Raw genomic sequence first — 71,163 nt, 5'->3', positions numbered from 1 at the left:
ACTCATATACAGGTGAGTTGGAGTGTTAACAGACACTCTAGCCCAGTGTATAGTCAGCGTCCCACAGAGACTCATATACAGGTGAGTTGGAGTGGTAACAGACACTCTAGCCCAGTGTATAGTCAGCGTCCCACAGAGACTCATATACAGGTGAGTTGGAGTGGTAACAGACACTCTAGCCCAGTGTATAGTCAGCGTCCCACAGAGACTCATATACAGGTGAATTGGAGTGTTAACAGACACTCTAGCCCAGTGTATAGTCAGCGTCCCACAGAGACTCATATACAGGTGAGTTGGAGTGGTAACAGACACTCTAGCGCAGTGTATAGTCAGCGTCCCACAGAGACTCATATACAGGTGAGTTGGAGTGGTAACAGACACTCTAGCCCAGTGTATAGTCAGCGTCCCACAGAGACTCATATACAGGTGAGTTGGAGTGTTAACAGACACTCTAGCCCAGTGTATAGTCAGCGTCCCACGGAGACTCATATACAGGTGAGTTGGAGTGGTAACAGACACTCTAGCGCAGTGTATAGTCAGCGTCCCACAGAGACTCATATACAGGTGAGTTGGAGTGGTAACAGACACTCTAGCGCAGTGTATAGTCAGCGTCCCACAGAGACTCATATACAGTTGAGTTGGAGTGTTAACAGACACTCTAGCCCAGTGTATAGTCAGCGTCCCACAGAGACTCATATACAGGTGAGTTGGAGTGGTAACAGACACTCTAGCGCAGTGTATAGTCAGCGTCCCACAGAGACTCATATACAGGTGAGTTGGAGTGTTAACAGACACTCTAGCCCAGTGTATAGTCAGCGTCCCACAGAGACTCATATACAGGTGAGTTGGAGTGGTAACAGACACTCTAGCCCAGTGTATAGTCAGCGTCCCACAGAGACTCATATACAGGTGAGTTGGAGTGTTAACAGACACTCTAGCGCAGTGTATAGTCAGCGTCCCACAGAGACTCATATACAGGTGAGTTGGAGTGGTAACAGACACTCTAGCCCAGTGTATAGTCAGCGTCCCACAGAGACTCATATACAGGTGAGTTGGAGTGGTAACAGACACTCTAGCCCAGTGTATAGTCAGCGTCCCACAGAGACTCATATACAGGTGAGTTGGAGTGGTAACAGACACTCTAGCGCAGTGTATAGTCAGCGTCCCACAGAGACTCATATACAGGTGAGTTGGAGTGGTAACAGACACTCTAGCCCAGTGTATAGTCAGCGTCCCACAGAGACTCATATACAGGTGAGTTGGAGTGGTAACAGACACTCTAGCCCAGTGTATAGTCAGCGTCCCACAGAGACTCATATACAGGTGAGTTGGAGTGGTAACAGACACTCTAGCCCAGTGTATAGTCAGCGTCCCACAGAGACTCATATACAGGTGAGTTGGAGTGGTAACAGACACTCTAGCCCAGTGTATAGTCAGCGTCCCACAGAGACTCATATACAGGTGAGTTGGAGTGGTAACAGACACTCTAGCCCAGTGTATAGTCAGCGTCCCACAGAGACTCATATACAGGTGAGTTGGAGTGTTAACAGACACTCTAGCCCAGTGTATAGTCAGCGTCCCACAGAGACTCATATACAGGTGAGTTGGAGTGGTAACAGACACTCTAGCCCAGTGTATAGTCAACCTACCCACTGATAGATCGGCTAACTGTGTTATCACAACTTTTTTTAACTATTTGTGAGTTTAATACATTTAAGTTTGAACCTGACTTCTTAGTTGATGTTTAAATCTCTAGAATAGTTTATTATTTCACATACTGTAAAATAGGTTTTCCTCTGCTCATCCCAACAGGTGTCAGGCTGGTACGGGCATGTGCCCAGTGGATAAGGCCCATCGTAACCAGTGCCAAGCCTGTCGGCTGAAGAAGTGCCTACAGGCAGGCATGAACAAAGATGGTGAGTCAGTCAAATGTATTTATTTGAAGTCAAAGATAATCCGTTTTTTTCAGTATGAATAGATGTGAAAGTTTGTATAATTGAAGTTAGAGTTGGGATATGTTTGTTGAGGTAGTCTGTCTCCTTGGACAGTGAAGTGTAAAGGTGTAGCAGGAGACTGACCTGTGTCTGACCTCTCCCCCAGCTGTCCAGAACGAGCGCCAGCCCCGCAGCACGTCTCAGGTGCGTCTGGACTCCATCGACGTGGACACAGACAAGGAGCATCTGTCCACCACACGGGATCCCACTTCCTCTTCCTGCTCAGTGATCACCCGGCCTCACATCACCTCCACCTCAATCAGCTCGTCCTCTGCCCCACCGCAGCGCTGTGGACCCCCCAGCCCACAGAACAACCACCGCTTCATGGTCAGTCTCATGACCGCTGAGACCTGCGCTAAACTGGAGCCTGAGGACGGTGAGGAGGGCTTTATTATGGCTGTTCGCTGGTTTTCCTCTGTTTCTCTCTTTCTTTCTCTCTCTCTTTTCTTCTCTCTTTATTTCTCTCTCTCTCTTTCTTTATTTCTCTCTCTCTCTACTTCTTAATCTTTCTTTCTCAAGTATTTACCATTTCTCTCCCAGTTTACATAATCTCCAGGTTTTATCTTTTGTATTTAAATAATTCCACTTCTTTCCCAGTTGATGAGAACATTGATGTGACCAGTAACGAGCCAGAGAGGGAGTCCTCAGACTACCACATGTCCCTGTACCCTTCCAGTACAGAGAATGTGTACGAGACGTCGGCCCGGCTTCTCTTTATGTCTGTTAAATGGGCCAAGAACCTGCCAGTGTTCTCCAATCTCCCCTTCAGAGACCAGGTAAGACGGGATACTATGATAGGGTTTACTTACATTATAAACTGCTTATTTTAAACATATCACTACATTGTTTGGTAACTAATAGTTAGTCAATATAAACGCTTTCATATAGATCAAACAGGTAAACAAGGAGTTTTTTTTTTACGGTGCAAAGAATAGTTTGATACAACTTTAATCTGTTTAAAGACCCTTGAACTGCTTCTAAAACATGTTTCTGCATAGTTTGTGATGTCATGTTTATGACCGGTCACCCTTGACCTCTAACCTTGTGTGACCCCCACTGATCTGACTTCCTTGTTACCCTCCAGGTAATCCTGCTGGAGGAGGCATGGTCTGAACTCTTCCTGCTGTGTGCCATCCAGTGGTCTCTCCCCCTGGACAGCTGTCCTCTGCTGTCCCTCCCCGACCTGTCCCCCCCCACCATGCAGAGTAAGACATCCTACACCAGCGTGGACCTGCGTCTGCTCCAGGAGGTCTTCAGTAGGTTCAAAGCCCTGGCCGTAGACCCCACTGAGTTTGCCTGCCTCAAGGCCATCGTCCTCTTCAAACCAGGTGGGTGTCTGGTGGTCAGGGGGATGTTGGTTTGGGATTTTTGTTGCTATGGTGTAATTTCTAAGCCAGATATAATCTGTGGGGATGTTTTTGTGACCAGAGCTGAATGTAATGCGACACATCTTTCTGTTTTGATGTGGATTAGGGCTTTCTGTTTCTGGGGGTGTAAATTCTACTTCCCCAGATTCTGTCTGGCCATGTGGATAAGACATGAAACTAGCCTGTTTGACTGATCGTTCATTCTTCTCTTTGTTGTCATAGAGACCCGAGGTCTGAAGGACCCAGAGCAGGTAGAGAACCTACAGGATCAGTCCCAGGTGATGTTGGGACAACACATCAGATCACATTACTCCAGTCAGCCTGCCAGGTAGGACTACTACGACCTCCCTGCACAACCTCCCTGACCTCCCTACACAACCTCACTGACCTCCCTACATAGCCTCCCTGACCTCCCTACACAGCCTCCCTGACCTCCCTGCGCAACCTCCCTACACAACCTCCCTGACCTCCCTGCACAACCTCACTGACCTCCCTACATAGCCTCCCTGACCTCCCTGCACAACCTCCCTACACAACCTCCCTGACCTCCCTACACAACCTCACTGACCTCCCTACATAGCCTCCCTGACCTCCCTACACAGCCTCCCTGACCTCCCTACACAGCCTCCCTGACCTCCCTGCACAACCTCCCTACACAACCTCCCTGACCTCCCTGCACAACCTCACTGACCTCCCTACACAGCCTCCCTGACCTCCCTGCACAACCTCCCTACACAACCTCCCTGACCTCCCTGCACAACCTCACTGATCTCCCTACACAGCCTCCCTGACCCCCCTGCACAACCTCCCTACACAACCTCCCTGACCTCCCTGCACAACCTCACTGACCTCCCTACACAGCCTCCCTGACCTCCCTACACAACCTCACTGACCTCCCTACACAGCCTCCCTGACCTCCCTACACAACCTCCCTGACCTCCCTGCACAACTCCCTGACCTCCCTACACAACCTCCCTGACCTCCCTGCACAGCCTCCCTGACCTCCCTGCACAGCCTCCCTGACCTCCCTGTTCTCCCCGCACAACTCCCTGACCTCCCTACACAACCTCCCTGACCTCCCTGCACAACCTCCCTGACCTCCCTACACAACCTCCCTGACCTCCCTACACAACCTCCCTGATCTCCCTACACAGCCTCCCTGACCTCCCTACACAACCTCCCTGACCTCCCTACACAACCTCCCTACACAGCCTCCCTGACCTCCCTACACAGCCTCCCTGACCTCCCTACACAACCTCCCTGACCTCCCTACACAACCTCCCTGATCTCCCTACCCAACCTCCCTGGCCTCCCTACACAACCTCCCTGACCTCCCTGCACAACCTCCCTGACCTCCCTACACAACCTCCCTGACCTCCCTACACAACCTCCCTGACCTCCCTACACAACCTCCCTGACCTCCCTACACAGCCTCCCTGCTCTCAAACTCTTCCTTTATGGCCTTTAATCCACATGGATCTGGATTCCACTGTATGTATAGCTAGCTACTAACCTGAAGAATGAGAGGATGTTAAAATGGATCCACTGTATGTATAGCTAGTTACTAACCTGAAGAATGAGAGGATGTTAAAATGGATCCACTGTATGTATAGCTAGTTACTAACCTGAAGAATGAGAGGATGTTAAAATGGATCCACTGTATGTATAGCTAGCTACTAACCTGAAGAATGAGAGGATGTTAAAATGGATCCACTGTATGTATAGCTAGTTACTAACCTGAAGAATGAGAGGATGTTAAAATGGATCCACTGTATGTATAGCTAGTTACTAACCTGAAGAATGAGAGGATGTTAAAATGGATCCACTGTATGTATAGCTAGCTACTAACCTGAAGAATGAGAGGATGTTCAAATGGATCCACTGTATGTATAGCTAGTTACTAACCTGAAGAATGAGAGGATGTTAAAATGGATCCACTGTATGTATAGCTAGCTACTAACCTGAAGAATGAGAGGATGTTCAAATGGATCCACTGTATGTATAGCTAGTTACTTACCTGAAGAATGAGAGGATGTTAAAATGGATCCACTGTATGTATAGCTAGTTACTAACCTGAAGAATGAGAGGATGTTAAAATGGCCGGTGAAATCAAATTTCACTCTTATGGACCTGTAAATGACTTGATCTTGATATTATTTTGATAGCTGCTAACAGAATTGGAATCAGTTTCATTTTCTGTTTTTAGACACTTCAGGACTTTGATGGAATCTCGTTGCTGTAAATTCAAAGTGTATAACTCCCCACCCTCTCTGTCTCTCTGTGTAGATTTGGGAAGCTCCTCCTGCTGTTGCCCTCTCTGCGTTTCGTCAGCTCTGAGCGGATCGAGCTCCTCTTCTTCCACAGGACCATCGGCAACACCCCCATGGAGAAACTTCTGTGTGACATGTTCAAGAACTAATACACACAAAAACAAAATGGACGCTCAGTAATACTGCACCAAGACACATTGCAAGTGAACATGCTGAAAGCTAACAAACTGATGTGTGTAACAGGACGTTGTAAATATCTTATTGCTGTGTGTAAGAAAACCATGTCAATTTGTCATTGCTGTAAGAGAGTGTTGAAAACAGGCCTGCTTTTGAGCTTGATAATGTGTTATAGTGGATTTTGCTGTGTGTTGGACACCAGACTCAAAATGTCCTTTACTGTGGACAGAATGTTTGTGTCTCATATCTTCAGTTATACTTCTGTCTAGCCATCCATGGTCTATATTTTTCACGATGTAATGTAATATATTTATATAAAATCTGTTTCGTGTTAGATACTGTACATTTCTGCTATCATAAACATGTGTGCTGTATTTATGATTTCATGCCTTGGTAAATCTAAACTTGTATTTTTTCTTCTATCTGTTAACTGAAGGGGATGAGTAGAAACCAGGTTTACACCAAGCTATCTATTAACAAGGGGATGAGTAGAAACCAGGTTTACACCAAGCTGTCTATTAACAAGGGGATGAGTAGAAACCAGGTTTACACCAAGCTGTCTATTAACAAGGGGATGAGTAGAAACCAGGTTTACACCAAGCTGTCTATTAACAAGGGGATGAGTAGAAACCAGGTTAACACCAAGCTATCTATTAACAAGGGGATGAGTAGAAACCAGGTTAACACCAAGCTATCTATTAACAAGGGGATGAGTAGAAACCAGGTTAACACCAAGCTGTCTATTAACAAGGGGATGAGTAGAAACCAGGTTTACACCAAGCTGTCTATTAACAAGGGGATGAGTAGAAACCAGGTTAACACCAAGCTATCTATTAACAAGGGGATGAGTAGAAACCAGGTTTACACCAAGCTATCTATTAACAAGGGGATGAGTAGAAACCAGGTTTACACCAAGCTGTCTATTAACAAGGGGATGAGTAGAAACCAGGTTAACACCAAGCTATCTATTAACAAGGGATGAGTAGAAACCAGGTTAACACCAAGCTGTCTATTAACAAGGGGATGAGTAGAAACCAGGTTAACACCAAGCTGTCTATTAACAAGGGGATGAGTAGAAACCAGGTTAACACCAAGCTGTCTATTAACAAGGGGATGAGTAGAAACCAGGTTAACACCAAGCTGTCTATTAACAAGGGGATGAGTAGAAACCAGGTTAACACCAAGCTATCTATTAACAAGGGGATGAGTAGAAACCAGGTTTACACCAAGCTGTCTATTAACAAGGGGATGAGTAGAAACCAGGTTAACACCAAGCTGTCTATTAACAAGGGGATGAGTAGAAACCAGGTTAACACCAAGCTGTCTATTAACAAGGGGATGAGTAGAAACCAGGTTAACACCAAGCTGTCTATTAACAAGGGGATGAGTAGAAACCAGGTTTACACCAAGCTGTCTATTAACAAGGGGATGAGTAGAAACCAGGTTTACACCAAGCTGTCTATTAACAAGGGGATGAGTAGAAACCAGGTTTACACCAAGCTGTCTATTAACAAGGGGATGAGTAGAAACCAGGTTAACACCAAGCTGTCTATTAACAAGGGGATGAGTAGAAACCAGGTTTACACCAAGCTATCATACACCAGCTCAGAGGAAGAGAAAACAAGCTTCCCATCAGAGTATAGATGCAGTGGCAACTTCAACAGTGAGCAAAGACAAAGTATAAATCAAAGGAACAGCGCCACCTTCTGTCCACTACTAACAACAACACCAGTTACTCTTTCCTACCACTAGAGGTCCTCCCAGTCTGGCTGTCAACACTACTTGGACAATAGACTGGACTTCATCAGTATCCACGTCATGGCAACCACTGTATGACAGCAGGGTGTATATGTCCCAGCCATTTCTCAGACTACAGTTCACCACTGTATGACAGCAGGGTGTATATGTCCCAGCCATTTCTCAGACTACAGTTCACCACTGTATGACAGCAGGGTGTATATGTCCCAGCCATTTCTCAGACTACAGTTCACCACTGTATGACAGCAGGGTGTATATGTCCCAGCCATTTCTCAGACAACAGTTCACCACTGTATGACAGCAGGGTGTATATGTCCCAGCCATTTCTCAGACTACAGTTCACCACTGTATGACAGCAGGGTGTATATGTCCCAGCCATTTCTCAGACAACAGTTCACCACTGTATGACAGCAGGGTGTATATGTCCCAGTGTAACGATTGTCGTCGGGAGACGAGGAAGCGGACCAAAACGCAGCTGGGAGCGAATACATGTTTATTTAACACACTAGAATTAAACATGTACACAAAATCAAGGAAAAACTGCCAATACGTTACGTGCTCAAATAACGAGACAACAACCCACAAACATCGTGGGGGAAAAGGAACTTAAATGTGATTCCCAATCAGACTTCACAAGCGACAGCTGTCTGATTGGGAAATCACCCCGAGCCCAACATAGAAATAAAACACAAAGAAAGGCTATAACCAAAACATAGAAAATAAAGCATAGAAATGCCACACCCTGACCAAAATAGCAGAGTTCACCTGGTCAGGGCGTGACACCCAGCCATTTCTCAGACTACAGTTCACCACTGTATGACAGCAGGGTGTATATGTCCCAGCCATTTCTCAGACTACAGTTCACCACTGTATATTCAGTCTCTTCCGGAGGACTTGTAGGTCTTAGAATAAATGGGTTCCAACAGGTAAAGTACGTTATCTTGTCTTAGTTCTCTAATCACAACAACACAGTCAGTAGGAATCCCATCAACACCCTTCTCTTTCCCTCTGGACACACACACAGGTGCCTTCTGGGAATAATGAAGTGCTTCACAATAAAAGTCTTAAAAATTGTACTGTCAGTAATATTGACATAGTTTCAGAAGAAACGTATAATACTAACCTAGGCTACAACAGTATGGGTTTATACAGCACAGGAGGTTGGTGGCACCTTAATCAGGGAGGACAGGCTCGTGGTAATGACTGGAGAGTAATCAGTGGAATGGTATCAAATACATCAAACACATGGTTTCCATGGTTTCTATGTGTTCCGATCCATTCGCTCCGTTCCAGCCATTATTATGGGCCGTCCTCCCCTCAGCAGCCTCCACTGATGTACTGTATGCCCCAGCCATTTCTCAGAGGATTACAGGCCTTGGTTATACCATAGATTCATTCATGATCATGTCCCAAATGGAACCTATTGCCTTTATAGTGGACTACTTTTTGACCAGTGCCCTTTGGGAATGGGGTGCCATTTTGGGACACAGATATAGCTCTTATCAGATGTGGGCTATGGAGAAAGGGACATGGTACAGAAAATAAATAACAGAATAAATAACAGGATATAACAAGGCTCCATTTTGGAAACAATTTAAACCTCAGAATGACAAGAACGTTTCATACTCTGTCTGCTTTATTCCTCTAATGACTGAAGGGACATTGGGAGGCCAGTTAGACAGCTGCAGGGAACATACAGTAATAATTATAATTAGTGAGTTGGGAGAGAGAGAGAGAGAGAGAGAGAGAGAGAGAGAGAGAGAGAGAGAGAAAGAGAGAGAGAGAAATACGTGAGTTGGGAGAGAGAGAGAGAGAGAGAGAAATACGTGAGTTGAGAGAGAGAGAGAAATACGTGAGTTGGGAGAGAGAGAGAGAGAGAGAGAGAGAGAGAGAGAGAGAGAGAGAGAGAGAGAGAGAGAGAGAGAGAGAGACATAAAAATGTTAAACGGGGCCGAGACTCAGGTGGAATCATCATTTGGCATAAGCAGGACTTAGCACTGAATGAAATGAAAAAAGGTACCAGTCACATTTGGCTAAAACTTAACAAAGGTACAATCTACTGTGACAATGATGTATACATATGTGCAGCTTATGTTCCTCCTTCAGATTCATCATATTATGATGATCAGTTTTTTGACAATCTCCACACAGAAATCATTACATTTCAGGCAGAGGGTAAAGTGCTTCTTTGTGGAGATTTCAATGCAAGAACAGGTTCTGAGCCTGACTACACTGATGAGGGAGGTAACCACCACATATGTGGACACCCCTCCTTGTACAGTAGCCCTATTATAAAAAATAGAAACAGTCCTGACCAAATACTGAACAAAAATGGGAAGGAGTTAGTGCATCTCTGTCGAGCCTTAGGCCTGTACATGCTTAATGGTAGAATCAGAGGGGACTCTTTAGGTCGGTTTACTTAATGCTCAGCTCTTGGGACAAGTGTAGTCGATTATGCCATCACTGACATCGACCCCTCCTCCATTAGTGCATTCACTGTCAGACCACAGACACCATTGTCAGATCACAGTCAGATCAACGTGTTTCTGAAGAAATTAACCGGCAATACTCAAAAAAACAGCCCAATAAACTCTACAACATAAACCCATCGTACAGATGGGCTCCAAACTGTGCAGAGAGATTCATTGAAACGTTGAACTCAAATGAAATGATGAACTCTATACAGTTTTTCAATAACTCACAATACCAAAACAATAAAGATGGTGTCAATTCGGCTACTCAAAACATCAACTGCATATTCCAAAAAGCAGCATCGAAAGCAAATTTGAGAAAACCAAAGAAATGCAACATCAGAAACAAAAAACAAAATGTTTCTGATAAATGGATTTATAATGAATGTAAAACAATTAGAAAACACCTAAGACAAATGTCAAATGAAAAACATAAGCAGCAAAACAACCCAGAGCTACGATATGAATACTTTGAAACTCTGAAACAGTATAAACAAACACTGAAACGCAAGAAATTGAATTATGCCAACAAGACACTTGATGAAATTGAAAACGCAATTGACCAAAATCAGTTCTGGGACATGTGGAACAATTTAAGCACAGCAAAGCCACAAGAATTAGCCATACAAGATGTAGGAATTTGGAAAACGTATTTTGATAATCTATACAAAAACATCCCACAAAAAGACTTACAACAGAACCAATTAGAAATTAAAGAAAAATTGAACATCCTTGAATCAGTCATTAAAAACAACCAAAATCCATTAGATTACCCAATAACCCAACAAGAACTAAATGAAAAGCTCAAATCTATTAAATCAAAGAAGGCTTCGGGTCTAGACAACATCAGAAATGAAATGCTGGAAAACAGCACACCTGAATTGCAAAATGCTGTGCTTAAATTGTTCAACATGGTTTTAACTTCTGGCTGCTTCCCTGATGTCTGGAACCAGGGGCTCATCTCCCCTATCCAAAAAAGTGGAGACAAATCAGACCCCAATAATTACAGGGGAATTTGCGTAAACAGTAACTTGGGAAAGGTTTTCTGTAGCATTTTGAATTCAAGAATTCAAACCTTTCTTCAAGAAAAGAATGTAATAAGTAAATGTCAAATTGTCTTTCTCCCTAACCATCGCACTACTGACCATATATACACCTACACACACTAATTAATAAACACGTCCACCAAAAAAAGAGGGCAAAATCTTTGCTTGCTTTATTGACTTTAAAAAAGCATTTGATTCTATTTGGCATGAAGGGCTATTCTACAAAATTCTCCAAAGTGGGCTTGGTGGTAAGGTGTATGACTTAATAAAATGTATGTACACAGAAAATAAATGTGCAATAAAAATCAAAAATCAAAAACCAAAGAACAGAATTATTTTCACAATGCCGGGGTGTGAGACAAGGCTGCAGTTTGAGTCCAAACCTTTTCAACATTTATATCAATGAATTAGCAGACATGTTGGACCATTCTCCAGCCCCAGGACTCACACTATTTGACACAGAGGTGAAATACCTGCTATATGCTGATTACTTGGTACTTCTATCACCAACCAAAGAAGGTCTTCAACAGAACATTAATATTCTAGAGCAATATTGCCATAATTGGGCCCTGGCAGTAAATTTCCAAAAAACGAAAATCATCATTTTCCAAAAGAAAACCAGATGTCAGAAACACAAATATAAATTCACCCTGAACAACACCATCATTGAACACACTAAAAATTACACCTACCTTGGTCTGACCATATCTGCATCGGGAAACTTTAATATGGCAGTGAATGCCCTCAAAGAAAAAGCCCGCAGAGCATTGTATGCAATAAAAATGAAATTATTCAAAATCAACATCCCAATTAGAATTTGGACCAAAATATTTGACAGTGTAATCCTACCAATAGCTCTTTACGGAAGTGAGGTTTGGGGGCCACTCAATAAACTGGACTTTAAAATGCGGGACAAACATCCAATTGAAGCCCTACATGCAGAATTCTGTCGGAAAATCCTACAAGTCCAGAGAAATACACCAACTAATGCATGTAGGGCAGAATTGGGCCGCTTTCCAGTAATAATGAAAATACAGTAAAGATCATTATAATTTTGGCTACATCTAAATTCAAGTCCAAATTCAAGTCTGCAATTTAAAGCACTCCAAACCCAAGAGCTGAGCCCAGAAACGAGCCCTCTCAGTCAGCTGGTGTTGGACCTCACCAACCAAGCTGACACCAGCACTGCTTCAAAAGAAAGAATTCAAATAAACAAAATCATGAACCAATCAAAGGACTCATATTTACAACATTGGAAAAACAAAACAAAATCCCAAAGCGGACTAAATTGCTATCTGACCCTAAACAGAGAATATGAATTGGCTGATTATCTCTACTCTGTCAGAGATACGAAGCAGAGACAGATCCTTACCAAGTACAGGCTGAGTGACCACCTGGCAGAGACAGATCCTTACCAAGTACAGGCTGAGTGACCACCTGGCAGAGACAGATCCTTACCAAGTACAGGCTGAGTGACCACCTGGCAGAGACAGATCCTTACCAAGTACAGGCTGAGTGACCACCGATTGGCAATAGAAACCGGCAGACATAAAAAGACATGGCGACCCAAAGAGGAGCGTGTATGTGGTCACTGCACGACAGGGGAGGTAGAGACAGAGATGCACTTTCTCCTTTACTGTGACAAATATTCCTCACAAAGAGATTCCTTATTCACAGAAATGACTACATTTATTCCAAATTTGAACTTATTAAACCCAGAGGAAAAAGTAAAAACACACATGGGCGAAGGAGCAATGGCTCCTCTTGCAGCCAAATATGTATTTGCCTGCCATAGCCTGAGAGACACTGAATAATAACATCTGCATAGTAAGCAGTAACTTACTTATTATTACTATTATTGTTATTACTGTTATTTCTATTATTATTGTTGTTTATCATTCCAAATAGTAGTGGTATGGGTAGTAATGGTAATGATAGCAGTTTAGTGATGGTGGTGGTGGTAGTAGTAGTGGTAATGATGATAGTAGTTGTAGTACTGATGTAATGGTGAAGATGACCGTTATTTAGTTATAAGTTAGTTAAAGATTCATTTTCCATATTTAGATTTTTATATTTATTACATTCTACTATTTTACTATTATTTTACTACTATTTTATTGTTATTATTTTTATATTTAATTTTGTATTATTATTTACTGCCATTTTATATTATTATTTGTTATTGTTTATAATTGTATTACAATGTATATTGTATACATTGTTGCTTTGGCAATATTAACACAATGTTTTTCATGCCACAATAAGCTTGAATTTGAATTTGAATTTGAGAGAGAGAGAGCGAGAGAGAGAGAGAGAGAGCGAGAGAGAGAGAGAGAGAGAGAGAGAGAGAGAGAGAGAGAGAGAGAGCGAGAGAGAGAGAGAGAGAGAGAGAGACATACGTGAGTTGGGAGAGAGAGAGAGAGAGAGAGAGAGAATTGTAATATTATATTCTACACATTGTCACTGTGTGTAATGTTCGTCTGAAAAGGAGTTACAGTTCTCAGCAGTATTGATATTGATATTGACTTTGACTTTATTGATTCTTGGTCACAGTTTACAAAAAACTGAAGAAATGCTAAATGAATATCATAAACAGTTGCATAGAAAATAGCATTGGACACACGTGTATGTAATGAAATCAATAGTATTTATTTTAGTCCTTATCTCATAAAACATATGGTAACCTTTCCCACATTCTGCATAGCTGAAATATAAACACTAAAATATCAGAGAGTCAGAGAGTTCAACCTTCAGCCCTCAGCAAACGGCTGTGAATTCCCATCAGACTTTCTGAGTCTTTTAGTCTCCGTCCCAAATGGAACCCTGTTCCCTATCTAGTGCACTACTATAGACCAGAGTCCTATTCCCTGTATAGTGCACTACTATAGACCAGGGCTTTTATTGTCCACAAACTGGCCTAGTTTCTTACCTTTACAAAATGAAACACCTAAACATTGAGAAGTAGTTTGAGCCAGTTGTGGCCGTCTGGCCGAGCTCCCAGAATGCCAGCTAGATAAGGAATGCCACTCAGTATTAGTGGTCTAACACCAGCAGAAGGGCCTTTTGAAATAGTTCAGAAACAGGACGACACAGCAGGGGGCTATCCTGGACACCTGTGAGGAGACATCAAACAAGTGTTTTAGAAGCAGCTTAGCTGAGGCAGCTGCCAATGGTTAAGTCCCAAAATGGCACCCTATTCCCTGCATAGTGCACTACTTTTGACAAGACCCCTATGGGTCCTGGCCACAAGTAGTGCACTACATAGGGAAAAGGGTGCCATTTGGGACAAAAACCAATTGGAATACAGCACTGTCTCTGATACACACACACACACACACACACACACACACACACACACACACACACACACACACACACACACACACACACACACACACACACAGGGAGAATATTGTAGCAATGCTTAACTATTTTGAGTTCCACCTTCATGCTCTGGTCAAAGACACTATAAGCAGTACATTAGCTTGATGTGGGAACAGTATCAAGTGTTACATTAAATACATTGAGACAACCATTACAATGCCACATGAAAACAAGCAGTGTTGAAATCTACCACAATTTGAAAGCTTGGACAAACACATGGATCAGATTGAGAGTCATTTGGCTCTCAAATGAACCAATGAACCCCATTCGCCCCTCAGGCCCTATCAGACCTTGTTTAACAAGCGGTTTCTCCTCCTCCAGAGGCCTAAGCCTTCTTAGCAGTGTCTGATGGAACAGACATAGCACCCTTCTCAGCCTTCAGCCAGAACCCTTAGCCATTAGCCTGCTGCGTGCCAAGGCCTTGTGAGACCTTCATCATCTAATCCACAAAGCAGAAAAGCTTAGGCTCTCCATCCTACCCTCCCCCTGCCCCTATCCTGCCTCTCTCCTCCCTCCCCCTCTCCTTCCTCCCCTCTCCCTCCCTCCCTCTCCTCCCTCTCCTCCTTCCCCCTCTCCTTCGTCCCCTCTCCCTCCCTCTCCTCCCTCCCACTCCTCCCTCCCTCTCCTCCCTCCCATTCCTCCCTCCCCTCCTCCCTCCCTTCCTTCTCCTCCCTCGCTCCCTCTCCTTCCTCTCCTCCTTCCCCCTCTCCTCCCTCCCCCTCTCCCACTCCTCCCTCCCTTTCCCTCTCCGCCCTTCCTCCCCCTCTCCGCCCTTCCTCCCCCTCTCCTTCCTCTCCCCCCTCTCCCTCTCCTCCCTCCCCCTCCCTCTCCTCCCTCCCCCTCTCCTTCCTCTCTCCCCCTCTCCTTCCTCTCCTCCCTCTCCCTCTCCTTCTTCTCTTATTGTATGAGCTGGCTCACAGTTTGAGATTATGGAACTCTGAACCCCTCTAACCAAACAACCCTCCTTTTGTCCTGAGTTGGAGAGAGTACACTGCTTTCTTCTTCAATGAGGAGAGAAAATGATGCTGCAGGAAAATCAACTAATTGATGTGTTTGATGTTTTATGGGAACCCAAAACGTAGATGTCTGACCCGGTTCCATTCACTAAAACAGCAGAGACAGCGGTAGATGTTCTGACCCGGTTCCATTCATTAAAACAGCAGAGACAGCGGTAGATGTTCTGACCCGGTTCCATTCATTAAAACAGCAGAGACAGCGGTAGATGTTCTAGCTGCTTCTTTCCGTTGTCTGCTAGTAGTAGCCCATTAAATACCCAACTAGTAAACCGTGGACTAAGGAGGGCTCAGGGAGGCTCTTTACAGCCGCTATATTCTGGATGTAATAAATAATGACAGTTAATATTGCAGAAACCTCAGAAACAACGCTAACAGGATGCCATCATTTTCAGTGCAAAAATAAGTGAGTGTTTCAGAACCTTTCTCTCACGTATAAACTGTTAAACATTCTCTCTCTCCCCTTGCTCTGAGACCAATCCCCACAGCACAAAGCTAGCCCCTGTTAGAATAAGAGACTTTCAACCAGTGATTTTTCATCATATTAAAAGCTAAGCTCTTTGAGTAACAGGCAGTGTGAAGCGAGCAGGTTAAACCATGTTGCAGCACAGTCGTGACGTATTTCTCAATGTCACTGAGAGATCTGGTCAGCTGGAACATGTTGACTTCAGAACTGTTTTTCTGAGCTGTTGTTCAATGTTGCCCGTCAGATAGAGCAACATAGGTACAGCCTTAGGTTGCCCGTCAGATAGAGCAACACAGGTACAGCCTTAGGTTGCCCGTCAGATAGAGCAACACAGGTACAGCCTTAGGTTGCCCGTCAGATAGAGCAACACAGGTACAGCCTTAGGTTGCCCGTCAGATAGAGCAACACAGGTACAGCCTTAGGTTGCCCGTCAGATAGAGCAACATAGGTACAGCCTTAGGTTGCCCGTCAGATAGAGCAACACAGGTACAGCCTTAGGTTGCCCGTCAGATAGAGCAACACAGGTACAGCCTTAGGTTGCCCGATGAATTTATATCAACTTTATATTTATATCAACTTTATATTAACTTTATAATTATATTAACTTTATATTAACTTTATATTTATATAAACTTTCTATTTATATAAACTTTCTATTTATATGAACTTTCTATTTATATAACCTTTATATTTATATTAACTTTATATTTATATTAACTTTATATTTATATCAACTTGTCACGTCCTGACCAGTAAAGGGGTTATTTGTTATTGTAGTTTGGCCAGAACGTGGCAGGGGGGTGTTTGTTTAGAGTGTCTCGGGGTTTGTTGGTCTATGTGCTTATATAAGAGGGGTGTTTGTTTAGAGTATTCCGGGGTTTTTGGTTAATGTTCTATGTTAGTATATTTCTATGTTCTAGTCTAGTCTTTCAATTTCTATGTTTAGGGTTTTGATTGACCTTCAATTGGAGGCAGCTGTTCGTCGTTGCCTCTGATTGAAGGTCCTATGTATAGGGATGTTTTGCTATGGGATTTGTGGGTAGTTGTCTCCTGTTTTGTGTCTGTGCACCTGACAGGACTGTTTAGTGTTGTTTTGTATACGTGATTCTTTTGGTTTTCCTTCTTTTCAATAAATAAAGAAGATGAGTTTACACGTTCCCGCTGCACCTTGGTCCAATCCTTACGATACCGTGACATACACTATATAGGGAATAGGGCTCTGGTCTATAGTAGTACTACTATATAGGGAATAGGGCTCTGGTCTATAGTAGTTCCACTACACCTTGATCCAATCCTTACGACAACCGTTACACAACTTTATATTAACTTTATAATTACATCAACTTTATATTAACTTTATCTTTATATTAACTTTATATTTATATAAACTTTATATTTATATAAACTTTATATTTATATCAACTTTATATTTATGTAAACTTTATATTTATGTAGACTTTATATTTATGTTGACTTTATATAAAGTGAACTATCATTCATCATTATGACAGGAAGTACAGGACATAAGCAGGCTCTTCTAGCACCACATATGCCTGTCTTCCTGCTGCAGGAGGACCAACCTCCACTAAAACAACCCCAACGGAAACATTATTATTGGCTCCCTACTTCAATCATGAAACTGAGGTCACTAGAGGTCAAAAGGGTTTTCACCTTCATCCCTCTCGCCATCCTTCTCACACCCCTTGGCCCTGGTCTCCCTCCCTCCTGTCTTTGTGTGCTGTAGTAATCTGGGGTGTTATGTGGTTAGTGTGTGTGTGTGGAATGTATTAGGGTAAGGGTGCATGTTAGACTCTGTTAGGCTGTGTACTAAACTCCCACAGCAGGGACAACACAATTGGACACCTGACCAGAGGTCTCTCTCTGTACCTTAGACGCTGCACAACCTGAACTCTAAGCTACCCAACACACAGTGGAGAAAGCTACAACTCTCAATACAATTACAAATGGTCAATATTTATTGATCGGGAAGTGGTGCGCTGCGTTGGGACATAGCTGCGTTGGGACATAGCTGCGTTGGGACATAGCTGCGTTGGGACATAGCTACGTTGGGACATAGCTGCGTTGGGACATAGCGGCGTTGGGACATAGCTGCGTTGGGACATAGCTGCGTTGGGACATAGCTGCGTTGGGACATAGCTACGTTGGGACATAGCTGCGTTGGGACATAGCTGCGTTGGGACATAGCGGCGTTGGGACATAGCGGCGTTGGGACATAGCGGCGTTTGGACATAGCGGCGTTGGGACATAGCTGCGTTGGGACATAGCTGCGTTGGGACATAGCTGCGTTGGGACATAGCTGCGTTGGAGAGACAGTTGATGATCGATAGGGGCTAGGTGGATTTCCTCTGGTTTTCACCCGTCAACGTGGACTATAGCAACTGAGACGAGGTCAAGATGAACCAGACCAAGGTGGTAGAAGAGGAACCTTATAACTACTATGACTACTCAGACTGGTACTCAAACAATATGGAACCCACCAGACCTCCAAAAGAGTAAGTATGGGGGTCAGTAAATAGTATACTTGCTAACCAAACGCTTTTTTTTATCCAAAGTGACTTACAGTAATACATACATTTTGTATAGGTGGTCACAGCACAGCGGGAATCACATCTTTCAATCCTGATGTTGCATTATCTTTCTCTACCAACTGAGCCACACAGGATCAGTGCAATGAATTATGGGGGACTGTGTCATAATGTTATTTTGATTTAATTTAGTCTAAGCTCCGGGTTTCTCAATCACTGACCTGCATGGGCCAAAGTATAGCTGGTTTTCAATTCTTCCAGTTTTTCCCATCTATGATTGAATTATCTATTACAAATGGCATATATTCAGTTCTTAGGTGAAACTCTTGTCAGATTCGCTACTGAGAGCACAGTCAAGATGAACAGGATTTCTAGGGAGTTTGTTTTTGCTCTGTGCAAATGGTTTCTGACGCTCATTGCTCAGCTTGTGTTACATGACTGTTTCAGAGTTATTCTCCCATGTGACCCCACAGCGGATGACCAGCTGTTTCACATATGTATCGCTTCAGTATCTGTAAGTATTGGGCCTACTGACTATTTTCAATATTTACACCGGGTGAAAACATTTTATTGAACCTTGAACAGGAAGTCATGTTGAGACCAAGGTCTCTTTTACTAAGGAGCCATGTAATTACAGAGGTACACATCCAGTACACATTTACCAACAACAATAGGGGTCACAGGTCAAATTAATATCAAATATGAATGTTTGGAATTAATGAAGACAGTGAATGTTTATATAGGCCATGTTCTAAAGGGGATGTTCAGTCAGTACAGATGACTGTAGGCCATGTCCTAAAGGGGATGTTCAGTCAGTACAGATGACTGTAGGCCATGTCCTAAAGGGGATGTTCAGTCAGTACAGATGACTGTAGGCCATGTCCTAAAGGGGATGTTCAGTCAGTACAGATGACTGTAGGCCATGTTCTAAAGGGGATGTTCAGTCAGTACAGATGACTGTAGGCCATGTCCTAAAGGGGATGTTCAGTCAGTACATTGGTGCTACTCTCTATGACCTCAGAAAGCCATCTCCCTCAACATCATCAGTGATACATGCCATCGTTAGGCCTTGTCCAATTTGTGGTAGAGTGCTTGCTCCACTTTTCTGAGGAGACCAATGGCATGAATTATAATTGGACTGACATACTGTAGGACTATTCACTTTGGGATTCTGTCAAAATAGAGGAGACTCAGAGCACTATGAGGGTCAACCTGGACTCAGGGGTACACGTAACATAGTAAATGTAAATCCGTGACACTCAAATTGGTATGAAATGTTAAGTTTGGTATGGTATCTATTCATTTGTGGCTGTCCATCATCCATTTTGTATGATATGTTCCGAATTACAATTCGTACGATATCTTACAAATTCCAATTTGTTTTGGCTAACGCTAGCTAGGTGGCTAATTGGGGGAAGGGAAGGGTTAGCTAACATGCTATATAGTTGCAAAGTAGCTAAAAAGTAGTAAGTAGTTCCAATGTTGCTAATTAGATAAAATGCTAAAGTTGTCTGTGATGAAATTCAAACACGCAATATTTTGGATGCTAGACATTTGTGTTCAAATCAAATTAAAATCAAATCAAATCAAATCAAATGTTAACCATACACATGGTTAGCAGATGTTATTGGTCACATACACATGGTTAACAGATGTTAATGTGAGTGTAGCGAAATGCTTGTGCTTCTAGTTCCAACAGTGCAGTAATGTCTAACAAGTAATCTAACAATTCTCCAACAACTACCTAATACACACAATCTAAAGGGGTGAATGAGAATATGTACATATAAGTATATGGATGAGCGATGGCCGTGCGGCATAGGCAAGGTGCAATAGCTGGTATTAAATACATTATATACTGTACATGTGATGTGAGTAATGTAAGATATGTAAGCATTATTTAAAGTGGCTAGTGATCCATTTATTAAAGTGTCCAGTGATTGGGTCTCAATGTAGGCAGCAGCCTCTCTGAGTTAGTGATGGCTATTTAACAGTCTGATGGCCTTGAGATAGAAGCTGTTTTTCAATCTCTTGGTCCCAGCCTTGATGCACCTGTACTGACCTCGCCTTCTGGATGATAGCGGGGTGAACAGGCCGTGGCTCGGGTGGTTGTTGTCCTTGTTGATCTTTTTGGCCTTCCTGTAACATCGGTGTGCCGTAGATGTCATGAAGTGCAGGTAGTTTGTCCCCGGTGATGCGTTGTGCAGACCGCACCACCCTCTGGAGAGCCTTGCGGTTGAGGGCGGTGCAGTTGCCGTACCAGGCTGTGATACAGCCCAACAGGATGCTCTCGATTGTGCATCTGTAAAAGTTTGTCAGGGTTTTAGGTGACAGGCCAAATTTCTTCAGCCTCCTGAGGTTGAAGAGGCGCTGTTGCGCCTTCTTCACCACACTGTCTGTATTGGTGGACCATTTCAGTTTGTCTGTGATGTGTACGCCCACGTTATATGCCCATGTTATACATCCAAACACCCTCCTTTTCTTCTTGCTGTAAGCAACCTTCTGTCCTACGTAACCATACCAAACGTAACATATCATACTCATTTGAGTGTGCCAGGTTTTTTAACGTTTCCTATCTTACGTCTAGTCTATGAGACCAGGCTGGAAGGGTGGGTCAGCGTCTCCACTTACCAGGGCTCATCAAAAATAATGAGACAATGTTGAGGTAGCATTCAGAAGGTCCTTTCCTAGGAGTATCCCTGCCATATTATTTCATGCCCTCTGGCTTGACTACAAGGTACATTAGATGATTATTTTAGTTGTACTGTAGTTTAGGAGAGGAATTAGAGTTCCTATTGTATCACTGATGGAATATCTTGTCTCCTAGCTCGTTGTGGTTCTGATTCTAGCAGTCCTGAAGAGGAGAAAGACTCTATGTGAGAGTTTTGCCAGTGGATCAACTGGTATCTCAAGGTAAAGTGCAGGTTCGTTTACCAAACATATCAACATGAAGCAACCAGGAACTCTTGTCAACATGTGACAACCGACTGGGCAAATACTGGTTGAATCAGCGTTGTTTCCATGTAATTTCAACACCAAAATGAAATGTGATGACATTGAATCAACGTGGAAAACTAATTGGATTTGAAAAAAGGGAACGTGGGGGAATTTCCTATTTTTTTCACCCAAACTTTAACCTAAAATCCAATGACATGGTGAAATTCTTTGGTGATTTCATGTTGAATTCATGTTAGTTGACAACTCAACTAAATGTAAATCAGAACTAGACGTTGAACTGACGTCTGTGCCCAGCGGGAAACCTCACAAAACACCACTGTTACAAGAACAACTCAGGCTGCCTCATCGCAATAACATACTATGAGACAATTTATAACAATGAAACATGTTACCATTGATTTGCGGGTGTTTGGTTGGTCTTATCTCTGGTCTCTTCCCGCTGTGTGCCCCCACCAGTCCAGTGAACTTCCTGGACCAGACGCAGCACAAAGCCCTAGCAGTAACTGTGTTTGGGCTGGTCTTCAGCAAGCTGTCTGTATTGGTCCTGGCTCCAGATCCCCTGCCCTTCTCCAAAGACACCCCTCAGGAAATCAAAGGTGAGCAGCTGTGTCCCTGTCCCATTAAAACCTCTTGAATGTAAAGTCCCCATATTTGGTGACCCTTTTTTAAAATGTTTTATTCAATTCAGTCTGGTATGAGAAAGGTAGCCCCTATCTGCAAAGGCAGGGTGTCTGCAGTCAGCTGAGTATCTTGGCTATTGATCGGTGCCTTCAAATCTTCGGTGTGACTTACTACCATATATGGGCATACGAATTTATAAGCGCAGGCCGAGCCGATGACCTCATTTCAAGATGGCTGCTACCTACATGTCGATTAGCGTTGTGAAGCATAAACGACATAATCACGGAATACGTCGATAGACACCGAAAGCCGGGACTCCACAGATCATGAGGATGTCTTATTTGTCTGCCTGTGACCTACCGTTATCGATCCCCAGCCTATTGCCATGTTATCTGATGATGTATGACTTAATGGCAACATCCAATGTCCACCGAGTGACTAGATATATGATGTTGCCTACTTACGCGCTGTAGGGATCCATTACACAGGGGATTGGCTACTATGGCACCTTGATAGTATTGTAGCCAATGAGATAAGCTTTCCAGAGATATGCAGTTGACCTGAGTGGGACAAAGCAATGCCTAGAACCTTTAAACATCCAACGTGCAAAAACTGTGTAATTACCCCATTCTGACACTTTGGAGAGGTTGAAAGGACACTTAAATACACCCTGGATACCCCATAACACCACCACAATGTTGGAGTGAGGTTGATATGGAAGAAACTGTGTTTTCATTCTGAACAAATAGCATTTAGGGATTGTAAATATGTAATAGCACTGGAATGATCTAATTTACAGACATATGTCACTTCGGAGAGGTTTAGGGACACTTGGAAACGTCCTGTGACCACACCTGACACCACTTACTAAAAACATCTGCACATTTCTTGTTGTTAGGTCTATCAATCCCATTTCTAGTTGTTAGGTCTATCAATCCCATTTCTAGTTGTTAGGTCTATCAATCCCATTTCTAGTTGTTAGGCCTATCAATCCCATTTCTAGTTGTTAGGTCTATCAATCCCATTTCTAGTTGTTAGGTCTATCAATCCCATTTCAAGTTGTTAGGTCTATCAATCCCATTTCTAGTTGTTAGGTCTATCAATCCCATTTCTAGTTGTTAGGTCTATCAATCCCATTTCTAGTTGTTAGGTCTATCAATACCATTTCTAGTTGTTAGGTCTATCAATCCCATTTCTTGTTGTTAGATCTATCAATCCCATTTCTTGTTGTTAGATCTATCAATCCCATTTCTAGTTGTTAGGTCTATCAATCCCATTTCTAGTTGTTAGGTCTATCAATCCCATTTCTAGTTGTTAGGTCTATCAATCCCATTTCTAGTTGTTAGATCTATCAATCCCATTTCTAGTTGTTAGATCTATCAATCCCATTTCTTGTTGTTAGATCTATCAATCCCATTTCTTGTTGTTAGATCTATCAATCCCATTTCTTGTTGTTAGATCTATCAATCCCATTTCTTGTTGTTAGATCTATCAATCCCATTTCTAGTTGTTAGATCTATCAATCCCATTTCTTGTTGTTAGATCTATCAATCCCATTTCTTGTTGTTAGATCTATCAATCCCATTTCTTGTTGTTAGATCTATCAATCCCAGTTCTTGTTGTTAGATCTATCAATCCCATTTCTAGTTGTTAGGTCTATCAATCCCATTTCTAGTTGTTTGGTCTATCAATCCCATTTCTAGTTGTTAGGTCTATCAATCCCATTTCTAGTTGTTAGGTCTATCAATCCCATTTCTAGTTGTTAGGTCTATCAATCCCATTTCTAGTTGTTAGGTCTATCAATCCCATTTCTAGTTGTTAGGTCTATCAATCCCATTTCTAGTTGTTAGGTCTATCAATCCCATTTTCCCCCTGATGTTGTTCACATGTTGTGGGAGCCATGTGTTTCCAGGTCATCAATCATTCACTTCTAGCTTGTCAATGAACGATGACTTTCTAAAAAAACTAAAAACAAAAACGGTTATTGTGTGTGTGTTTGATCTTGTGTATTCTGAACTATAACTCCTATCTTCTGATCATTTTTTCAGATGTCTTCTTTCCAAATATACCCAAGTTCTTGCATGTCAGAATCAAGTAATTACAGATGAATAGATGTTACTTTTGGGTATGTCTATTTTGGCGGAAATCTACATTTTGCCATTACATTTCAGAGGTTTAAACAGTGACCCTCTTTATTGGCCTTTTATTTCTCTATGCACACTGTTGCCCTACACACTCTCACACACTTTCACTCCAACACACACACAAACACTCACTCCATCATCTGCTCACTCACACACAACATGCACATACATTGGTACTGACTCTACACACGTGCACACACACTCACATACAAGCTGTTGATACTTAAAAAAATATATTTTATCCTGTTGCCTAGTTACCTTACTCCTATACATGCAGTGACAGTCAAAAGTTTGGACACACCTACTCATTCAAGGTTTTTTCTTTATTTTTTACTATTTTCTACATTGTAGAATAATAGTGAAGACATCAACACTATGAAATAACACATATGGAATCATGTAGTAACCAAAAAAAGTGTTAAATCAAAATATATTTTATATTGATTCTTCAAAGTAGCCACACTTTGCCTTGATGACAGCTTTGCACACTCTTGTCATTCTCTCAACCAGCTTCATGAGGAATGCTTTTTCAACAGTCTTGAAGGAATTCCCATATATGCTGAGCACTTGTTGGCTGCTTTTCCTTCACTCTGCGATTTAACTCATGTAATACAGTGAGGGAAAAAAGTATTTGATCCCCTGCTGATTTTGTACATTTGCTCACTGACAAAGAAATGATCGGTCTATAATTTTAATGGTAGGTTTATTTGAACAGTGAGAGACAGAATAACAACAAAAAAATCCAGAAAAACGCATGTCAAAAATGTTATAAATTGATTTGCATTTTAATGAGGGAAATAAGTATTTGACCCCTCTGCAAAACATGACTTAGTACTTGGTGGCAAAACCCTTGTTGGCAATCACAGAGGTCAGACGTTTCTTGTAGTTGGCCACCAGGTTTGCACACATCTCAGGAGGGATTTTGTCCCACTCCTCATTGCAGATCTTCTCCAAGTCATTAAGGTTTCGAGGCTGACGTTTGGCAACTCGAACCTTCAGCTCCCTCCACAGATTTTCTATGGGATTAAGGTCTGGAGACTGGCTAGGGCACTCCAGGACCTTAACCTTTTAGGGACGGAACGCCTCACCAATATCCAATGGTAGAGCGTGGCTTGAAATTCAAATACCTTAAAAATGCTATAACTTCAATTTCTCAAACATATGACTATTTTACACCATGTTAAAGACAAGACTCTCGTTAATCTAACCACATTGTCCGATTTCAAAAAGGCTTTTACAGCGAAAGCAAAACATTAGATTATGTCAGGAGAGTACCCTGCCAAAAATAATCACACCATTTTCAAAGCAAGCATATATGTCACAAAAACCAAAACCACAGCTAAATGCAGCACTAACCTTTGATGATCTTCATCAGATGACACTCCTAGGACATTATGTTATACAATACATGCATGTTTTGTTCAATCAAGTTCATATTTATATCAAAAAACAGCTTTTTACATTAGCAAGTGATGTTCAGAACTAGCATACCCACCGCAAACTTCCGGTGAATTTACTACATTACTCACGATAAATGTTCACAAAATACATAACAATTATTTTAAGAATTATAGATACAGAACTCCTTTATGCAATCGCGGTGTCAGATTTTAAAATAGCTTTTCGGCGAAAGCACATTTTGCAATATTCTAAGTAGATAGCTCGGCCATCACAGGCTAGCTAATTTGACACCCACCAAGTTTGGGACAACCTAAACTCAGAATTTATATTAGAAAAATTGGATTACCTTTGCTGTTCTTCGTCAGAATGCACTCCCAGGACTTCTACTTCAACAACAAATGCTGTTTTGGTTCCAAATAATCCATAGTTATATTGAAATAGCTCCGTTTTGTTCGTGCGTTCAGGTCACTATCCGAAGGGTGACGCGCGAGCGCATTTCGTGACAAAAAAATTAAACATTTTCCATTACCGTACTTCGAAGCATGTCAAACGCTGTTTAAAATAAATTTTTATGCTATTTTTCTCGTAAAATAGCGATAATATTCCAACCGGGCGACGTTGTATTCATTCAAAGGCTGAAAGAAAAAATTTAGAATTCTCATGAATGCGCATCTCCAGTGTCACTGTTCCCAGACTGACCAGTAACAAAATCTCCTGCTGTTCCTTGCCCAGAGACAGCAGACACCTCATTCCACTTTCTGGCGCCTTATGAGAGCCAATGGAAGCCTTAGAAATTGTCACGTTACAGCACAGATGCTGTATTTTTGATAGAGATGCAACAGAAGGAAAACAAATTGTCAGACAGGGCACTTCCTGTATGGAATCTTCTCAGGTTTTGGCCTGCCATATGAATTCTGTTATACTCACAGACACCATTCAAACAGTTTTAGAAACTTTAGAGAGTTTTCTATCCAAATCTACTAATTATATGCGCATTCTAGTTTCTGGGCAGGAGTAGTAACCACATCAAATCGGGTACGATTTTTATCCGTCTGTTTTTATCCACTCCCTTTAAGAGTGTGCTCCTAATCTCAGCTCGTTACCTGTATAAAAGACACCTGGGAGCCAGAAATCTTTCTGCTTGAGAGGGGGTCAAATACTTATTTCCCCCATTAAAATGCAAATCAATTTATAACATTTTTGACATGCTTTTTTTCTGGATTTTTTTGTTGTTATTCTGTCTCTCACTGTTCAAATAAACCTACCATTAAAATTGTAGACTGATAATTTCTTTGTCAGTGGGCAAATGTACAAAATCAGCAGGGGATCAAATACTTTTTTCCCTCACTGTACCTTCTGGAACAGTATAAACACATTGAAGGATGAACTGGTGTGATACTAAATACAGACTGTGTGTGTTCCTACTCCTTCCAGAGTACATGAAGCTCATCGCCATCTTCTACTGGCCTGCCCTGTACTACCCACTCCTGGCCTGTGGCACGCTCCACAGTAAATTGGGCTATGTGCTGGGCAGTCTATTCTCCTGGACCCACTTTGCTGTCCTCGTCTGGCAGAAGATTGACTGTCCCAAAACACCAGAGGTAATATCATCTGATATTTAAAGTGGGGGAAAAAAAGGGGGCACATCTTTTTTTTGTTGCGTCATATTTAACAGAATTCATATCTCAAGCTTGAAATGTTCTATAATACATTATCTTAAAATGTTGTATCTACCATAACAAACTGTTAAAAAATCTGTACGTTTTGTATTGATATGTTTTCCATTCTCTTGTCTTCACAGCTGTATAAGTACTATTCCCTGCTGGCCAGTCTCCCACAGATAGGCTGTCTGGGATTCCTCTGTATCAAGTACCCAATACTGTTTCTCAAAGGTGCTAAGGCTAATGGTTCTGAGGTGAGGGAAGACTGCTCTTTTACCAATGAGTGTATAGTCATGAACCTACCATCCGTTGTAGTCTCTCTTTAAGGTTTTGATAAGAACAATATCAAAGTTTCATGATCCCTGCCTGCATTTAGGTTGTCAAAACGCTGGGGTTACTGTCCTCCTCGTCAAATATCTGGATGAGAACTGCCTGTATTTAGGTTGTAAAAACGCTGGGGTTACTCTCCTGCTCGTCAGATATCTGGATGAGAACTGCCTGTATTTAGGTTGTCAAAACGCTGGGGTTACTGTCCTGCTCGTTAAATATCTGTAACAACAGTTGTCATGGAGAGAAGACCAAGGCGCAGCAGGTATGTGAATACTCATCTTTTTATTACCAAAACAAAAGGAGTAGAGCATCCACAGGAACAACACAAAAGGGTGACACCAGTGACAGTTCTGCAGGCTATAAAAGCAGTGCAAAAAGCAACCACCCACAACCCCACAAGGCAAAGTAGGCACCTTATGTGTGACTCCCAATCAACCACAACCCTCTACAGCTGTGCTTGATTGGAAGTCACACGGCCAAAATCAATGAAACAATAACAAACACACACTCCCTTCTGCCACGTCCTGACCCAACTACCCCCTCTACTGGTCAGGACGTGACAGTACCCCCCCCTCAAGGTGCAGACGCCGGGATGCACCTAAAAAAAAGGAAAACAAGAAAATCCCCAACAAAATTGAACACCTAAACAATAAGGGAGGGAAGGGAGGGTGGCTGCCGTCACCGACGGCACTGTGCTACACCCTCCCTCCCCAACCCACCTATCCTGGAGGTGGTTCAGGTGCAGGACGTGGACCTCACTCCACCTTCGGCGTCGCCCACTTTGTTGGCACCGATAGCTGCGCCGGGCAGACGGGCCACTCGGGCTGACCCTGGCAGACGGACCACTCTGGCTGGGTCGGAAGGCATGCGGGCCACTCTGGCTGGGTCGGAAGGCATGCGGGCCACTCTGGCTGGGTCGGAAGGCATGCGGGCCACTCGGGCTGGGCCGGAAGGCATGCGGGCCACTCGGGCTGGGCCGGAAGGCAGGAGGGCCACTCGGGCTGGGCCGGAAGGCAGGAGGGCCACTCGGGCTGGGCCGGAAGGCAGGAGGGCCACTCGGGCTGGGCCGGAAGGCAGGAGGGCCACTCGGGCTGGGCCGGAAGGCAGGAGGGCCACTCGGGCTGGGCCGGAAGGCAGGAGGGCCACTCGGGCTGGGCCGGAAGGCAGGAGGGCCACTCGGGCTGGGCCGGAGGGCAGGAGGGCCACTCGGGCTGGGCCGGAGGGCAGGAGGGCCACTCGGGCTGGGCCGGAGGGCAGGAGGGCCACTCGGGCTGGGCCGGAGGGCAGGAGGGCCACTCGGGCTGGGCCGGAGGGCAGGAGGGCCACTCGGGCTGGGCCGGAGGGCAGGAGGGCCACTCGGGCTGGGCCGGAGGGCAGGAGGGCCACTCGGGCTGGACCGGAGGGCAGGAGGGCCACTCGGGCTGGACCGGAGGGCAGGAGGGCCACTCGGGCTGGACCGGAGGGCAGGAGGGCCACTCGGGCTGGACCGGAGGGCAGGAGGGCCACTCGGGCTGGACCGGAGGGCAGGAGGGCCACTCGGGCTGGACCGGAGGGCAGTCTGGCCACTCTGGCAGAACAGGGCAGTCTGGCCACTCTGGCAGAACAGGGCAGTCTGGCCACTCTGGCAGAACAGGGCAGTCTGGCCACTCTGGCAGAACAGGGCAGTCTGGCCACTCTGGCAGAACAGGGCAGTCTGGCCACTCTGGCAGAACAGGGCAGTCTGGCCACTCTGGCAGAACAGGGCAGTCTGGCCACTCTGGCCGATCCTGACAGGCCGGGCACCCTGGCAGATCAGGGCAGTCTGGCCACTCCGGCAGAACAGGGCAGTCTGGCCACTCCGGCAGAACAGGGCAGTCTGGCTACTCCGGCAGTTCAGGGCAGTCTGGCTACTCCGGCAGTTCAGGGCAGTCTGGCCACTCCGGCAGTTCAGGGCAGTCTGGCCACTCCGGCAGTTCAGGGCAGTCTGGCCACTCCGGCAGTTCAGCGCAGTCTGACCACTCCGGCAGTTCAGCGCAGTCTGACCACTCCGGCAGTTCAGCGCAGTCTGACCACTCCGGCAGTTCAGCGCAGTCTGACCTCTCTGGCGACTGTTGACTGGCGGGCAGCTCTGATGACTGTTGACTGGCGGGCAGCTCGGACGACTGTTGACTGGCGGACAGCTCTGACGACTGTTGACTGGCGGACAGCTCTGACGACTGTTGACTGGCGGGCAGCTCTGGTGATGGTTGACTGGCGGGCAGCTCTGGTGACTGTTGACTGGCGGGCAGCTCTGGTGACTGTTGACTGGCGAGGCTGGGCTGACGCACTAGACTCCTGATGCGTGGGGCTGGTATTGGACTCTCCAGCCTGGAGACACGCACCTCCATGCTAGTGCGTCTAGCGGGAAACACCGGACCGAAAGGGCGCACTGGCGGTCTTGAGTGCAGGGTTGGCATCACTCCTTCCGGCTCGATGCTCCCCTTGCCCTGGCACCTGCGGGGCGCTGGTACTGGGCGAACTGGGCTGTGCGTCCGTATAGGCGAGATGGTGCGTACCACAGCGTAACATGGCGCCCTCCACCTCATACGCACCTCCCTGTAGTCACGGGTAGCTGGCTTACGGCTCTTCCCTGGCCTGGCCAAACTACCCGTGTGCCCCCCCCAAAATAAATCTTGGGGCTGCCTCTCGGGTTTGAACGCTAGTCGTGTACCAGCAAAACATTCCCGTTGGTTCCTCTGTCCAGCTGCCTCCACTCTCCTGAATGCCTCCACCAGTTCCAATGGGAGGCGATCCCTTCCGGCCAGGATCTCTTCCGAGGTGTAGGCTCCCTTGCCGTCCAGGACGTCCTCCCATGTCCATTCCTCCTTTTTTTTCTCCTTTGGCTTCCTCCTCTTCTGCTGCTTGGTCCTGGTTTGGTGGGTGGTTCTGTAACAACAGTTGTCATGGAGAGAAGACCAAGGCGCAGCAGGTATGTGAATACTCATCTTTTTATTACCAAAACAAAAGGAGTAGAGCATCCACAGGAACAACACAAAAGGGTGACACCAGTGACAGTTCTGCAGGCTATAAAAGCAGTGCAAAAAGCAACCACCCACAACCCCACAAGGCAAAGTAGGCACCTTATGTGTGACTCCCAATCAACCACAACCCTCTACAGCTGTGCTTGATTGGAAGTCACACGGCCAAAATCAATGAAACAATAACAAACACACACTCCCTTCTGCCACGTCCTGACCCAACTACCCCCTCTACTGGTCAGGACGTGACAATATCTGGATGAGAACTGCCTGTATTTAGGTTGTCAAAACGCTGGGGTTACTGTCCTGCTCGTCAAATATCTGGATGAGAACTGCCTGTATTTAGGTTGTCAAAACGCTGGGGTTATTGTCCTGCTCGTCAAATATCTGGATGAGAACTGCCTGTATTTAGGTTGTCAAAACGCTGGGGTTACTGTCCTGCTCGTCAAATATCTGGATGAGAACTGCCTGTATTTAGGTTGTCAAAACGCTGGGGTTACTGTCCTGCTCGTCAAATATCTGGATGAGAACTGCCTGCATTTAGGTTGTCAAAACGCTGGGGTTACTGTCCTGCTCGTCAAATATCTGGATGAGAACTGCCTGTATTTAGGTTGTCAAAACGCTGGGGTTATTGTCCTGCTCGTCAAATATCTGGATGAGAACTGCCCCTTGATGCTTATGGGATATCTATGTAAAAAACTAAACGTAGCCCTTCAAGAGATTTTAAAGTTATGAAACTACATCAACCACGTAACTTGTAACCAAAGGTCTGATTACGTAAACAGCTTGGATGGAATTGATTTAGTATAATATCCCAGCACAGATTATGACCCAGGAATGTTATTTCTCTCAAGGTTTACACAATGCAGTGTTTATTTCACTGTAATCTGTGGATTGTCACGCTGTAAACTGTCGGTGACAGTGAGATCATGTGAGGTGTTTAATCTGACCGTGTTGTAATCACATTTACAGTTCTAACGACATCACACATTCTTTTAATGTGAATTTTCTGCATCCAAATCATTGATTCTATACAGTGTTGCAGGTGGCCAGTGTTGCAGGTGGTCAGTGTTGCAGGTGTCCAGTGTTGCAGGTGGCCAGTGTTGCAGGTGGCCAGTGTTGTCACATCATGCAACCATAATGTTTATGTGTTAATAATGAAACAGTTTGATTCTGATACCATTTGGCTTCAGGACCTGGACAGCAGCTACTACACAGACTACGTGAAATTAATTCTAAAGAAGAAAAAGTCAAACATCAGGTGGGGTTTATGAAGAAAAACAGGATACAAAAACTGAATGACCAGTCTGTTTAATTATGAGAGAAACAAGATACTAAACTGAATGACCAGACTGTTTTATTATGAGAGAAACAAGATACTAAACTGAATGACAAGTCTGTTTAATTATGAGAGAAACAAGATACTAAACTGAATGACCAGACTGTTATATTATGAGAGAAACAAGATACTAAACTGAATGACCAGACTGTTTAATTATGAGAGAAACAAGATACTAAACTGAATGACCAGACTGTTTTATTATGAGAGAAACAAGATACTAAACTCAATGACCAGACTGTTTTATTATGAGAGAAACAAGATACTAAACTCAATGACCAGACTGTTTTATTATGAGAGAAACAAGATACTAAACTGAATGACCAGACTGTTTTATTATGAGAGAAACAAGATACTAAACTGAATGACCAGACTGTGTTTGATTCTATGAGAAAAACTAAGTAATGATTACTGCAGCCTGCAGTTATTGACATCATTGTGTTTTTGTTCAGTACCTCTATCAGATCAGATAAACCCAAACTGTTGGAGACAGTAAAAGACACAGTCAAGTCCTATATCTACACACCACAGAAAGGTACGCCTGGAGGGTTTTGACAATTTGTCTGCTAATCTTTTTATTTTTTAACAAAATATCCTAATGATACCATTGTTTCACCATGATTTTTTGTAGTATTCCGGTTTCCACTAAAGCTGGCGATCTCAGCATTTGTGTCCTGCATAGCAGTTTATCAGGTAAAAAATACTGCAGTTAATTAGGAATCCATCACATTTCAGCAAAACATAACAATAATCAAAGGACCATAACAACAATCCACATCAACGGTTGGTTGTGAACATGGCTGCTTTCAGATAACTTGACAAGATGGCAGTTTTTTTATATAGAAATAACTCTAACAGCCATGTGGTCATCCATCCCCTAGGTGGCACTGCTGCTGGTAATACTGGTGATCCCCACCCTCCATATAGTCCGTGCTGGTATAGATGACAAGTTCCCCTTCCTTCTGGAGAGCTTTGGTATCGTCCTATCAGAGGACAGGATGGAGGTGGTCCAGATAGTTATTCACTATACCTGGTGTCTGGAAGGTGGGTGTCTGTCCTGTATTTACTGAGATGAGCTGTAGCATCGGGTGATAAGACAGTTACCTGTGTGGGTTGATCCTGACCTGTTCGTTATGTTGTGTAGTGTGTTACCTGTGTGGGTTGATCCTGTTCGTTATGTTTTGTAGTGTGTTACCTGTGTGGGTTGATCCTGGCCTGTTCGTTATGTTTTGTAGTGTGTTACCTGTGTGGGTTGATCCTGGCCTGTTCGTTATGTTTTGTAGTGTGTTACCTGTGTGGGTTGATCCTGGCCTGTTCGTTATGTTGTGTAGTGTGTTACCTGTGTGGGTTGATCCTGGCCTGTTCGTTATGTTTTGTAGTGTGTTACCTGTGTGGGTTGATCCTGGCCTGTTCGTTATGTTGTGTAGTGTGTTACCTGTGTGGGTTGATCCTGGCCTGTTCGTTATGTTGTGTAGTGTGTTACCTGTGTGGGTTGATCCTGGCCTGTTCGTTATGTTTTGTAGTGTGTTACCTGTGTGGGTTGATCCTGACCTGTTCGTTATGTTTTGTAGTGTGTTACCTGTGTGGATTGACCCTGGCCTGTTCGCTCACCCTGATCATGCTCATGAGGTCCATGATCCTTCACAGGTAAAAACTTTTGATCAGCCAACACAGTAACACACTAACACAGTAACACACTAACACAGTATCACACTAACACACTAACATACTAACACACTAACACAGTATCACACTATCACACTAACACAGTATCACACTAACACACTAACACACTAACACACTAACACAGTAACACAGTATCACACTATCACACTAACACAGTATCACACTAACACACTAACACAGTAACACAGTAACACAGTAGCCCACTAACACAGTAACACAGTAACACACTAACAGTTTCACACTAACACAGTATCACACTAACACAGTATCACACTAACACAGTATCACACTAACACACTAACACAGTAACACACTAACACAGTAACACACTAACACAGTAACACAGTAACACACTAACACAGTTTCACACTAACACAGTTTCACACTAACACAGGATCACACTAACACAGTATCACACTAACACACTAACACAGTATCACACTAACACAGTATCACACTAACACACTAACACAGTATCACACTAACACAGTGTCACACTAACACAGTATCACACTAACACACTAACACACTAACACAGTATCACAGTAACACAGTAACACAGTATCACAGTAACACAGTATCACAGTAACACAGTATCACACTATCACAGTAACACACTAACACAGTATCACACTATCACAGTATCACACTAACACAGTATCACACTAACACAGTATCACACTAACACAGTAACACACTAACACAGTAACACAGTATCACAGTATCACACTAACACAGTATCACACTAACACAGTATCACACTAACACAGTATCACACTAACACACTAACACAGTTACACAGTATCACACTAACACAGTATCACACTAATACAGTATCACACTAACACAGTATCACACTAACACAGTATCACACTAACACAGTAACTATATCAGTGCACCAAACATTGTTTTCTTTTGTACGTTCAAGAAACAATGGCAAAATACAATACATGCATAAGTAATTATATTTCTTCATGTTTCTACCATCAGATGGAACCTTCAGGGCTTGTACAGAGGAGATATTTACAACGTGTATAATTGCCAGAAGAGCATCCGTCCGTCTCAGACAGGCCTAGTGTGTTGGATGGGCTTCACTGGATATCAGGCTGCTGTCATCTCTTTAGGTAGGCTGACCTGACATGGTGGTTTTAATTCCTAATTAAATTATTATCCAATTACCATTTTACCATATAGTTTTTCAGTAAATACTTGGTCATTTCTGTGTGCTACCAACCTCAATTTCTTTTAAAACTTACTTTTAAAATGAATTTTATGAAAGAGGGCAGTTATATTGTTATTCTACATTCCTCTCTTAATATTTCATATTATTTTGTCAGGAATGGTCCTCCAGACTCTGGTCTTCTTCATCTGTTTTATGTGGTTGGTGTTCCTCATCATCATCCCCATCTTGTATGGCCAGAACCTCATACTTTTCCAGGTCGCTGCCAAGGCCTGGTGAGTGTATCTTAAATTTAACAAAATTTGGTTCTGCCTGCTTATATGGAATCATACTCTTGCCATGAAGCCTTTATCTGATTTTCAAGCACCATCTTACAGAAATATTTTGACCAGCTAGCTTATCACCACAATAAACTTTGAATTGATTAAGATATTCAACAGTTGATAAGAGCCTATTATTTTCATATTGTGTGGATTATTTTCATATTGTGTGGATTATTTTCCCATTGTGGTATCTGATCTCACCAGGCCTGTGTGGGTGACGTTGATACTGACTATTACTCTACAACACGTGACAGCCAGGTTTGCTTTCATCAAAAAGGATGCTGGGACTAGAGACTTGAACAACAGGTACTAAGATTCTAGAACTCTATAAATGATTTACTTTATGTATTTGTTTATTTTTAACTTTTTTCTCAGAACTAGTGACATCATAGATTACACCAGGGTTTCCCAAACTCAGACTTCGTGACCCCAAGGGGTGCACATTTTGGTTTTTGCCCTAGGAATACACAGCTGATTAAAATAATCAAGCTTTGATCATTTCAATCAGCTGTGTAGTGTTATGGCAAAAACCAAAACGTGCACCCCTTGGGGTCCCGAGGACCGATTTTGAGGAAAAGCTGGATTACACACTTCTTGAGTTGAAAGATGGGTTTCTTTTCTTTTTGGTATATTTCATGTTAACATGAAAAATGACAAAAAAATCAAATTAGGTTTTTTTTCAAGGGGGACATGCCCCCGGACCCCCTGTACTTTCTTAACACCATTGATCCATCCAAAGTAGAACTAACTAGATGTATATTGGCTGTGTTGTTCCAGAGGCAGTCTGTTCCTGCTTACCTACCTGCTCTTCCTGATCAACATTGTGGTGGGGTTGATAGCAGCCATCTGGAGGATAGTCATCACTGCCCTCTATAACATCATCCACATGGGGCGCATGGACATCAGCCTCCTCAACCGCGCTGCTGAAACTTACGACCCGGGTATGTCAACATACAGTTCAGGGAATTATATAGTAACTGTTTTGAAAGGCCTGCCACTGGTAGATTTGTTACAAAACGGATAATGTCTAGGGGTCCTAGGCCTAGTTACATTGTCTGTAACCTGAATGAATGTGTGCGTTTCTGTGAGAAATAAGGGTTTGAGGACCTTGTTGGCTGGACATATGCCTAGGGAGACAGCAACCTTACCTTGGTCCAGTGCCAGCCAGCCCTGTCTCTCTTGACCTCTTGGTTGGCCAGTCCAAGCAGATTATTTGTTCAGATGGTGATGAAACATAAATATGTAAAAAATTGAAAAATACCAAAGGCATGCCCAAACTAAAGACTCCAAAAACCCACAAAAGGCATCATGGCCACCAAACAAAACCAGCAGCCTCACGGTTTGCCAGCTGGGACACTGACTGACCATCACCCTAATTGGCAGCACCTGGTGTGCTTATCAACCAGGCTCAGCACTTAAACAAGGTTGCTACTGCCCCCTGGGGGATGTAGTGTGGAAGTGGTAGTGACTTGTTGTGGGCTGTCTAAACTACCTAACCTATTCCATAACAAATTAATGTGAAATATTCTCATGTATGGTGACCACGTTCATTAGCAATCATCTAACAATAACCCATGTGATTGAAAAACATTTCTGAAATATGTCCCTGATGCAATTCCATCAATGTTTTACCTGCTCTGAAATACACAGGTGAACAGGTTAAACCTAACACATTGGTTTATAAATATGAGCCCTCAATATGTCTGACTCCCTGACCTCTGACCTTCATACAGCTTATTGTTACTACACCCACTTCCTGAAGGTAGAGGTCAGCCAATCCCACCCTGTGATGAAGGCCTTCTGTGGGCTGGCACTGCAGGCTGCCTCGGCTGGAGGTGCTGGGCAGAAGATGCGAGATGCGGAGGAAGGTTGTTATAGACATACACACTCATACACGGATTTGCACAAAGGGTGTGGCCTTTTATGTCCCTCGCAGACACTTCCCAGACATGACATTGACTGAACCTACACAATGTGGAATTTATATCACCAAATAATTCCATCCATCCATCTAGTGTCAGTCTCTTTCTCTGCCCTGACAGCCTGCTCCTCCTCCTCCTCCTTCTCCATGCTTTCAGGGATCCAGCTGGTGAATCAGGAGAAGAGACAGGACAAGGCGGTTAACAGCAGGAGGGTGCGGGCACGCTGGCAGTTACTCTACACACTGGTCAACAACCCATCTCTACTGGGGTCCAGAAAACACTACCAGCTGCAGGTCGGTCGCCAAAATAGAGAGTAGAAAAGAAGGCCAGCAAACTGTGTGTGTTTGTGTGTGTGACAATTTCCTGTACTCTACAAGACAAAGTATTTTTTATTCTCCAGCCCTCTGACAGCTTCGTGAATGGAACGAACCGTAATGCCGCAGCAGGAAGCAAGAAAGACGCCAGCAGCAAAGACGCCAGCAGCAAACCCACCGCTGCTGAGGCAGGCGCTGCCACACCCACTGCCGCTGCCACCGACGCTGCTGCTGCTGCTAACTGAGACCATGACACACGGTCATGACTGATGTCATGTGGTTTACAGGGTACTGACGCTCTGCTGCTCTCTATAGAACCCAATGTTCCAACTGCTTGGTCTTCAGGGTAGCAGTTGACTGTAGAGGCCTGTATTTCTGTGAGTTGCAGTCAAGTGCCTTGGCTTGTTCAGCTCCACATGAAGTGAATCTCTATGTATGTTGCTTTCTGTGTCATATTGTTGTCTGCAATGTCGATTTCAAAATTTTCTGGTCTATTATTTAGTTTTTGTAAAGGTCGTTATGGTGAAATAGTACAAAATCTCAACGGTTGCATGTGTTTGGTTATGATGCACAGAATACATCCTGTTTTAGCATCCATTATCCACCCCTTCATTTGATGTATTGCCCTTTATCAGTTGTTTCGGTAAGTTTTCAGAGGTTGAGATATTTGCTTTCAAAATATATGCAAGAACAATGATACAAGATTTACACAAAAAATAAATGTAACTGACATCACAATCCAGTGTGAAAAAATCGACTGTTTTTCTCCTAGGTTGGAGTATGTGATTAAGACTCTTATTTTGAAAGAGAGACTTCTTTTCAAACAAATAAAACAGTTTTAAAGTAAATACAGGGGAACAACAAACGTGTAAGCATGTTTTAAAGAACCATGATGACTGCGTATGGAAACCCATTTTACAGAAGCCAATATTCAGACAGTTCATTCGTAATACAACAAGCCTTTTTTTTGGCATTTCACTATAGATGGAATAACACGCCATGTCAGGAAGCTGCAAATCAATAATGAACAAGCATTCCTTGTCAATACTTTATTACTTCAGGCACATATAGCAGAGGATGAACACTGAGGCAATTTACACATCTTAACACTTACATTTAATCGTACGCTATCAAAATGTAACACTTATCTTACTGTCAAAATGTAAGAGTTGCGTAACAGTGGGGTTTTTAATGGATATGAGATAGAGACATACGGATCATATATATTATTGACACAATACCAGGTTAAAGGTTACTGTGAAATGACTTACAACAATAGCTTGTGACACACAGCTTAAGGGTTTGTTGGCAACAGTAAAGCGGACATTCTAGATAAAAAATAGCATTGATAGCCTACAATAGATTAACATAGACATTCATAAGTGCATCTGTTACTTTAAGAAGAGACATTTTAGATACAGTTAAAAGCTTCTCGCCTTCTTGCCTGTGACAGACTACACTGAATAACTGTCACAAGTCTCAGGAAACGTCACTGTTAAGAGCACACCGGAGGGGTCTATTTTTAGAATAGGCTTACATATTTTACTACAGAGATGTTTTTTTTACTCGATCTTCACAGCATACATAAACTACCTTCTTTACTTTTCCATTCAAAAGCGGAAGCACCTATGACTTTGTCTACACTGTATCCAGCCATTTTGAAAAACGACAGGTCACAGGATCTTCTCTCATGGATCGATAAACAGTTACTGTGAGACTTACATGTGATCATGACTGAAGATGACTAGAACCTGTCTAGTCAAGACGATCTATCAAATACTAACAACAACAGGATCAGTGGTGTGGCTCTTTGAACTGCCCAGAGATATTAACAGCCTCCGCCCCTAGTGGTAACCTATCGCTGAACTCTGACCCCATCTCACACTCATCCAGATTCCCTCTGTACTGAGACAGAGTGAACGACTCGGTCACCACACTCCCCTCCACGTCCTCCTCTCTCTCTCCCGCACTCTCCGATTCCCCGTCCTCTCCCTCCCCCATCTCGCTGGCTGTGATCTGCGTCTGTGACTCGGCGTACGAGTTCCTCAGGTTGAAGTTGACCACTAGGTTCCTCTCCATGTGATGCTGGTGGTCTTTAGCCTTCATGATGAGCTTGTAGGTCTTGTTCCTGTATTTGTAGACCAGGTGGAAGCAGGTGGCCCCCAGCAGGGGCACGGTGGAGACGGTGAGGAGACAGATACTGACGACTATAATGATCAACAGGTTAGGAACTCTCTTCCTGGTGGTGAAGAGGACCTGCACCTCACAGTCCTCTCCTCTGTAGGTGAGACAGAGGGAGTAGTTGGCGCCGGGGCGTAGGTCCTGGAACAGATAGGTGTTGATGCCATCCTCCATCCTGGACCACTGGATGGCTGAGTGTCTGTGGTCTGAGGTGACACACAGAAACAGCCCTGAGTCCACCTGGGCTCTCCTGGTTACCTCTGATTGGTTGGGAGGCTCTTTGTTGATGGAATGGAACCCTTCTGAGGTGCTGAGACGGATGTCTGTGTTGTCTTTAGGAAGGAGGAGAGGATTGAGTCTAACTTTAGCCTCAGTCTCTGACACCCCTAAGGCTATGACTCCAAAGTCAAAGGTATACTGCCTGACATCTTCCAGGCTTATATTGAAGGCCTGGTTGGAGATGTACTGTGTCTCACTGGTCAAGGTACATTTGCTAGTTGCACGGGACGGATATTTGGGCACTTGCTCCGTACGCTCAGTGTCAACTTCAATGGGAGGAAGGGTTGGGAAGATATTGTACTTTCCTTCCAAATGGGGAATATTGAATGGTTTGAAAGGGTTTTTAATGGAGGTTTTGATCACAGGTTGAAGTACTGAGGGGATGTTCTTCCCATTAATAATAACTGGTGGGTCAGTCACTTTTCCAACAGGTCGAGGTGGTGGTGGTTTTGGTACTACCACTACTATTGATAGTGAATCGTCATCTTCACCAAACTCATTGGTGGCGGAACAGCTGTAGTTGCCATTGTCCTTTTTACTAAGGCGCGGTATGACTAGAGTGCCATTATGGAACATTTCAAATGGATTGTCTGCCGTTTTAGAATCCTCATTAGATTCATTGGATTCTGCTAATTCTTTATCTTTGGTGGACAGAGGGTACTCTACACTTTGACGGTTTGTGTGGATTTTCCAGATAACCTCTGGCTTTGGGTTCCCTTTGATCTCACAGTTCAGGATCAACACTGTGCCTTCATAAAGTGTTGTATTCTCAACGTTAGGCTCAGCCGTTATGCTAACATTAGGGGCCATGCACTTTGACTCAGACAGTTTCACGATCACCGCTCCTCTCAACTGCTCTGGACTGTCACAGACAATCGAGTTCTGTTCTGGGACCGATATGGTGGTCTTTAGAATCCAGTCCCTCAGCCAGTCCATCCTACAGTGGCATGTGAATGGGTTGTTATAGAGCTGTAGATGAGACAGGGAGATCAGGCTGTCGAATGTCCCCTCCGCTATAGTGGTGAACCTGTTGTTGTTGAGGCGGAGAGACCTCAGGTCCTTGAGGTTAGAGAAGGAGTCTTTAGGCAGACTGACCATCTCATTGTGGTTCATCTTCAGCAGCTGCAGGGCTGTGAGGTGATGGAGATCCTCCCAAGGGAAGTCCACCATCTTGTTGTGACTGACATCAAAGTTCCGCAGCTGGACCAGGGGAGCCAGGGTACCCGGTTCGATGGTGACTATCTCGTTATTGGCCATCCATAAGGACGTGACATGGGTCACATTGTCGAAGCTGCCCGACTCCACCAAAGATATTTTGTTGGCAGAGAGACTCAGAGTGGTCACGTTGGGAGGCAACCTTTCAGGGATGTCAACCAAGTCTTTGTAGGAACATTCAGCGAAGTGGCGTCCGTACTTGTCGGAGCAGTCGCATAGTTCAGGGCAGCCGTGTCCGACTCCAATAACAGAGCTCCACAAGGAGAGGAGGAACACGTAGGAATGAGACATTTTCTCTTCCTGCAAAACAAATGTCACTGTGTCACTAGATATCTGTTTTAATTGTAAATGTCAAAGCTGTTTACAATTCACATTGCACACTCTCAGTCACCATTCATAAACAGTACCTGGAGAAAAAGGTACCTCAAAATTCTCTTGAGTGTAAATGCAGCAATGAAAATATGAATATTGATGAATAGGCTAATAAATATTGCAACTGCCAACCCCTGACTTTGAAATCCATTTACAGGATTTCCATATTAACTGTAATACTTTATATTTGTCGATAGCCTACTATGCGTTAGGAAATTATTAGTTTCGATATCCATTGACAATAATAATGTACTGTTATAAAAATATAGAAATATTGATTTATTAAATTCGAAATTTCAACAACCAAGCTGATCAGTTCAACTAAACCAGAGAGCTTGTGAAAAAGGTTGCCACCTTTTTGGAGCGCATGCAATTTGTTTTTAAACTACGCCACAGCGACTGTGCCCGAGCCCTGTCCTTGGTGCTGAGACCGACAGCACCGGCACCGCTGATGATGTTGTTAACCGCGGAATCAGTACATGCGTGCAGCTGGTGAAGAATGCTATGGTCATGCATCAATCAAGGCGACATTTCACTGCAAAAAAACACAACTAAATGTAAAACCTTTAGGAAATAAATGTTATTTATATTTCACGATGACTCAGGTGTCCTTAGAGGTCAACACGCAATTAAAAGAGCAACGCTACATTCTACAAATTCCAATTTCTAAGCAAACATAAACACATTCAACCTCGCCATCAAAAGCAACATAACACATCTTACCAGTGTGATGTTTTCCCCAGCGCAATGGAAGCGACGGATAATCTTGCTATTGATAGGAGTGGTCTCTTATTTGAACCCCATAAAGCTGGCTACATGATGAGTTGGGAGCAAGTTTTTTAAAGGTGTGCACGTATGACATTGCTCTTACATGATTGCTGAAACATATGTGGGTCCCTTTCCTGGTCGGATGCTGATATGTCTGTGCGTTGCGATGGGATCACAGCGCACTCCCGCCTCTGGAAAGTTAAAGTGATGCGCCCTCCCTCTTCCATGGCTTCTGTTATCTTCCATGACAACAGTGTAGGAAACCCACCCAGCCAATTATTGATGGACTGTTAATAACTGTTATGTAGGCCTAGATGTGACAAGCTGGAAAAGTGCCCGGTTCTAGGGTGTGGATTGAGCAGGCAGAGTGATGCAGAGGCAGACAACAAAAAGGACAGTTTTGTTTTTACAGTTATTTTAATAAGGCATGGTTTTCAATCGTCACCGTTTCAGTAATCAAGTAAACACATTGTCATTTCCTCTTCACAATTCAGTTAAAATGTTTTATGTCTGTATACTAATTGCTTCTTTACTTTTAACTTAAAAACCATGCTACTAAAAAACCAAACAAACATACAAACCAAAGGAACAAAGTGGCGCAGGAAGCGGACCAGGCCAACAGACAGCTGTCCATACTGATCACGCAGGTTAGCGTTTATTGTCATGAATGTTGTTCTGGAGACAGCACTGCAAAGTGGTCACTGGCTGGCACAGCCACAAAGTCATAAAATCACATTTTAAACGTAACCGTAACCTTAACCACACTGCTAACCCGAATGCCTAACTATAACCTTAAATTAATTAAACATTTTACAATATAGCTAATTTTGACTTTGCAGCTGGCCCATCTAGCAGAAATCGCCCAGTTCTGCCTCAAGGACAAGACTCATCCCTGTAAACGTGGACATGTTATTTTTTTTAACTTCATACCAGAGAGGAAGAGCTGAAGCAAGAGGTTTTACTCCATCCAAAATCTGTGTAGATCATCAACGATTAAGCAAGTGAAGAGTTTTGTATGGTGGGAAATGAGAGACTGTCGAATTTAGTAAAGATACAAATGAATTGCCATTTTGATACAAGAGGCTTATTTGATCGAATAGAAGTTTGGTAATGCTTAGGCTGTTAGGAGTGTACTGATATAAGTGTGATGCACGTGAAATCCCGGCAACTTTGAGAAAAAAACACTTTATATCGGAGTTGTCCCTGTTGAAATTGAAGATGGTCTAGGCGTATTCATGAGGCTAGCTAGCAGCTCTCCCACACTGTGTCCTGAGGCAGCCAGCTAGCCAGCAGCTCTCCCACGCAGTGTCCTGAGGCAGCCAGCTAGCCAGCAGCTCTCCCACACGGTGTCCTGAGGCAGCCAGCTAGCTAGCAGCTCTCCCACACGGTGTCCTGAGGCAGCCAGCTAGCCAGCAGCTCTCCCACAACTGTCCCTGCTCGACAACTGTCCCCTACTCCACAACTGTCCCTGCTCCACAACTGTCCCTGCTCCACAACTGTCCCCTGCTCCACAACTGTCCCTGCTCCACAACTGTCCCCTGCGCCACAACTGTCCCCTGCTCCACAACTGTCCCCTACTCCACAACTGTCCCTGCTCCACAACTGCTCACTCAGTGGCCCAGACCCTGTCGACGCTACGCAAAGTGTCACAAGATGGAGAAGTGTCAGGTTTAAGGTTTGAGCAGGCAGAGTGAAGCAGAGACAGACAAGATGGAGAAGTGTCAGGTTTAAGAGTTGAGCAAACAGAGTGAAGCAGAGACAGACAAGATGGAGAAGTGTCAGGTTTAAGGTTTGAGCAGGCAGAGTGAAGCAGAGGCAGACAAGATGGAGAAGTGTCAGGTTTAAGGCTTGAGCAGGCAGAATGAAGCAGAGGCAGACAAGATGGAGAAGTGTCAGGTTTAAGTGTTGAGCAGGCAGAGTGAAGCAGAGACAGACAAGATGGAGAAGTGTCAGGTTTAAGGTTTGAGCAGGCAGAGTGAAGCAGAGACAGACAAGATGGAGAAGTGTCAGGTTTAAGGCTTGAGCAGGCAGAATGAAGCAGAGGCAGACAAGATGGAGAAGTGTCAGGTTTAAGTGTTGAGCAGGCAGAATGAAGCAGAGACAGACAAGATGGAGAAGTGTCAGGTTTAAGGTTTGAGCAGGCAGAGTGAAGCAGAGACAGACAAGATGGAGAAGTGTCAGGTTTAAGGCTTGAGCAGGCAGAATGAAGCAGAGGCAGACAAGATGGAGAAGTGTCAGGTTTAAGTGTTGAGCAGGCAGAATGAAGCAGAGACAGACAAGATGGAGAAGTGTCAGGTTTAAGGATCTGGGTTGAGCAGGCAGAGTGAAGCAGAGACAGACAAGATGGAGAAGTGTCAGGTTTAAGAGTTGAGCAGACAGAGTGAAGCAGAGACAGACAAGATGGAGAAGTGTCAGGTTTAAGGATCTGGGTTGAGCAGGCAGAGTGAAGCAGAGGCAGACAAGATGGAGAAGTGTCAGGTTTAAGGATCTGGGTTGAGCAGGCAGAGTGAAGCAGAGACAGACAAGATGGAGAAGTGTCAGGTTTAAGAGTTGAGCAGGCAGAGTGAAGCAGAGACAGACAAGATGGAGAAGTGTCAGGTTTAAGGATTGAGCAGGCAGAATGAAGCAGAGACAGACAAGATGGAGAAGTGTCAGGTTTAAGGATTGAGCAGGCAGAGTGAAGCAGAGGCAGACTAAAAAAGGGTCCGTTTTCAACATTTATTTTCATGTTGCTATGGTTTCAATTTTAAAAGTGAATATTCTGTTAACTCATAATGCTGTTGACTCGTCCTATACTCCTATTTTTGGCCAAAGCATAAATTGGAAGGAAAAATCCCTGTTAAAAATCCCACCTCAAATCTCAAACAGGGGTACACCCTCACCATTCTGTTGTTGGGGTACACCCTCACCATTCTGTTGTTGGGGTACACCCTCACCATTCTGTTGTTGGGGTACACCCTCACCATTCTGTTGTTAGGGTACACGCTCACCATTCTGTTGTTGGGGTACACCCTCACCATTCTGTTGTTAGGGTACACGCTCACCATTCTGTTGTTGGGGTACACCCTCACCATTCTGTTGTTAGGGTACACCCTCACCATTCTGTTGTTAGGGTACACGCTCACCATTCTGTTGTTGGGGTACACCCTCACCATTCTGTTGTTAGGGTACACCCTCACCATTCTGTTGTTAGGGTACACGCTCACCATTCTGTTGTTAGGGTACACCCTCACCATTCTGTTGTTAGGGTACACCCTCACCATTCTGTTGTTGGGGTACACCCTCACCATTCTGTTGTTGGGGTACACCCTCATCATTCTGTTGTTGGGGTACACCCTCACCATTCTGTTGTTGGGGTACACCCTCACCATTCTGTTGTTAGGGTACACCCTCACCATTCTGTTGTTAGGGTACACCCTCACCATTCTGTTGTTAGGGTACACGCTCACCATTCTGTTGTTGGGGTACACCCTCACCATTCTGTTGTTAGGGTACACCCTCACCATTCTGTTGTTAGGGTACACCCTCACCATTCTGTTGTTAGGGTACACGCTCACCATTCTGTTGTTGGGGTACACCCTCACCATTCTGTTGTTAGGGTACACCCTCACCATTCTGTTGTTAGGGTACACCCTCATCATTCTGTTGTTGGGGTACACCCTCACCATTCTGTTGTTGGGGTACACCCTCATCATTCTGTTGTTAGGGTACACCCTCACCATTCTGTTGTTAGGGTACATGCTCACCATTCTGTTGTTGGGGTACACCCTCACCATTCTGTTGTTAGGGTACATGCTCACCATTCTGTTGTTGGGGTACACCCTCACCATTCTGTTGTTAGGGAGGGAGAGAGAGACATCAAAGAGAGAGAGAGAGAGAGAGACATCAAAGAGAGAGAGAGAGAGAGAGAGAGAGAGAGAGAGAGAGAGAGATGAGAGGCTGATGTAACAGATGTTAGAGATAGAAAATGTGTTAAAATGTCACTCCACAATGATATATTAGTTGAAAATACAAAATACAGATTTAAAAGCGACATTGTGGAAGCACTCAAATAGAGTTGACACACTGCATGAAGTCATAGGCAAAACATAGTACATGATGTCCTTTGGACTCAGCAGATGTGATCTTATGTATCTTGCTAATCTAGCCAGGCACTTAATGGTTTCTGTTACTCAGAGGTGGCTGTGACAGATGCACCATGACACATCATCTTGGCTTTAATGAACAGGGATCATTTACAGATACAGCAGCTGGTTGCTTCAGTCTTTATCTGGTAGAGAACAAATAGTGACCTCTGCTGTTAAATGTTGGTCAAACAGCTGTTCAAAAAAAAAATCATCAAATATTTGTATTTAAATACACACGATAAGCCTACAATTTGACAAAGAAACCCACCCAATTTGATAAAACTACATTGTTGGTTAAGGGCTTGTAAGTAAGCATTTCACGGTAATGCGCCGAATACCATCTGTTGTATTCGGCACGTGTGACAAAATGCAATTTGATTTGAATTTTGATTTGAGAGTGGATTGATAACGTTGGTTAATACTATCCCAGAAAGTAATGCCCTATGAAGACTATAGATGTCGCTGTTGGGAGATTTAGTTTTGAGTCAAAGATAGTGAGGAAACGAGAAAGCCGACCTATGTATTTCTCTAAATTCGATAGCGGCACAGTCATAAATAATACTATTTTCATAAATCACACGTATACAACTAACGTATGAATAGCTATATTTAGAATTTAGGTGCATCGTCTTGTCTGAAATAATTTATCATTGTCTGAAAGCAATTGCTGAATATTGGCTATGCGGGATTTTTTTGTCGTTCGTCGAATATCTTTGCTCTTGCGGTCACGTGTCTACAAACAATTAAAACAGGAAGCGACACTGTAGCATCAAGGAACCCACAATAAAATAGACAACAATGAGATTATGTAGATAGCTTCAGGCTTACTTCAGTTGTAAAGAAGCATCCAAGCTCTCGGGAAAGATACACTCTTTCGGCCATTGAAGAGAAGAAGGGCCCTGCGGTGGAGGTTTTGTTAACAGGCTAACTTGAGTCGAAGTCGGACCAAGCCCCAAAATGACTGCATCTGTGTTCTTCGGGTGTACATTTATCGCTTTCGGCCCTGCCATTGCACTGTTCTTGTTTACTATTGCCAGGGACCCACTCCGAGTGATATTTCTTATCGCTGGGTAAGTAGCTAGCGTAACGTTAACTAAATAAATAACAAGCAAACCATCTAGATTTGGATAGTGTAGCCATCTAGCTAACAGCAGTCAGCCGTATATGATAACCGATAACTAGCTAGCCCAAAGGCTAATGCTAAATCACAAACAAAACCCTCTTTCATATTGGTCACACATTTTCGGACATGTGCTTTTGCTGTATTAGAATTATTGACTCTGTTAAGTGTCTGCAAATGTTAAACCCAAACCACTGTTAGTTGGAGAGCTACTGGTTGCGCAAGGTTTTGTTCCAGCTCAGCACTAAACCTAAATAGTTGCACATGCGCGACACAGGTACCCCCTGTTTTTCTTCTACATTTTGTGGAGCACCCGTAGAGTGTTTTATTTCACAGTACAGTAATTAATGCATGTAATAATGAGCCCAGACCAGATGGTTCGCAAAATATTATTTATGAGAAGTGTACAATGTGTATGACAGAGGTACCTTGCTATGTATGTATTATGTTGACTGTGTATTGACCAGTGTCTATTTTGTATACAGCAGTCCTATGTGTCTAAGACATCCTCTTTGGAGACAAGTTCATCCTAAACTCTGTCCATTTTAGTGTGTGTGTGTGTGTGTGTGACTGAACTTTATTTTATTTGAGTGTTTCTATACCTAGTGTTAAACTCTTGTTTTTTTTCTCTCCCAGAGCGTTCTTCTGGTTGTGTTCTCTGCTGCTGTCTTCACTAGTGTGGTTCATCACAGTTCAGATCAGTAACAAAGAGAGTTCCTCCCAGCAGAAAGGACTGCTCATATTCGGGGTGGTTCTCTCCGTGCTGCTGCAGGAGACTTTCCGCTTTGGCTACTACAAGCTGCTAAAGTAAGTAGCAGACCTGGGCTCAAAAACTAGTAGTCATTTGCTTTAGCCCGTGTGGAGTGCTACATAGTCAGCGATGGCAGTTTTTAAGGTCATCTATTGGTCAATTAAGCCCGACACGCTCAAGTCAAACCCAGATAAAGTATTTGAAATTATTTCAAATAGTAATTGAACCCAGTAGTAAGCCTATCCCATGACCTGCTCAGCGCTGCTGCTGCTCTACATTCTGGTCTTGTATCCCTCAGGGGTTTTCCAGACTGTAACAGAGAAGAAGTACATTGTTGAGAGGAATATCAGTGCTTTCAGAAAGTATTCATACCCTTTGAATTATTCCACATTTTGTTTTAAAATGGATAAAATTTATATTATTTGTCACTTGCCTTGTGGAAATGTGGATTTATGCCCACTCGTCACGAATGCGCACACTAATCTTCTGTTAGAATGCGCTATTTTAATATAGGGCCTATTTCCCTTATGCATTCTGCCATTTCTTCCTAGAAGCATTATACTGTACGGCTATATTATTCTATAGCTCCTGTGTTAGCAGTTAGCATTATACTGTAGCACTATATTATTCTAAAGCTCCTGTGTTAGCATTATACTGCAGCGCTATATTATTCTATAGCTCCTGTGTTAGCAGTTAGCATTATACTGCAGCACTATATTATTCTATAGCTCCTGTGTTAGCATTATACTGCAGCACTATATTATTCTATAGCTCCTGTGTTAGCAGTTAGCATTATACTGCAGCACTATATTATTCTATAGCTCCTGTGTTAGCATTATACTGCAGCGCTATATTATTCTATAGCTCCTGTGTTAGCAGTTAGCATTATACTGTAGCACTATATTATTCTATAGCTCCTGTGTTAGCATTATACTGTACGGCTATATTATTCTATAGCTCCTGTGTTAGCAGTTAGCATTATACTGTAGCACTATATTATTCTAAAGCTCCTGTGTTAGCATTATACTGCAGCGCTATATTATTCTATAGCTCCTGTGTTAGCAGTTAGCATTATACTGCAGCACTATATTATTCTATAGCTCCTGTGTTAGCATTATACTGCAGCACTATATTATTCTATAGCTCCTGTGTTAGCAGTTAGCATTATACTGCAGCACTATATTATTCTATAGCTCCTGTGTTAGCATTATACTGCAGCACTATATTATTCTATAGCTCCTGTGTTAGCAGTTAGCATTATACTGCAGCACTATATTATTCTATAGCTCCTGTGTTAGCAGTAAACTACTGTTTATCCATCATGCCCAGTTCGGTAAGAAAAGGTTTGAAAGGTATTTTGGGAAAATCTGTCTCTAGCCGGCCAGAGTGAAACGTTGTTTCGGTCCACAGAATCGTCGTAACACTCACGAGTTAGAGACTCTGTGTTTGTTTCATTCTGTTAATGCTTGCCTTTATTCAGACTTCCCACGTTGTGTCGGAGCTCCGTGTGTCCTGTCTTGTCTGTGTCATTTGATTTGTGAAGCAGGAATACAAAGGCGAGCTCGCACCACTATATGTTTACTGGGTTGCCGTCATTCGTTCATGTAAGAATTCATGATTGATGTTTAACGTGTGCCCAATTTTTAAAGTGTACATGGAAGTGGTCATGTCTGTTTTAGACGGAATGTACTAATTGGGTAGATTTACATTTTGTTTACTTGTCATTTTGTTTACTTGTCATGTGCTTACTTGTCATTGGACATGGGTATGGCCCAGGGAGGGGCTAGATATAAGTGCCAGTTTTGATGTTTCTGGGTAGATTGTGGAGGCTGCTTGAGCCAGATCCACCCTCTACCTATAAGAGCTATGGAAGCTACAGGGTAAGCCAGTTAATTTAGTTTGAGAAGTCTGTTGTCTACCTGTTTGTGTTGTAAATATGAATTGCTGGCTATCACACCTTTGCACCAGAACCTTCTGCATCCTTCTGAATATCTGCCCTTAAGACCGCATCTCTACGTTACCCATGTCACAGGCCTACACACAATACCTCATTTCAGAATGGAATTATGTTTTTCAATTTTTATTTTTTTTAACATATTAATACAAAAATGAAAAGCTAAAATGTCTTGATTCAATAAGTATTCAACCCCTTTATGACAAGCCATTCAGGAGTAACAATGGGTTTAAATAAGTTGCATGGACTCACTCTGTGTGCAATAATGGTGTTTAAGAAGATTTTTGAATGAATACCTCATCTCTTTACCCCACACATATACAATTATCTGTAAGGTCCCTCAGTTGAGCAGTGAATTTAAACAGATTCAACCACAAAGACCAGGGAGGTTTTCCAAAGCCTCACAAAGGGCACCAATTAATAGATGGGTAAAAAAAAGCAGACATTAAATATCGCTTTGATCATTGTGAAGTTCTTAATTACACTTTGGATGTGCACCCAGTCACTACAAAGATACAGGTGTCCTTCCTAACTCAGTTGACAGAGAGGAAGGAAACTGCTCAGGGATTTCACCATGAGGCCAATGGTGACTTTAAAACAGTTAGAGTTTAATGGCTGTGATAGAAGAACTGAGGATGGATCAACAACATTGTAGTTACTCCACAATACTAACCTAATTGACAGAGTGAAAAGGAAGCCTGTACAGAATAATAAATATTCCTAAACATGCATCCTGTTTGCAACAAGGCACTAAAGTAATACTGCAAAAAATGTGGCAAAACGCTCAACGTTTGGGGCAAATACAACACATTACTGAGTACCACTCTCCATGTTTTCAAGCATAGTGGTGGCTGCATCATGTTATGGGTATGGCTTGGAATTGTTAAGGACTGGAGTTTTTCAGGGTAAAAAAGAAATGGAATGGCACTAAGCACAGGCAAAATCCTAGAGGAAAACCTGGTTCAGTCTGCTTTCCACCAGACACTGGGAGATGAATTCACCTTTCAGCAGGACAATAACACAAGGCCAAATCTACACTGGAGTTGCTTACCAAGAAGATGGTGAATGTTCCTGAATGGCCAGTTACAGTTTTGACTTAAGTCCTCTTTTGAAAATCTATGACCTTAAAAGACCTGAAAATGAGTGGTTATGTAGCGATGATCAACAACCAATTTGACAGAGCTTGGAAGCATTTAGAAAATAATAATGGTCACAGGTGCGTAAAGCTCTTAGAGAATTACCCAGAAAGACTCACAGCTGTAGATCACTGCCAAAGGTGCTTCTACAAAGTATTGACTCAGGGGTTTGAATACTTATGTAAATGAGATATTTCTGTGTTTTAATTTTCTATACATTTGCAAATATTTCTAGAAACATCTTTTGCATTTTGTTATTTTGGGGTATTGTGTCTAGATGGGTGAGAATCTATTTTTTTTATCAATTATGAATTCAGGCTGTAACACAACAAAATGTGGAAGAAGTCAAGGGGTAGGAATACTTTCTGAAGGCGCTGTACATTCCAGTAGCTGACAGATTCTTGCTGTTTTTGTAGATTTTGTTGTAGGAGAAACTTGGACACTTTATTGATAGTGGATGGACACTGGGATTTGATGATTGTTCGACTGTTTTCTTTGTCTTTAGATGTTAAAGAAACGTGCAAACAGTAGTATAATTAAGGGTTGGGTTTGGTGCTACTATTTGATACTGTAGTTTGATTGTTGTGCTATTTCTTTGTTTTACAGGAAGGCAAACGAAGGCTTGCTCATGTTGAGTGCAGAGGAAACGATGCCGATCTCCATACGGCAACTAGCCTATGGTATGTGGAGGAAGACAGAATTACCTCCTTCATAACATTATGAATAGAAGCAGATGGAAGATATTAGAGATTATGAATGGAAGCAGATGGAAGATATTAGAGATTATGAATGGAAGCAGATGGAAGATATTAGAGATTATGAATGGAAGCTATTAGAGATTATGAATGGAAGCAGATGGAGGATATTAGAGATTATGAATGGGAGCAGATAGAGGATATTAGCTTTGAGGCAGAGTTATGTAGGCCCTTGCCTTTCTCTCTGTGGTAAAGTTAGTTATCGTGGTTCATATTACATTACAATAAAACCCACATAGCTGTTATTTTTGACCATAGAGACCATAGAGTACCATTACATCTTTCCCTGTTATCTGTTTCCCCCCAGTGTCTGATAGTGTCTCTCTTGTTTCCCCCCAGTGTCTGATAGTGTCTCTCTGGTTTCCCCCCAGTGTCTCTCTGGTTTCCCCCCCAGTGTCTCTCTGGTTTCCCCCCCAGTGTCTCTCTGGTTTCCCCCCCAGTGTCTCTCTGGTTTCCCCCCCAGTGTCTCTCTGGTTTCCCCCCCAGTGTCTCTCTGGTTTCCCCCCCAGTGTCTCTCTGGTTTCCCCCCCAGTGTCTCTCTGGTTTCCCCCCCCAGTGTCTCTCTGGTTTCCCCCCCAGTGTCTCTCTGGTTTCCCCCCCCAGTGTCTCTCTGGTTTCCCCCCCCAGTGTCTCTCTGGTTTCCCCCCCCAGTGTCTCTCTGGTTCCCCCCCCCGGTGTCTCTCTGGTTTCCCCCCCCAGTGTCTCTCTGGTTTCCCCCCCAGTGTCTCTCTGGTTTCCCCCCCCAGTGTCTCTCTGGTTTCCCCCCCAGTGTCTCTCTGGTTTCCCCCCCAGTGTCTCTCTGGTTTCCCCCCCCAGTGTCTCTCTGGTTTCCCCCCCCAGTGTCTCTCTGGTTTCCCCCCCCAGTGTCTCTCTGGTTTCCCCCCCCAGTGTCTCTCTGGTTTCCCCCCCCAGTGTCTCTCTGGTTTCCCCCCCCAGTGTCTCTCTGGTTTCCCCCCCCAGTGTCTCTCTGGTTTCCCCCCCAGTGTCTCTCTGGTTTCCCCCCCAGTGTCTCTCTGGTTTCCCCCCCCAGTGTCTCTCTGGTTTCCCCCCCAGTGTCTCTCTGGTTTCCCCCCCAGTGTCTCTCTGGTTTCCCCCCCAGTGTCTCTCTGGTTTCCCCCCCCCAGTGTCTCTCTGGTTTCCCCCCCCCCAGTGTCTCTCTGGTTTCCCCCCCCCCAGTGTCTCTCTGGTTTCCCCCCCCCCAGTGTCTCTCTGGTTTCCCCCCCCCCCGTGTCTCTCTGGTTTCCCCCCCCCCAGTGTCTCTCTGGTTTCCCCCCCCCCAGTGTCTCTCTGGTTTCCCCCCCCCCAGTGTCTCTCTGGTTTCCCCCCCCCCAGTGTCTCTCTGGTTTCCCCCCCCCCAGTGTCTCTCTGGTTTCCCCCCCCCAGTGTCTCTCTGGTTTCCCCCCCCCCAGTGTCTCTCTGGTTTCCCCCCCCAGTGTCTCTCTGGTTTCCCCCCCCAGTGTCTCTCTGGTTTCTTCCCCCCCCCAGTGTCTCTCTGGTTTCTTCCCCCCCCCAGTGTCTCTCTGGTTTCTTCCCCCCCCCAGTGTCTCTCTGGTTTCTTCCCCCCCCCAGTGTCTCTCTGGTTTCTTCCCCCCCCCAGTGTCTCTCTGGTTTCTTCCCCCCCCCAGTGTCTCTCTGGTTTCTTCCCCCCCCCCGTGTCCTCTCTGGTTTCTTCCCCCCCCCAGTGTCTCTCTGGTTTCTTCCCCCCCCCAGTGTCTCTCTGGTTTCTTCCCCCCCCCCAGTGTCTCTCTGGTTTCTTCCCCCCCCCAGTGTCTCTCTGGTTTCTTCCCCCCCCCAGTGTCTCTCTGGTTTCTTCCCCCCCCCAGTGTCTCTCTGGTTTCTTCCCCCCCCCAGTGTCCTCTCTGGTTTCTTCCCCCCCCCAGTGTCTCTCTGGTTTCTCCCCCCCCCCAGTGTCTCTCTGGTTTCTTCCCCCCCCCAGTGTCTCTCTGGTTTCTTCCCCCCCCCAGTGTCTCTCTGGTTTCTTCCCCCCCCAGTGTCTCTCTGGTTTCTTCCCCCCCCAGTGTCTCTCTGGTTTCTTCCCCCCCCCCAGTGTCTCTCTGGTTTCTTCCCCCCCCCAGTGTCTCTCTGGTTTCTTCCCCCCCCCAGTGTCTCTCTGGTTTCTTCCCCCCCCAGTGTCTCTCTGGTTTCTTCCCCCCCCCAGTGTCTCTCTGGTTTCTTCCCCCCCCCAGTGTCTCTCTGGTTTCTTCCCCCCCCCAGTGTCTCTCTGGTTTCTCCCCCCCCCCAGTGTCTCTCTGGTTTCTTCCCCCCCCCAGTGTCTCTCTGGTTTCTTCCCCCCCCCAGTGTCTCTCTGGTTTCTTCCCCCCCCCAGTGTCCCCTTGGTTTCTTCCCCCCCCCGGTGTCTCTCTGGTTTCTTCCCCCCCCCCGTGTCTCTCTGGTTTCTTCCCCCCCCCAGTGTCTCTCTGGTTCTTCCCCCCCCCCAGTGTCTCTCTGGTTTCTTCCCCCCCCCCAGTGTCTCTCTGGTTTCTTCCCCCCCCAGTGTCTCTCTGGTTTCTTCCCCCCCCAGTGTCTCTCTGGTTTCTTCCCCCCCCCCAGTGTCTCTCTGGTTTCTTCCCCCCCCCCCCCCCCCAGTGTCTCTCTGGTTTCCCCCCCCCCCCAGTGTCTCTCTGGTTTCCCCCCCCCCCCAGTGTCTCTCTGTTTCCCCCCCCCCCCCCCCCCCCAGTGTCTCTCTGGTTTCCCCCCCAGTGTCTCTCTGGTTTCCCCCCCCCAGTGTCTCTCTGGTTTTTCCAGTGTCTCTCTGGTTTTTTCCCCCCCAGTGTCTCTCTGGTTTTCCCCCCACTGTCTGATAGTGTCTCTCTGGTTTCCCCCCCAGTGTCTGGACTGGGGTTCGGCTTCATGAGTGGAGCGTTCTCAATGGTCAATATCCTGGCTGATTCTGTTGGCCCCGGCACCATTGGTATCCATGGAGACTCCCAACACTACTTCCTGTCCTCAGGTACTGTATGAGTCTCCCATGTTTTAAAATGTACTTAATAATCTGAAACCACACGGGAAGACATGTTTTATTTCACTAACTTTCCTGAAAGTAGTCATTTATTTGTATATTTTACCCCCTTTTTCTCCCCAATTTTGTGAGATCCAATTTTGATCTTGCCTCATTGCTGCAACTCCCCAACGGGCTCAGGAGAGGCGACGGTTGAGTCATGTGTCCTCCGAAACATGACCCACCAAACCGTGCTTCTTAATACACGCCCACTTAACCCGGAAGCCAGCCACACCAATGTGTCGGAGGAAACACAGTTCAACTGACGACCGTAGTCAGCCTGCAGGCGCCCATCCCGCCACAAGGAGTCGCTAGAGTGCGATGAGCCAAGTAAAGCACCCCCTGCCAAACCCTCCCATAACCCGGACGACGCTGGGCCAATTGTGCGCTGCCCTATGGGACTCCCGGTCATGGCCGGTTGTGACACAGCCTGGGATCAAACTCGGGTCTGTAGTGACGCCTCAAGCACTACAATGCAGTGCCTAATACCCTGACTACACCTCTTGCATCGCGTGTGCGAGCATTGCAAAATAAATTTAGAAATCTAGATTATTCAATTATTGCACCAACACTGCTCGCGCTCCCCAACGAGCGTCTGCGTTGCCAAAGGCTAAAATAGAAGTACTTTCTATTTGTGAAGGAGGAAGGAAGGAGGAGAGGACTAGAAACGATTCAGTTGACTGTTTTATGTGTGGATTAATTGTCGGGAGTAGAGGACCTTGTGCATTTCAGGTAAAATAACAACCCAATGTTTATATCCCAGGATAAATTAGCTAGCAACAGCAAGCTAGCTAAATAGAACAAATTAGCTAGCTAAATTGCCATAACTGTTTAATGCTTTTCGACCTGTCCCCAAATTAATGTAATTGGTTCAGAGTTTTTGATATTTTAACCTGCGTGTCGTGATCGAGTTTGGTGTGGGGGGACAAAATACATTTATGCACGATGGCGCACGCACGCAGCCGGTTTGGGTTCCGTGTTACAGTTGCACCACTAGGGAGGCCTAGTAGTCATTTTTCTGATTTGGCCTGAGGCTGTCTCTGTCTCCCCTATAGCCTTCATGACCATCGTCCTGAGGCTGTCTCTGTCTCCCCTATAGCCTTCATGACCATCGTCCTGAGGCTGTCTCTGTCTCCCCTATAGCCTTCATGACCATCATCCTGAGGCTGTCTCTGTCTCCCCTATAGCCTTCATGACCATCATCCTGAGGCTAACTGTCTCTGTCTCCCCTATAGCCTTCATGACCATCATCCTGAGGCTAACTGTCTCTGTCTCCCCTATAGCCTTCATGACCATCGTCCTGAGGCTGTCTCTGTCTCCCCTATAGCCTTCATGGCCATCGTCTTGAGGCTAACTGTCTCTCCTATAGCCTTCATGGCCATCGTCTTGAGGCTAACTGTCTCTCCTATAGCCTTCATGGCCATCATCCTGAGGCTAACTGTCTCTGTCTCCCCTATAGCCTTCATGACCATCATCCTGAGGCTAATTCTGTCTCGGTCTCCCCTATAGCCTTCATGACCATCATCCTGAGGCTAACTATGTCTCTGTCTCCCCTATAGCCTTCATGACCATCATCCTGAGGCTAACTATGTCTCTGTCTCCCCTATAGCCTTCATGACCATCATCCTGAGGCTGTCTCTGTCTCCCCTATAGCCTTCATGACCATCATCCTGAGGCTGTCTCTGTCTCCCCTATAGCCTTCATGACCATCGTCCTGAGGCTGGCTGTCTCTGTCTCCCCTATAGCCTTCATGACCATCGTCCTGAGGATAACTGTCTCCCCTATAGCCTTCATGACCATCATCCTGAGGCTAACTGTCTCTGTCTCCCCTATAGCCTTCATGACCATCATCCTGAGGCTAACTGTCTCTGTCTCCCCTATAGCCTTCATGACCATCATCCTGAGGCTAACTATGTCTCTGTCTCCCCTATAGCCTTCATGACCATCATCCTGAGGCTAACTATGTCTGTCTCCCCTATAGCCTTCATGACCATCATCCTGAGGCTGTCTCTGTCTCCCCTATAGCCTTCATGACCATCGTCCTGAGGCTAACTGTCTCTGTCTCCCCTATAGCCTTCATGACCATCGTCCTGAGGCTGTCTCTGTCTCCCCTATAGCCTTCATGACCATCGTCCTGAGGCTAACTGTCTCTGTCTCCCCTATAGCCTTCATGACCATCGTCCTGAGGCGAACTGTCTCTGTCTCCCCTATAGCCTTCATGACCATCATCCTGAGGCTAATTCTGTCTCCCCTATAGCCTTCATGACCATCATCCTGAGGCTAACTGTCTCTGTCTCCCCTATAGCCTTCATGACCATCATCCTGAGGCTAACTGTCTCCCCTATAGCCTTCATGACCATCATCCTGAGGCTGTCTCTGTCTCCCCTATAGCCTTCATGACCATCATCCTGAGGCTGTCTCTGTCTCCCCTATAGCCTTCATGACCATCATCCTGAGGCTAACTGTCTCTGTCTCCCCTATAGCCTTCATGACCATCATCCTGAGGCTAACTATGTCTGTCTCCCCTATAGCCTTCATGACCATCATCCTGAGGCTAACTGTCTCTGTCTCCCCTATAGCCTTCATGACCATCATCCTGAGGCTAACTGTCTCTGTCTCCCCTATAGCCTTCATGACCATCATCCTGAGGCTAACTATGTCTCTGTCTCCCCTATAGCCTTCATGACCATCATCCTGAGGCTAACTATGTCTCTGTCTCCCCTATAGCCTTCATGACCATCGTCCTGAGGCTAATTCTGTCTCCCCTATAGCCTTCATGACCATCATCCTGAGGCTAATTCTGTCTCCCCTATAGCCTTCATGACCATCATCCTGAGGCTGTCTCTGTCTCCCCTATAGCCTTCATGACCATCGTCCTGAGGCTAACTGTCTCTGTCTCCCCTATAGCCTTCATGACCATCGTCCTGAGGCTAACTGTCTCTGTCTCCCCTATAGCCTTCATGACCATCATCCTGAGGCTGTCTCTGTCTCCCCTATAGCCTTCATGACCATCGTCCTGAGGCTAACTGTCTCTGTCTCCCCTATAGCCTTCATGACCATCGTCCTGAGGCTAACTGTCTCTGTCTCCCCTATAGCCTTCATGACCATCGTCCTGAGGCTAACTGTCTCTGTCTCCCCTATAGCCTTCATGACCATCATCCTGAGGCTAATTCTGTCTCCCCTATAGCCTTCATGACCATCGTCCTGAGGCTAACTGTCTCTGTCTCCCCTATAGCCTTCATGACCATCGTCCTGAGGCTAACTGTCTCTGTCTCCCCTATAGCCTTCATGACCATCATCCTGAGGCTAACTGTCTCTGTCTCCCCTATAGCCTTCATGACCATCATCCTGAGGCTAACTGTCTCTGTCTCCCCTATAGCCTTCATGACCATCATCCTGAGGCTAATTCTGTCTCCCCTATAGCCTTCATGACCATCGTCCTGAGGTTAACTGTCTCTGTCTCCCCTATAGCCTTCATGACCATCATCCTGAGGCTAACTGTCTCCCCTATAGCCTTCATGACCATCATCCTGAGGCTAACTGTCTCTGTCTCCCCTACAGCCTTCATGACCATGGCCATCATCCTGCTCCACATGTTCTGGGGGGTTGTGTTCTTTGATTCCTGTGAGAAACAACACTGGTGGTCTCTGGCTGTGGTCGTCATCAGCCACCTCCTCGTCTCCTGTCTGGTAAGTCAGAAAAGAGACAGAAAGGATGGCTGGATGGATAGACAGATACAGTAGATCAATGTGTTCATGCAGTAGGTGGACTTGACTGATGGGTTGATGAATAAATACTCAGAAGTAAATGTGTGTTGGCAGTAGTCTCACAGGACAACAGCCTAGTACTTTTACTTACTTAGTAACGTCTTCATCCCCATTGGGACATAATGTCACAAAGGCTCCTCCACTGATTCCTGTTCTTCACCACACCACTTCAAATGGGACAAAACATGTCCCCAAAGGTCCTTAACTCAGCCTTTTGTTGTCATGTCTCTCCCCAGACGTTCTAGAACCCTCACTATTTTTTCTCCCAGAGGTTCCTGAACCAGAACCTCCTGTATGAATTTCCCCCGGAGATCCATAACTCATCAGTCTTTGTTATTTCTCTCCTAGACATTCCAGAACCCTCAGTACGTGGGCAGCCTGGTTCCCACCTACATCATCGTGTTCCTCGTGGGTCTCTGGGCGTTCTTCTGCGCCGGGGGATCTCTCCGGAACCTTCAACTCTGCCTTACCTGCAAAGACAAGGACTTCCTGTTGGCCAACCACCGGCCCAGATAACAGAACACCACTAAAGACACACACACACACTGTATGGGGACGCTATCCAACAGGACACACACCACACAAACAAATAAATAAATTAAAGATAAACTGGGTCAACGATATGTCTCTCCCCTCCCCCCCTATGTGTTCTGTGTATCATTGTTTCAGTGGTGCTGGGGACTGGAAATAGGCTCCAGGGATGTAGTCCAGAGAGTAAATATTGTTTAAACACCTTTTTATTTTGTGAACAGCATTTCCAGATGTATTACAGTGCATTAGTAATAGAATAATCTAGAGGATCCTTTTGTTACCATTTCATCCCTGGCTGACACTGCTCAGAACGGTTGATCAACTGTTTACAACTGTTTACAAACACATTTTATCTGTGTGTAGTTTTAAAATGTAGGGTATGTGGTTCCTTAATGAGACGGTTCCTATTTGACACCAGATGGGTCTCTCTTTCTCTCTGGATCTGTGCCTTCTACAGTAATGATGAGGTAGCTAGTGTTTTGGCCCTGTATTCATAAAGCATCTCAGTAGAAGCGCTGATCCAGGATCAGATCCCCCCATGTCCATGTAATCTTATTCATTATAATCTAGGATCAGATCTCCCCCCCCCATGTCCATGTAATCTTTTTCATTATAATCCAGGATCAGATCCCCCCATGTCATGTAATCTTATTCATTATAATCTAGGATCAGATCTCCCCCCCATGCCCATGTAATCTTATCCATTATAATCTAGGATCAGACCCCCCCATGTCCATGTAATCTTATTCATTATAATCCAGGATCAGATCTCCCCCCCATGTCCATGTAATCTTTTTCATTATAATCCAGGATCAGATCCCCCCATGTCATGTAATCTTATTCATTATAATCCAGGATCAGATCTCCCCCCCATGTCAATGTAATCTTTTTCATTATAATCCAGGATCAGATCCCCCCCATGTCATGTAATCTTATTCATTATAATCTAGGATCAGATCTCCCCCCCATGTCCATGTAATCTTATTCATTATAATCTAGGATCAGATCCCCCCCATGTCCATGTAATCTTATTCATTATAATCTAGGATCAGACCCCCCCCCCATGTCCATGTAATCTTATTCATTATAATCTAGGATCAGACCCCCCCCCCCCCCCCCATGTCCATGTAATCTTATTCATTATAATCTAGGATCAGACCCCCCCCATGTCCATGTAATCTTATTCATTATAATCTAGGATCAGATCGATTCCCCCCCCCCCCCCCCCCCCCCCCCCACCATGTCCATGTAATTTTATTGGTTCTGATCTGAAAGGCTAAACTCATCCCACTGTAGATCGCAGGTCTACTATGAGATGCTTTATAAATATACGGCCCTGGATTGTCTTTGTAAATGGACCTTTAGTGTTTAATCTATATCAGACCTGTGATGTTTTTTATCATGTTCATGTTTCTGTCTCCTGCTGTGTTAGTTGTCAGTCTGGCAGGGCAGCTGTATTGTTCTCCTGTTTTAGAAGGGTTGGTAGTACAATACAACAGTGTTTGCATATCAACAACTTACTTTTCATAAATTACCAAACAAAAGCAAATCCCTTTGGAGAACGAAAGCAGCATATTAGGATAACATTGAGTTAGGATAAAAAAACAGTCATGAGCTGTTTCTAAATGAAGTTCTGATTCAAACTGAAAATATGTAAAATGTGGTGCGTTTGTTTTGATAGTCCAGATGAATATATTTGGCCTAAACCTGATGAATATAAATATTGACCTGATGATGATAATACTGTTTTTATATGAATGATGTGCTTTACATACTGATTAGTGCTGCTAAGCTTTGCTTCAGCTAAATGTTTTGTTTTTATAATCATCACACTGACCTCAAGGGTTGGTCTGATCTATTTGGCTTTAGGACGTACAGGGGGAGGTTTCCCAGACCCAGATTCAACTTATTCCTGGACTGAAAAGCACTTTTAACTTTCAAAATTCTCAACTGAGAATGCTGTTTAGAAGTGGCTTAACCTTTTGTCTGAGTAAACCGACCCAAACTGTAGCACCTTTTTTAGTCCTGACTTCCATATTAGTTAAATATTCCCATTGACATCAATGCAAACTGATGACTAAGTGAAAATTGGAAAATGCGGATTCGCCCTTTTAAAAGAGGACATGCCCTTGAGGAACAAATGATTGAATATGTACATGTACCATGTTGTTGTTGATGAATTAGCTGATTTTTCTAGGCAGTGAGTAAGACCTGTGGAAACCAACTCCTATAGAGAGCTCAACGGAAGTTAGTTTAGACTAGGCTGAAATAATTTAGTGTCAAAATGAAATTAGTCACCTCACTTGTCATGGTTTTTAATGTTTTTCTCTGACCTGTGTCGTGTATTGAGCTGTACAGCTTTAACATAATAGTCGAGAACTCCCAGCCAATAGTATCAGCCTCTCAGGGTTGAAGGTCACTGATATGCAAATGAGCTGTATGTTCCTGTTTTGACGTGTGCCTGCGTGCATCCTGTTATTTCCCCATGCTTCTGTATTGATATAAAGTTAAAAGTAGTAGCACTTCATTCTCCATTGTCAAGTTAATTCTACCGTGCCATCAAGAGCACAACAATCTGTATGTACATAGGTGATGACAAACTGTTCCCTCTGATTTTTTTTAAATGTGTATATAATATTGTTTCTAAATGACTATTTAACCTTTATGATGTTACACCTCCTAGTTTCCATTGTACATAGGAAAATAAAACGGTTAAACAAAAGTTTGAGGTCCTTTAACTTCTGATGGAGTTGGGTCTTGTGTTGGGCCAAGGTCCTATAACCACCTGAGTGAACTCTCTACTCTCACCACTGTAGAGTCAGGTTCATCATAACCAACCTGAGTGAACTCTACTCTCACCACTGTAGAGTCAGGTTCATCATAACCAACCTGAGTGAACTCTCTACTCTCACCGCTGTAGAGTCAGGTTCATCATAACGAACCTGAGTGATCTCTACTCTCACCGCTGTAGAGTCAAGTTCATCATAACCAACCTGAGTGAACTCTCTACTCTCACCGCTGTAGAGTCAGGTTCATCATAACCAACCTGAGTGAACTCTCTACTCTCACCGCTGTAGAGTCAGGTTCATCATAACCAACCTGAGTGAACTCTCTACTCTCACCGCTGTAGAGTCAGGTTCATCATAACCAACCTGAGTGAACTCTCTACTCTCACCGCTGTAGAGTCAGGTTCATCATAACCAACCTGAGTGAACTCTCTACTCTCACCGCTGTAGAGTCAGGTTCATCATAACCAACCTGAGTGAACTCTCTACTCTCACCACTGTAGAGTCAGGTTCATCATAACCAACCTGAGTGAACTCTCTACTCTCACCGCTGTAGAGTCAGGTTCATCATAACCAACCTGAGTGAACTCTCTGCTCTCACCGCTGTAGAGTCAGGTTCATCATAACCAACCTGAGTGATCTACTCTGCTCATTGCATAGCGGGCACAAAGCGGGCACAAAGCGGGCGCCAGGCTTTCAGCAGGGCCAGGGGAGATAACAACAGCCTGTAGCACACAGGGAGGGGAGAAACCACACCCACTACGGGGGATGCCTTCAGCCCCCTTATATGAAAGAGAGAGATGGAGAGGGAAGGAGAGGGCTAGAGAGAGGGAGAGGGAAGGAGAGAGGGAGAGGGCTAGAGAGAGGGAGAGGGCTAGAGAGGGAAGGGAGTGAGAGGGAGAGGGCTAGAGAGGGAAGGGAATGTGAGAGAGAGAGAGAGAGAGGGGGAGGGAAGGGCATCTGGTTTGTGTGTGTTGATGTTCATTTCCATCATAAAGTTTCTAATCTGACGTAACAAAGCCTCTGTCCCCTCCGCCTGTCTGTCCCCCTGCTCCCCCTGTCCACAGTTTCCTCCTCCCTATGCTCACGTCTCCTTACAACTGATGAAACTAGACACACAATGGTGGAACGGCACAAAGCGGCCATGGGACATGGGAGCGCCCCAGGAACTCTCTGAGGGGATTTGGTCAAAGCCCTCTTCTCTCTGTGAGAGTCAGTCACACATAGGCCCACTTCCTCTCTCTGTAACCAGAGCCCTCTGTGTGAGAAGCATCCGATTCACATTCAAATCCTACACTTGAGATCATGGCCACCAGACCACCACTACTCCACATTCTTAATGTTTTACTCGTTGGGTATTGAGTTTCATTTGAACAATTGCCCAACCTTGGCGGGATTACTACCTCTGAACTTGTCTGGCTAGCCAGAGAGAGAAGAGGATTGGTTCCTTCCCTAGGGTCTAGTTCCTCTCAAGGTTTCTTTCTTCCTATAGGTTTTTTCTCCACTGTTACCCTAGACTGGCTCTTTAGAGTGTTCAGGTCCGTGTTGAGACTGGCTCTTTAGGGTGTTCAGGTCCGTGTTGAGACTGGCTCTTTAGAATGTTCAGGTCCATGTTGAGACTGGCTCTTTAGAGTGTTCATGTCGGTGTTGAGGCTGGCTCTTTAGGGTGTTCAGGTCCATGTTGAGACTGGCTCTTTAGAGTGTTCAGGTCCATGTTGAGGCTGGCTCTTTAGAGTGTTCATGTCGGTGTTGAGACTGGCTCTTTAGAGTGTTCAGGTCTATGTTGAGACTGGCTCTTTAGAGTGTTCATGTCGGTGTTGAGGCTGGCTCTTTAGAATGTTCAGGTCCATGTTGAGACTGGCTCTTTAGAGTGTTCATGTCGGTGTTGAGGCTGGCTCTTTAGAGTGTTCATGTCCGTGTTGGGGCTGGCTCTTTAGAGTGTTCAGGTCCATGTTGAGACTGGCTCTTTAGAGTGTTCATGTCGGTGTTGAGGCTGGCTCTTTAGAGTGTTCAGGTCCGTGTTGAGGCTGGCTCTTTAGAGTGTTCAGGTCCGTGTTGAGGCTGGCTCTTTAGAGTGTTCAGGTCCATGTTGAGACTGGCTCTTTAGAGTGTTCAGGTCCGTGTTGAGGCTGGCTCTTTAGAGTGTTCAGGTCCATGTTGAAGCTGGCTCTTTAGTGTTCAGGTCCATGTTGAGTCTGGCTCTTTAGAGTGTTCAGGTCCATGTTGAGTCTGGCTCTTTAGAGTTGAGGCTGGCTCTTTAGGGTGTTCAGGTCCATGTTGAGGCTGGCTCTTTAGAGTGTTCAGGTCCATGTTGAGGCTGGCTCTTTAGGGTGTTCAGGTCCATGTTGAGGCTGGCTCTTTAGAGTGTTCAGGTCCATGTTGAGGCTGGCTCTTTAGAGTGTTCAGGTCCATGTTGAGGCTGGCTCTTTAGAGTTGAGGCTGGCTCTTTAGGGTGTTCAGGTCCATGTTGAGGCTGGCTCTTTAGAGTGTTCAGGTCCATGTTGAGGCTGGCTCTTTAGGGTGTTCAGGTCCATGTTGAGGCTGGCTCTTTAGAGTTGAGGCTGGCTCTTTAGAGTGTTCAGGTCCATGTTGAGACTGGCTCTTTAGAGTTGAGGCTGGCTCTTTAGGGTGTTCAGGTCCATGTTGAGGCTGCCTCTTTAGAGTGTTCAGGTCCATGTTGAGGCTGGCTCTTTAAAGTTGAGGCTGGCTCTTTAGGGTGTTCAGGTCCATGTTGAGGCTGGCTCTTTAGAGTGTTCAGGTCCATGTTGAGTCTGGCTCTTTAGGGTGTTCAGGTCCATGTTGAGGCTGGCTCTTTAGAGTTGAGGCTGGCTCTTTAGGGTGTTCAGGTCCATGTTGAGGCTGGCTCTTTAGAGTGTTCAGGTCCATGTTGAGGCTGCCTCTTTAGAGTTGAGGCTGTCTCTTTAGGGTGTTCAGGTCCATGTTGAGGCTGGCTCTTTAGAGTGTTCAGGTCCACGTTGAGGCTGGCTCTTTAGAGTGTTCAGGTCCATGTTGAGGCTGGCTTTTTAGGGTGTTCAGGTCCATGTTGAGACTGGCTCTTTAGAGTGTTCAGGTCCATGTTGAGGCTGGCTCTTCGGAGTGTTCAGGTCCATGTTGAGACTGGCTCTTTAGGGTGTTCAGGTCCGTGTTGAGACTGGCTCTTTACAGTGTTCAGGTCCATGTTGAGGCTGGCTTTTTAGGGTGTTCAGGTCCATGTTGAGGCTGGCTCTTTAGAGTGTTCAGGTCCATGTTGAGGCTGGCTTTTTAGGGTGTTCAGGTCCATGTTGAGGCTGGCTTTTTAGGGTGTTCAGGTCCATGTTGAGACTGGCTCTTTCGGGTGTTCAGGTCCATGTTGAGGCTGGTTCTTTAGAGTGTTCAGGTCCATGTTGAGGCTGGCTCTTTAGGGTGTTCAGGACCCCGTTTTGCTAAAGCTTTGTAAAAAGTATTTTCAAATGAAATCTGATTGATGGATTTTTGTTTTGCAATGTAGAATTCCATTTCTCTCCCACTCTCTCCCACTCTCTCCCCCTATCTACCTCTCTCTCTCTCTCTCCCTCTCCCCCTTCTCTTCCAATCTCCCCCCCCCTCTATCTCTCTCCCCCTCCCCCTCTATCTCTCTCTCTGTCTGTCTATCACTCTCTCTCTCTCTCTCTCTCTCTCTCTCTCTCTCTCCCTCTCCCCCTTCTCTTCCAATCTCTCCCCCTCTCTCTATCTCTATCCCCCCCTTTCTCTATCTATCTCCCCCCCCCCCTCTCTGTCTATCGCTCTTTCTAACTCTCTCTCCCTCTGCATGTTGTCCAGTAGTAATATAATAGACTGACATATGGAACACATGAGGGCGCTGTCGAGGCAGTAGATGAGTGTCTACAGGTAGGAACACCTGTAGACGTTTCAGATGTGCAACATCATCAGGTGTAAAATCAAATGTCAAGTGCCTTAATTAAATGTAACATTTAGAAACACATTTAGCCTCGATTTAAAACAAAAACACGTTCCTATGGTTTGTGATACAAATTATTATTGATTTGTTGAATGTTTACTTTTCCAAAATGAGGCATACTGAATTTATAGCCTAGGCCCTATAGGCGATCAATGAAAAATCACAATTAGAAGCACATTTAAACATACTTTCCCACTGGATGTTAAAGTGGTTTACAAAACATGTCCACCTAAGTGGAAATATTGCACCACATCAGAACCCGGGCCATCTCTGTCCTCGCGCCTCCAGTTTACCTGCCATCCTTGCATATATTATGCAAATAGGCAGGAGCGGCTGGTGCCTATCCAAGGAGCAAGGATGCTCCTCCGGAATAACCCGAATGGAAAAAGAGAGAGAAGGAGAGGAAATCTGTGAGGAGGAAATTATCCACATGGTATCAGAAAAAATGTATCGATGGTGCAGCTAAATTCCATTTTACCTGACAGGGAAGAAAGCGATTCCACTGACCGTGGGTTGTATGAATCACGAATGGATCCTAATTTAATTTTGAGCAGGAAAAGATTTTTGCATTTTTTATCGTTCTATTTTATTCTTATTTATCAAGGTAAGTCCCGTGTTCATTATTGAATTGGCTTAGCCTACTGTCCTACTCTTTGAATAAACTACATAGACTGTTCATGTTTATATATTTAGTTTTATTTGTTAAGTTTTATTTTTTTCGTTTCTTACCATTTAATCATTCATTTACATTACTATTTTTTGTTGTTGTTGCAGGAATACAACCAGACAATTGTTTTCTATATCATAGATGCGGAATATTGCAATGTACTATTATGGACGCTATTTTTGCGCACCTGTTTTATGTGTAGAACTGTACTTACTTTGTCGGTGATTGTTGTCACATTCTGATATTCTGATTTCGTATTATTGATTTATTCAGAAATGTTTTATTTTTCCTTTTAATCATTTTGATCACTCATCACTTCCCTTAATTGTTTTACTCATTTATTTCAGCGCATATTTCGTGGGGCATAGACGCGGTGAATATAACACACTGGCATGATAAGTGAGTTTCATAAATCATGTATCATTCATTTGTAAAATGATGTATTATTATTATGTTATATGAAGACGTTATTACACTGTCATTTTTGAAGATGATTTTCATTGCGAATATATTGAGTGTTGTGTTTATTGTCTGAGTTGTAGTCACACAGTAGTCATTTTCAGCCTCGTATTCTGTTGATGTCAGAGAAAAGGTCCTAGTCTTTTTGCGCAGTGGTTCTTTTTCCTGACCAACACAAGTGCTGATTACCTGCTAGGAACAAACCTTTCCTTGTTCTCTCTTTCTCCCAACAGCAAAAGCAGCAGTATAATGCTGGCGAAATGGGATACCGCTTCCCAAAGAGGACAGGTAGGAGAGCGAAGCCGCTGTTTTGAAACGAAGCATTGATAGAGCACGTTAAATATGTCAAGCACAGACACCACAAATCACAACTCATGACCCTGAGCTTTTCATTCCCAGAAAAATACAGAACTTATACCTGGATTTCGTTCAGTACATAAAGACCCCCAAGCTCGTTTTGTAGTGTCTGTGCATTAGATTAAATTGGAGGAAATATGTTAAAATATGTTGCTATGTGTATTACCTGTTTGTTTATATAAAATTACATTTCTTTACGTTGTAACATTAGTAGTGTACCTATGGTCAAGTAGAACAAAATGCATGCAATTTGTTCATGATCTGTACACTTCATTAGAGGCACAAGATGTCTTACCCATATCTGCAAACTACTCCCATTAGAAAATATCTTCCATAACAGTGTTTCTCTGTGAGAAACCATAGTTTAGGCTTCTATATAGGTTGGTAAACAATGTAGAAAACTCACACTAGCTGGGGTCACACAGGTCTCATCCTGTCCCTTGGTCCTAAAGACCATTTATTTTCAATCCAAACCCAGCTACATCCCAGGAGCCTAACATGCAGCAGTTCTATCTGTTCTATAACCTGTAGATCCTGTCCTAATCAGCAATGTCTCAGATTGCTGACATTACGTGTTCCATCATTGAGTTGCAACATGAGAACTGCATGTTGTTGAGAGTCATTACAAAGGGACAGATACATCTGCTGTTGTACGATCAGTAATTCTCACTCAGCTCTCTGTTCACAATGACGGTCCTAATAATCAATGGTTAATAATGCAGATGCAGCTCAGCCCCTCCTCTCTCCTCTCTCCTCTCTCCTCTCTCCTCTCTCCTCTCTCCTCTCTCTCTCTCTCTCCTCTCTCCTCTCTCCTCTCTCCTCTCCCCTCTCTCCTCTCTCCTCTCTCCTCGCTCTCTCTCTCCTCTCTCTCTGTGCCTTTGTCCCTGGTCTGGTCTGGTCTGCTCTGGTCTGGTCTGGTCTGGTCTGGGAGATGAAAGCAGAGGTTGGAGGGCTCAGGTGTCTGGGCTGGGAATGAGGCTGGGTAGAAGCTGGGGACGGGGTAGAGGTGGAGGCTGGAGCTGGGGATAGGGATGGGGTGGAGGCTGAGGCTGGGTAGATGCTGGGGCTGGGGTAGAGGTGGAGGCTGGAGCTGGGGATAGGGATGGGGTGGAGGCTGAGACTGGGTAGATGCTGGGGCTGGGGTAGAGGTGGAGGCTGGAGCTGGGGATAGGGATGTGGTGGAGGCTGAGGCTGGGCAGAAGCTGGGGCTGGGGTAGAGGTGGAGGCTGGAGCTGGGGATAGTAATGGGGTGGAGGCTGAGACTGGGTAGATGCTGGGGCTGGGGACATGGTAGAGGTGGAGGCTGGGTAGAAGCTGAGGCTGGGGACATGGTAGAGATGGAGGCTGGGTAGAAGCTGAGGCTGGGGATGGGGTAGAGGTGGAGGCTGGGTAGAAGCTGAGGCTGGGGACGGGGTAGAGGTGGAGGCTGGGTAGAAGCTGAGGCTGGGGACAGGGTACAGTTGGAGGCTGTGTAGAAGCTGAGGCTGGCGACAGGGTAGAGGTGGAGGCTGGGGATGGGGTAGAGGTGGAGGCTGGGGACAGGGTAGAGGTGGAGGCTGGGTAGAAGCTGAGGCTGGGGACAGGGTAGAGGTGGAGGCTGGGTAGAAGCTGAGGCTGGGGACAGGGTAGAAGTGGAGGCTGGGGATGGGGTAGAGGTGGAGGCTGGGGACGGGGTAGAGGTGGAGAGTGGGTAGAAGCTGAGGCTGGCGACGGGGTAGAGGTTGAGTCTGGGTAGAAGCTGAGGCTGGGGACAGGGTAGAAGTGGAGGCTGGGGATGGGGTAGAAGCTGAGGCTGGCGACGGGGTAGAGGTGGAGGCTGGGTAGAAGCTGAGGCTGGCGACGGGGTAGAGGTGTAGGCTGGGTAGAAGCTGAGGCTGGGGACAGGGTAGAAGTGGAGGCTGGGGATGGGGTAGAAGCTGAGGCTGGCGACGGGGTAGAGGTGGAGGCTGGGTAGAAGCTGAGGCTGGCGACGGGGTAGAGGTGGAGGCTGGGTAGAAGCTGAGGCTGGCGACAGGGTAGAGGTGGAGGCTGGGTAGAAGCTGAGGCTGGCGACTGGGTAGAGGTGGAGGATTGGTAACACAGGTGGTGGAGTCCTGAGTTCCAGGGTGGAATAATAAGCCTATGTGCTGCATCTACAGGGACTGGGTTAGAACTTATAGGAGGGAACGCCACATTCTGGGGCAGAAAGGACAGACTGACTCCTTCCCTGACTAACTTTGATCATTGTTAAACTGTTAAAACCTCTTAAGGATCAGACCCTTTTAAAAAAAAAAAATCCACCTAAAATGACATACCCAAATCTAACTGCCTTCCAGCCCAGGCGCACTGTCTAAAGTGAGCAAACTCTGTCATATTGTGGTCTAACTCAAGTGGGAGAACACCCAACACTTAGAGCCTGGTTAGGGAGTCGCAACGTGACGGCAACATCCACTACCCCTTTAGCAAGAAAGTTCTTTACAACCATTCAGACAGCATAATACCTAAAGAAAACTTTCTCCAAGACAACAGCTCTTTGAGTAGAAACAGTGCTACACAGATTCAGTGGTGTAAAGTACTTAAGTGAAAATACTTTAAAGTACTACTTAAGTCGTTTTTTTGGAGTATCTGTACTTTTTACTGTATATATATATTTTTTACAACTTTTACCTTTGCTTCACTACATTCCTAAAGGAAATCATGTACTTTTTTACTCCATACATTTTCCCTGACACCCAAAAGTACTCCTTACATTTTTAATGGCTAGCAGGACAGGAAAATTGTTAAGTTCACTAACACAAATGCTTCATTCGTAAATGATGTCTGAGTGTTGGAGTGTGCCCCTGGCTATCTGTATAAACAAAATAAAATTATGCCGTCTGGTTTGCTTAATATAAGAAATTTGAAATTATTTATACTTTTACTTTTACTTTTAATATTCAAGTATATTTTAGCAATTACATTTACTTTTGATACTTAAGTATACTTAAAACCAAATAATATCTTTACTTTTACTCAAGTATTACAATTGGGTACTTATTCCACCACTGCGTAGATTTGACTATTGCTCACTTCAAATAACCTCTTAATAGCCTTTTACTCTATAAGAGTGTAGTGCTCTGTAGTTGTTATCGGGGGTGGATGACAGTTCTCTTCTCTCACCTCTAGTCATGAGGATTCTGCTTACCTGGAATTCTTTAACCCTTTATCATATCATTGTAGATTATCGATTTGAAGCCAAAGTTCTATCAGCCCTTCTACTCATTCTAGAATTCTTCTACCTGGAATTTTGTATCTCTTTATCATATCACTCCAAGACTCTGATTTGGCATCAATGTAGCCTACGTAAATCTTATTGGAATTTTGTGAGACCAAAACGTATAATTGTACTATAAAACGTTTCGATGTCAAACATTTAATCAACTCAGTATTAAATCTGTCACCTGAGAGCATGGCAAGCTTCTCCAGATGATCGAGGCTTCACTGTATTCATTATTAAACTCAGGAAACTTTAACACTGTTAATTAAAGCGAATCAGTTTCTGTTACAAAGAGCTTAGTATTGGTTTGCTGGGAATAACCTATTTTTCACTCTCTCAAACACTGACTAGACTCTCCATATGTAAATGATAACATTTAATATCTTTAGTCAGGACTAGAC

General features: G+C 44.6%; 4 protein-coding genes across 6 annotated transcripts in view; 3 read left to right on the top strand and 1 right to left on the bottom strand.

Moving 5' to 3' along the window:
• LOC115166736 (photoreceptor-specific nuclear receptor-like) overlaps nt 1–6,194 on the top strand; it is a 7,909-nt gene extending 1,715 nt beyond the window's left edge. The window contains exons 3-8 of the mRNA XM_029720480.1: nt 1,813–1,916; nt 2,101–2,370; nt 2,592–2,770; nt 3,079–3,322; nt 3,584–3,689; nt 5,648–6,194. Of these exons, the coding sequence (XP_029576340.1) occupies nt 1,813–1,916; nt 2,101–2,370; nt 2,592–2,770; nt 3,079–3,322; nt 3,584–3,689; nt 5,648–5,780 (1,036 nt within the window). The 3' untranslated portion in view covers nt 5,781–6,194. The remainder of the gene's footprint in view (nt 1–1,812; nt 1,917–2,100; nt 2,371–2,591; nt 2,771–3,078; nt 3,323–3,583; nt 3,690–5,647) is intronic.
• A 12,093-nt stretch (nt 6,195–18,287) lies between these two features.
• Nucleotides 18,288–38,141, top strand: LOC115166735 (receptor for retinol uptake stra6-like). The gene is made up of 18 exons (XM_029720478.1): nt 18,288–18,459; nt 18,940–19,006; nt 21,320–21,405; nt 21,907–22,046; nt 27,051–27,217; nt 27,418–27,531; nt 31,797–31,864; nt 32,395–32,477; nt 32,574–32,635; nt 32,824–32,986; nt 33,514–33,589; nt 34,619–34,752; nt 34,966–35,083; nt 35,336–35,437; nt 35,909–36,072; nt 36,865–36,999; nt 37,210–37,346; nt 37,454–38,141. Exons 1-18 carry the CDS (start codon nt 18,362–18,364, stop codon nt 37,610–37,612), a joined length of 2,073 nt encoding a protein of 690 aa, XP_029576338.1. The 5' UTR covers nt 18,288–18,361; the 3' UTR covers nt 37,613–38,141.
• Nucleotides 38,142–38,401: 260 nt separating this feature from the next.
• Nucleotides 38,402–45,989, bottom strand: LOC115166734 (immunoglobulin superfamily containing leucine-rich repeat protein 2). 3 transcript variants are annotated; one of them, XM_029720475.1, is made up of 2 exons: nt 45,983–45,989; nt 38,402–41,342 (listed from the first exon to the last, which is right to left on the bottom strand). In XM_029720475.1, exons 1-2 carry the CDS (start codon nt 45,983–45,985, stop codon nt 39,162–39,164), a joined length of 2,184 nt encoding a protein of 727 aa, XP_029576335.1. In that variant the 5' UTR covers nt 45,986–45,989; the 3' UTR covers nt 38,402–39,161. The 3 variants fall into 3 exon arrangements, with proteins under 3 accessions (XP_029576335.1, XP_029576336.1, XP_029576337.1); XM_029720476.1 differs by lacking the exon at nt 45,983–45,989 and adding an exon at nt 42,138–42,383; XM_029720477.1 differs by lacking the exon at nt 45,983–45,989 and adding an exon at nt 42,286–42,330.
• A 1,049-nt stretch (nt 45,990–47,038) lies between these two features.
• LOC115166733 (gamma-secretase subunit Aph-1b) lies at nt 47,039–59,395 on the top strand. Its single transcript, XM_029720474.1, has 6 exons — nt 47,039–47,379; nt 48,066–48,236; nt 51,877–51,950; nt 54,853–54,975; nt 58,585–58,712; nt 59,139–59,395. The coding sequence occupies exons 1-6, from the start codon at nt 47,267–47,269 to the stop codon at nt 59,304–59,306; spliced, it is 777 nt and encodes a 258-aa protein (XP_029576334.1). The 5' UTR covers nt 47,039–47,266; the 3' UTR covers nt 59,307–59,395.
• The last annotated feature ends 11,768 nt before the right edge of the window (nt 59,396–71,163 follow it).

This window comes from Salmo trutta, chromosome 29, assembly GCF_901001165.1.
Source record: "Salmo trutta chromosome 29, fSalTru1.1, whole genome shotgun sequence".
NCBI classification, from domain to species: Eukaryota; Metazoa; Chordata; class Actinopteri; order Salmoniformes; family Salmonidae; genus Salmo; species Salmo trutta.
This window is presented reverse-complemented; position numbering and strand designations above follow the sequence as displayed.

What these genes read in the sequence shown, in the direction of transcription:
- LOC115166733 (XM_029720474.1), top strand. Translation starts at nt 47,267, where the DNA reads ATGACTGCATCTGTGTTCTTCGGGTGTACATTTATCGCTTTCGGCCCT. An exon ending in GTGATATTTCTTATCGCTGG is followed by an intron (nt 47,380 to 48,065) that starts GTAAGTAGCTAG and finishes TTTCTCTCCCAG; the next exon opens with AGCGTTCTTCTGGTTGTGTT. An exon ending in GGCTACTACAAGCTGCTAAA is followed by an intron (nt 48,237 to 51,876) that starts GTAAGTAGCAGA and finishes TTTGTTTTACAG; the next exon opens with GAAGGCAAACGAAGGCTTGC.
- LOC115166735 (XM_029720478.1), top strand. Translation starts at nt 18,362, where the DNA reads ATGAACCAGACCAAGGTGGTAGAAGAGGAACCTTATAACTACTATGAC. An exon ending in CACCCCTCAGGAAATCAAAG is followed by an intron (nt 22,047 to 27,050) that starts GTGAGCAGCTGT and finishes TACTCCTTCCAG; the next exon opens with AGTACATGAAGCTCATCGCC. An exon ending in AGGTCCATGATCCTTCACAG is followed by an intron (nt 33,590 to 34,618) that starts GTAAAAACTTTT and finishes TTCTACCATCAG; the next exon opens with ATGGAACCTTCAGGGCTTGT.